The 72,089-nt window shown below is 37.6% G+C and overlaps 1 pseudogene; it reads left to right on the top strand.

Annotated features, from left to right (window-relative positions):
• The first annotated feature begins 28,036 nt into the window (after positions 1–28,036).
• LOC103349131 (pre-mRNA 3'-end-processing factor FIP1 pseudogene) lies at positions 28,037–61,636 on the top strand (annotated as a pseudogene).
• Positions 61,637–72,089: the final 10,453 nt, after the last annotated feature.

Genomic DNA, 72,089 nt, shown 5'->3' with positions numbered 1-72,089 from the left:
TTGAAATTTAACTGTTGAGATTGCATTTTGCTGTGCTATTTTTTTCAGTGTTCTACTTAGTGTTTGAATTGCTTGCCCTAGATATGTAAAATTTACATTTATACTTCCAAAATTACAGCTTCCTATTCAAATTAATATAAAGGCTGCCTAGCTTCATTTCCCTCTGCATATGCACTACAGCTCAACCTTGTAAAAGCATTCCATAGTGCATAGATAAGTATAGCTAAATGATGATAAAAGTTAAATACCTTAATGAACACACCAACAATCCAGAAGTTATGTGCACTCAAATTATAGCTTAAAATTACATAAAGCAATACTCAATAGAACTAAAAAATAAAAATTAAATCCATGACCACTGCTTGATACTTTTATTCCTTACTGAAATAGTCAAGTACTGAAAGAGTGTGCACACAATACATATGTGTGCAGAGAATCTTGAAAATCCTATCGGAATGTTGATGTGCTGCTAAGAGTCCTAAGTCAATGTGGAAATACAAAGATATAATCACAATTAAATATCCCAAGGGGTTATTTGGATTTACTGGAAGAAATACTGAATTGACACTCAACTACAAGTTTATAGTCATTTTATTCTCTTGCCAAGAGACTGCAATTCTCATAGTAGCTGGTGAAGGAACCCTCATTACACAGATAGGCAAGGATGCTACTGTGAGGCAGTGCAGGAAAGAAAGGAGGTTTGCTGTGATCAAGTGATCCACTAAGGCATGCCTGGAGCTCATATGCTCAATTTTAGCTGTAAATTCACACACAGCTGTAATAGTCAATGCATAAAGAAATGGAGGTAGCCTGTGGTTTAGAGTGCGCAGGTCATGTACCTCAGTACTCTCATGAAGTGTTCCACCTAGATGAGAGCACTAGCCAAGGCTGAGAGAAAACTAGAATAAATGGTGGAAGAATGGGATGATGAATTTTAGTTATGACCTCGAGATCTGTTGAAATGGTGCTACCATTTGATTCAGAAATGTCATCTTGCAAGTTTCTTAGAAACAAGACTAGCCCTAATCCTACTTATAGCAAAACCAAGCAAATTGGTTTATGTGAGGCAAAGTGGAGATTAAGTATCAAGTTTGGTTCAGATCTATTCCTCTGAACTGATGTATGCATTCCTCAGTTGCTGATGATCTTGATTATAGGCAATTGTCTCAGTCAAGGTCAGAGTCTCTCTGAGGTGCCCTGTACCTAGTGATTGTCTAATGTTGTGATATAAACACCAACTAACTCCATTTCCTCCAGTTAGAAACTGCTCAGAGACATCATTGCATTTCAAAGCTTTTCACAGAAAGGTATGGGGAACTTAGAAATTTAAACCAATAGGGTAAAAGAATATTGAGTGATTTACTGTGAAAACACCATACATGGATTTCAAAAATATTTTTAACCAAAAATATAATTATGTTGTAATTCAATTTTCACATTTTTGATGTACACTCATATAATATCATTTTGAGTAATCGATTATATTGATAAAATATTTTCATTTTTCTGAGAAGTCGAGTAGCCTGACATAAAAGCATACTATAGGGGCCAGCATTACGGTGTAGTGGGTTAAGCCACCGCCTGTGATGTGGGTATCCTCTATGGGTACCAGATTCAGTCCTGGCGACTCCACTTATGATCCAGCTCTCTGCTAATGCACCCAGAAAAGCAACGGAGGATGGCTCAAATCCTTGGGCCCCTAAACCTCTATGGGAGACCTGGACAAAGTTCCTGGCTCCTGGGTTCTGTCTGGCTCAGCCCTGGTCATTGTGGCCATTTGAGTAGTGAACAAGCAGTGGAACTCATAGAAGATTTTGGCAAAGTAGCAGGGTATAAAATCAATGCACAAAAATCAGTCAGGAAAGTGAAGAGGCAACCGACAGAATGGGAAAATATATTTGCAAACTATGCAACAGATAAAGGGTTGATAACCAGAATCTACAAAGAAATCAAGAAAGTCCACAAAAACAAAACAAACAACCCACTTAAGAGATGGGCCAAGGACCTCAATAAAAATTTTACAAAAGAGGAAATCCAAATGGCCAACAGACACATGAAAAAATGTTCAAGATCACTAGCCATCAGGGAAATGCAAATCAAAACCACAGTGAGGTTTCACCTCACCCTGGTTAGAATGGCTCACATTCAGAAATCTACCAACAACAGATGCTGGCGAGGATGTGGGGAAAAAGGGAGACTAAACCACTGTTGGTTGGAATGCAAATTGGTTAAGCCACTTTGGAAGTCAGTCTGGAGATTCCTCAGAAACCTGAAGATAACCCTACCATTCAACCCAGCCATCCCACTCCTTGGAATTTACCCAAAGGAAATTAAATTGGCAAACAAACATTCTGTCTGCACATTAATGTTTATTCCATCTCAATTCACAATAGCTAAGACCTGGAACCAACCCAAATGCCCATCAACAGCAGACTGGATAAAGAAATTATGGCACATATACTCTATAGAATACTATACAGCAGTCAAAACCAACGAAACCTGGTCATTTGAAACAAGATGGAGGAATTTGGAAAACATCATGCTGAGTGAATTAAGCCAGACCCAAAGGGACAAGTGACATATGATCTCCCTTATTGGCGACAACTAACTGAGCACCAAAGGGGAAACTTGTTGAAGTGAAATGGACACTATGAGAAACAGTGACTTGATCAGCTCTTGTCCTGACGGTTGATGTACAATGTAATACTTCATCCATTTTAGTATTTTTTTTGTTCTAGTACCATTGGTTGAACTCTGTAATTAACACACAGTTATTCTTAGGTGTTTAAATTTTAACTGAAAAGAGATCCCTGTTAGGAATTTGGAAAACATTATGCTGAGTGAAATAAGCCAATCCCAAAGAGACAAATACCATATGTTCTCCCTGATCGGTGACAACTAAGTGAGCACCAAAAAGGAAACCTGTTAAAGTGAAATGAACACTATGAGAAACGGTGACTTGATCAGCCCTCACCCTGACTGTTGATGAGCAACTTAATATGTTATCCCTCTTAGCATTTTTTTGTTTGTTCTACTTAATACTTTTGGTTGAATACTGTAATCAATACACAATTATTCTTAAGGACTGAAACTTAATTGAAAAGTGATCACTGTTAAATATAAGAGTGGGAATAAGAGAGGGAAGAGATGTGCAATTCGGACATGCTCAAGCTACTTACCTCAAACGGTAGAGTTAGAAAGATACCAGGGGATTCGAATTCAATCCCATCAATGTAGCATGTACCAATGCCATCTCACTAGTCCCAGTGATCAATTTCTGTTCACAATTGATCATAATGATAGGACTAAGTACCAAAGGGATCATATAAACAAGAATAGTGTCTGCAAATACTAGCTGATAGAATAAAAAAGGGAGAGAATGATCCAACATGGGAAGTGAGATACACAGCAGACCCATAGAATGGCAAATGTCCTAAACAGCACTCTGGCCTCAGAATCAGCCCTTAAGGAATGCGGATCCAGCTGAAATGCTCATGAGAGTATTTCAGGCACTCTGGGAAAAAAAAAAAAAAAAACCTAAATGAAAGATCTCCGTGAGTGAGATCCCAGTGGAAAGAACGGGTCATCAAAGAAGGAGGTACCTTTCTCTGAAGGGAGGAGAGAACTTCCACTTTCACTATGGCCTTGTCTAAATATGATCAGAGTCAGTGAACTCAGGGGGCTTCCATAGCCTTGGCAGCTCATGACAAGAGCCTAGGGTGATTACTGATGCCATAAACAATAGTGTCAATTTGTTAAGTCCACAACAGGAGTCACTGTGCACTTACTCCTCATGTAGGATCTCTGTTCTTAGTGTGCTGTACATTGTGATTTAATGCTATAACTAGTACTCAAACAGTATTTTTCACTTTGTGTCTCTGTGTGGGAGCAAACTGTTGAAATCTTTACTTAATGTATACTAAACTGATCTGCTGTATATATACAGAATTGAAAATGAATCTTGATGTGAATGGAAGGAGAGTGGGAGCGGGAAAGGGGAGGGTTGGGGGTGGGAGGGACGTTATGGGGGGGAAGCCATTGTACTCCATAAGCTGTACTTTGGAAATTTATATTCATTAAATAAAAGTTAAAAAAAAAGAAAAATCTTTCTGTGTCTCTCACTTTCTCTCACTAACTCTACCTTTCAAACAAATAAAATAAATCTTTAGCAAAATTATACTACAAAGTTTACATAAAAACAGAAACATTTTAATATCACGCCACACAGATAGGACAGAAACCAATGTACTACATGGAAGGAAAATCAATATGAAATAAGAGTGGATATTCCTAAGCTTTAGGACATTTGGTGTTTTTTATTCTATCTTCTTTCAAAAATTGGTATTATATTAATGCTTATACCTATTTTACATACAATTCAATTTGTTTTACACACAGCTATGATCACTCATCAATGAATGTACATGTGAAGTAAGGAAATTCTGCAGCAATTTTATACACTCTCAGTTCTTTTACCTATGCTCTCAAGACCAAAAACACCAGCTGAGAAACTACTTGCCTCAGCAGGAATATAACATTCTGACTCCTGGGAGCTTTTCCTTTCTCTTATTTGAAAAACCTGAATCTGAAGTAGCACAAACTTTTGCATAAGTAAGATGTTTCTGCAAAGCAGGTGCCACAATGATCCCTTCCTTTAGAAGAAGGAAGAGTTATCACACCATGAAAATGACACACAAGGCTGAGATATTTAGCCAGAGGACATGTATAAGTACTGCACAGGAAAACATGATGTCTAGACTCCCATTTGGATCTATACTGCTTAATTGCCTTCTTGTGATGATCACTACTGATAACCCTTGTCACCATTTGTTCAGAGTTCCTGCTGACTGAAAGGCCAACAATAAAAGTGATGTGTAAGCCTCGCATCTCCTGGGAAAACAGAGTCATCTTTCATGCGCGGCTCCCTGACCCGTACCAGAAATAAAGTAAATCCCTCACGCATGCTCTTTTCTAATAAATGAAACTTTGGATTTAGAAATTGGACCCTGTGTTTAATATAATGTTTAGGTTTTATGAAGATCCAAGTGCTAGTGAATTAAAGAAAATAAAAGCAATTTAAAAAAGAACAAGTATTTAAATTGCATATATATATATATATCAAGGTTTACACACATATACATATATAGGCACACACTACATATATACATATATATATATATATACATATATATACAAAATTTCCAAAAAAACAAATCAAGTGTGCTATTACTTGGCAATTGCTCAATAAGTATACATTAATAGATATGATTTAGCTTTATGTACTTATATGGGTGATTTATACATGGTTATATTTGCCATATTAAAGGGACAAAAATAATGTAATCTATTCTAGAGAAAACTCAACCAATTTATTGTTAGTCACCACTGTTTTAAATCTTAAGTAAATATTTAACATGCAGGTTGGGGAACGTCTCAGTTTCTTGACCTCATTTTCTATACTTGAAAAGTAAAAGACATATTAATGGAGCTAGTGCTGTGACTCAGTGGATCCAAGCCACTGCCTGCAGTGCTGGCATCCAACATGGGTGCTGGTTTGAGTCTTGGCTGCTCCACTTCCAATACAGCCCCCTGCTGATGTACCTGGGAAAGCAGTGGAAGATGGCCCAAGTCCTTGGGACCTTTCACCCATGTGGGAGACCTGGAAGAAGCTCCTGGTTCCTGGCTTTGGATAAGCTCAGCTCCAGCCTTTGTTCATCATTTGGGTAGTGAGCCAGCAGAAGGAAGACCGACTGCTTTCTGTCTCCATCTCTCTAAATCTGTCTTGAAAATAAATGAAATAAATGAAAATAAATCTTAAAAAGATGTTATTTAAAATTATTTAGGAAAGACAATTTGACATTTAGGAAGACAACCACATTTTAGGATAAATTCTATCCATAAGCTTATTATTAAACTAAACGGAAAAGACTATTTCCAGATATTATAAAAGTGTATGTACTTAGAAACGACTTTTTCTTAGCTCAGATTCACAGAATATGCCCTATTTGAGCATCATGAATCTTCTCCTTAACAGTCCCTGCATAATTTCTGTAATATTATAAAGTAACATAATTATAGTTTGCAGAGTATAATAAACACCAATACTTAATGTAACATTTACTTAAGGAAAATTTTCAACGGCATATTTGCCGTAATATTAACGCTCATTCTGGTGCTGTTCAACTATTAACTACCTTATTTTACTAGTATCTACTGGTTGATATACATCTGATATCTTTGATCTGAATCCATAGCATACTTATCTCCTTAAAAACTATTATTTAATTTTTCAGGGCCGGCGCCATGGCTCACTTGGTTAATCTTCCACCTGTGGTGCTGACATCCAATATGGGCACCGGGTTCTAGTCCCGGTTGCTCCTCTTTCACTCCAGCTGTCTGCTGTGGCCCAGGAAGACAGCGGAGAATGGCCCAAGTGCTTGGACCCCTGTGCCCACATGGGAGACAGGAAGGAAGTACCTGGCTCCTGCCTTCGGATTGGCATAGCTCCGGCTGTAGTGGCCATTTGGGTGGTAAACCAACTGAAGGAAGACCTTTCTCTCTGTCTCTCTCTCACTGTCTAACCCTGTCTGTTAAAAAAAAAAAAAAAAAAAAAAAAAAAAAAAAAAAAAAAACTATTATTTAATTTTTCAGCACTTATCAGGGCATCTATATTCTACATATTGAGCTCACTTACAAAGATGAATATGTTAAAATTCCTTTTCTCAAAGATTCCAGATTCTAATTGGTAACCTGAGTTACAAAACAACAAATGTTATTAGAATTATGGGAGTAGGAAACGATGGAGATTTTGAAATACTTAGAAACTGAAACAGGTGAATCTATTTAGAACTTTATCCAGTTCATTAGGTGATCAAGACCCTGAGTCCACTGCTAGGTTATGAAACTAACTTCTGACTACCTTTAATCTTTATCTCTGCAACTAACATAGTAAAATTTATTTCTAAATGACAGAGCATTGGTTGTTCACAATATTACAGCATTATTTTTCCTCTGAATTTGGATCTTAAAATAGCCACCCTACGTGCTATACCCACAGCTAGCATTGCTTCTAGGGAAGGTGAAGAGGTATCATAGGTGTAGTGAACTTTTATAGTTTCTAGAAGAGAGAGGTAGCCGCTGAAGGGTTGGAGAACATAATTTATGAAAGATACATCATAACACATTTCCAGGTACAGATTGGAAACTGGCAAGATTTGAGTAAAATAGTTGGTAACTAAGAAGGATATGATCAAAGAGCAGTCAGGAATGGGATTATTAAAGATATCTTTATAATCCCTAAACTCAGGCTAGGGAGATGTAAGGTTTGGAGTACTCCAATTTTCATTGACAATTGTGTGTCAAAATGAGTTTGCTTAGTATTCTTAATTATATTTTTGAGTTTACAGGCCAGTGTTGTGCATCGGTTTGTGCCTCAGCTGCTCCAGTTCCAATTCAGCTCCTTGCTAATGGCCTGGGAAAAGCAACAAATGGCTCAAAGGTTTGGGCCACTGCCAATCATGTGGGAGACCCAGATGAAACTCTTGGCTCCTGTGTTGCACCTGGTTCAGTGATGGCCATTTTTGGCAATTGGGAAATAAACCAGCAGATAGAAGATCTCTCTCTATCTCCTTCTCTCTCTACAACTCTTTCAAATAAATAAATAAATCGTTCAGAAAACATTTTTAAGTTTAAAAAAAGTAGTGTTTTCTTGGATTATTGGTAATCTAAAAATCATAAAATACTTTTTTTCTGATTCTAGAGAGCTCTATGGAGTAGGCATTATTTAGTAATTTTAAAATTTGAGGGAGGAGATGTACAGTTTGGGACATGCTCAATCTGACTTGCCCCAAACGGTAGAGGTAGAAATGTGCCAGGGTATTCCAAATCAATCCCATCAAGGTGGCATGTACCAATGCCATCTCACTAGTCAAAGTGATCAGTTTCAGTTCACAATTGAAAATAATGAAAGGATTAAGAGTCAAAGGGATCACATAAACAAGACTAGTGTCTGGTAATACTAACTGAAAGAATTACAAAGGAGGGAATGATCCAGCATGGGAAGCAGGATACACAGCAGACTCATAGAATGGCAGATGTCCTAAACAGCACTCTGGCCTCAGAATCAGCCCCTAAGACATACGGATCTGGCTGAAGAGCCCATGAGAGTATTTTAGGCGTGAAAAGCCAAGACACTGTGGCAAAAAAAAAAAAAAACAAAAAAAAAAACAAAAAAAACAAACAAACAAAAAAAAAAACAAAAAAAAAAAACCACCTAAATGAAAGATCTCTGTGAGTGAGATTCCAGTGGAAAGAACGGGGCCATCAAAGAAGGAGGTACCTTTCTCTGAAGGGAGGAGAGAACTTCCACTTTGACTATGACCTTGTCTAAATAGGATTGGAGTCAGCAGACTCAAAAGGCTTCCATAGCCTTGGCAACCCATGAGAAGAGCCTAGGGTGATTTCTGACGCTGTAAACAAGTGTTAATTGTTAAATCAGCAACAGGAGTCACTGTGCACTTACTCCCCTTCTAGGATCTCTGTCCTTAATGTGTTGTACAATGTAACTTAATGCAATAACTAGTATTCAAACAGTACTTAACATTTTGTGTTTCTGCATGGGTGCAAACTGTTGAAATCATTACTGGCTGGTGCTGCAGCTCAATAGGCTAATCCTCCACCTGCAGTGCCGGCACTCCAGGGTTCTAGTCCCAATTGGGGCGCCGGATTCTGTCCCAGTTGCCCCTCTTCCAGTCCAGCTCTCTGCTGTGGCCCGGGAGTGCAGTTGAGGATGGCCCAAGTCCTTGGGCCCTGCACCCGCATGGGAGACCAGGAGAAGCACCTGGCTTCTGGCTTCGGATCAGCGCAATGTGCTGGCCGCAGCAGCCATTGTAGGGTGAATCAACGGTAAAGGAAGACCTTTCTCTCTCTCTCTCTCACTGTCCACTCTGCCTGTCAAAAATAAAAAAAAAGAAATCATTACTTAGTATATACTAAATTGATCTTCTGTATATAATGATAATTGAAAATGAATCTTGATGTGAATGGAATGGGAGAGGGAGCGGGAGATGGGAGGGTTGTAGGTGGGAGGGAAGTTATTGGGGGGGGAAGCCACTATAATCCAAAAGTTAAACTTTGGAAATTTATATTTATTAAATAAAAGTTAAAAAATAAAATCTGAAATAATTTTAAGAATATGTTATAAAAGTATACAGATAATTCCCTTCAAAACCACACACTCATTCCATTTACGTATCATCTTATCTGAAAAGTTTATATTTCCCAAAATTGAGGGGAAAATAAGCATTACTGTGCGACAATCCCCAGACTTCATTCAGATTTCAGCCCTTTCTAAAAAGAGGATTCTTTTTTGTTCCTGGATACCACGCTGGATGTGTCCTTGGTCTCCTGGTGATTTCTGTGATTTCCTCAGTGTTATTTGCCTCATGTAGTCTTGAGAGTTATTAGGAGATATAGTTCTGGAACTTTTTAGAATGACTCTCAGCTTTTTCTTCATTGTTAGAGTTAGGGTAGTGGGTTTTTGAGAAGTGTAAAATAGAGGTAAAATGTTTAGTTTTGTCATATCAGAGAATACATGATGTCTACATGATGTCCCTGCTGATGTAATCCTGCACCTTTCATTTAAGTCATTGTTTGTCAAATTTCTTCACTTGTAATGATACCGTTTTTTTTTTTTTTCTAGGCTGTAGTTTATATATATATATGAGTCACTATGTCAAGCATTCAACTGAGAAGAAACAATTAAGACTCATTTTCGGCCGGCGCCGCAGCTCACTAGGCTAATCCTCCGCCTTGCGGCGCCGGCACACCGGGTTCTAGTCCCGGTTGGGTCGCCGGATTCTGTCCCAGTTGCCCCTCTTCCAGGCCAGCTCTCTGCTGTGGCCAGGGAGTGCAGTGGAGGATGGCCCAGGTGCTTGGGCCCTGCACCCCATGGGAGACCAGGATAAGTACCTGGCTCCTGCCATCGGATCAGTGCGGTGCGCCGGCCGCGGCAGCCATTGGAGGGTGAACCAATGGCAAAGGAAGACCTTTCTCTCTGTCTCTCTCTCTCACTGTCCACTCTGCCTGTCAAAAAAAAAAAAAAAAAAAAAAGACGCATTTTCTGGAGTGAAGATTGATTTATATTGTTTGGATTTCTTTTTCTGGAGAGAAGATATGTGCTAGACCACTCAATTAGTTGTTTCTCATTTATATTATTATGTTATATTATTATGGATGCTTATGTCTTATTTTACACTTTAGTCATAACGTAATACTATGCTATTTATTTTATTGCTCAAATTATTTCAAATTTGACTATTTGGAGCAATTTCAAAATGCACCATTGCCTGGCACTGGTGCTGTGGTATAACTGGTTAAGCCTCTGCCTTAAGCAGCAGCATCCCATATGGGCCCTGGTTAGAGTCCCAGATGCTCTTCTTCTGATCCAGCTCTCTGGTTATGGCCTGGGAAAGCAGGGTAAGATGGCCCAGATGCTTGGGCCCCTGCACCTGTGTGGGAGACCCAGAAGAAACTCTAGGCTCTTGGCTTGGAAATTAGTCCAGCTCCAGCTTTTGAAGCCATCAGGAGTGAACCAACAGATGGGAGACCTTTCTCTGTCTCTCCCTTTCAAATAAATAATAAATAAATATTTTAAAAAGCTGTACATTTGTCATGTCCTGTTCTTTTGTGTTTTGACTATTCCTTTGATTTCTGGCCATAAAATGTATTCCAGGCCCATGCTATATTTTTCTTGCCCCATCTCTGATGCTAACTATTATTCTAAGTAAATTAATATCTTTTCATTAGAAAATGTATTTGAGACTAAGGTCTGGGCACAATATATTCATTACTACTGGAATTCTACCACCTCTAGGTTACTTTAGCACCTGGAGATAGAAAAATATTCAAACCTGTATTAGTTGTTTTATGCACATACATGCATATACTTTTGTTATCTATGAATCTATGGGTGTATTAAGTGAAACAGACATTGCTTGGCTGTTTCTACTTTATAGATATATTTAATGAATCTTAGGGGAAAATAATTAACTTTCCATTGTGATCTGTTAATAATTGGTATATTTCTGCTTTTCAACTTTCACTTAAATTTTATATTACAATTATATGAACATTTACATTGTGTTTATAGTTGAACTACTCTTCTTGCTACCCTTCCTGAATATATTTCTTTGGTGGTCATATCACAGGATGTGACACACGTTGTCTTCAGATATCCACCTAATGTGGTCTTTGACGCCTTGTTATACATAACCCCGACCTTTAGCCAATAGAAATATATCCTATAAAAATCATGTCTTAACAATCTGAGATCTGTAAATTTTTCTCCACCCTTATCTCAACAACCCCAGATAAATACAGTATTCATACCAACAGGAAAGACTGGGACAGCCTCCTCCCTGATTTTGTGACCCCAGCTGTGCTTTTTTAGAGGCAACTGGTATTAAGTTGATCTGAGTTCTAGTACTATATGTATGTGTGTGTGTGTGTGTGTGTGTGTGTGTCTATCTTTGAATCTGGCATTTAACACACATTGTTTCACTTCATTATGTCTTAAATTGTTTAAATTTCCAGAAACTTAGGGAGAACTACCTTAAAATAAAAAAAAAATGCCTTATATCATACAAGGCTTACACATAACATTTACCAAAAGTGTGATGTTGCCAGTGGCACCAGGAGAAATTGTGTCATTGACTTGTCATGCACCAGATCTGTCTGTCATTCTGCATCACTTTTCCTACAAATTTACAGATTTTTTTTCATGGGAGAATGATTTTGTTTTCATTTTTAACATTAAGGGTTCAATTTTATACTCTTCCTGGCTCTAATATTTAGTTTTTCAATTAAGGAAGAATTTCTACTGGCTCTGTTGAATTATAGGTTGACCTGTGTACTTATGTTCTATGACCAGGAAAAGACCATAAGCAGAGAGCTGGATCAGAAGAGGAGCAGCCAGGACATGAATTGGCACCCAGATGGGATGCTGGCACAAATGGCAGAGTCTCAGCCTACAAGGCCACAGTGCCAGCCCCTGTGTGTATCTTAGTGATGAAGTGTATTTCTTTTCTTTTCTTTTCTTTTTTTTCTTTTTTTTTTTTTTTACAGGTAGAATTAGTGAGAGAGAGAGAGAGAGACAGAGAAAAGGTCTTCCTTCCGTTGGTTCACCCCGCAAATGGCCACTATGGCCAGCGTGCTGTGGCTGGAGCATTGCACTGATCCAAAGCCAGGAGCCAGGTGCTTCCTCCTGGTCTCCCATGCCGGTGCAGGGCCCAAGCACTTGGGCCATCCTCCATTGCTTTCCCGGGCCACAGCAGAGCTGGACTGGAAGAGGAGCAACCAGGACAGAACCGGTGCCCCAACCGGGACTAGAACCCGGAGTGCGGGTGCCGCAGCCGGAGGATTAACCTAGTGAGCTGCGGCGCCGACCTGAAGTGTATTTCTTAGAGGCAGTTTGTAGATAAGTTTTTATTAACCCATTCAATGAGTCTGTATATTTTAAGATTTATTTTATTCATATGAAAGGCAATTTACAGAGGTGTAGAGAGCAAGGGTGAGAAAGAACACTTTCATCTACTTGTTCACTTCCCAAATGGACACATAGCTACAGCTGGATCATACCTAAGCCAGGTGCCCAGAGCTCCATCTGGATCTCCATATGCAGGCAAAGGCCCAAGTACTTGGGCCATTTTCTGCTGTTTTCCCAGGCTCATTAGCAGGGAGCTGGATCAGAAGTGGAGCAGCAGGGACTCATATTAGTATGCATATGGGATGCCAGTGTTGCCCTCTCTGTGCCACAAGACTGAACTGCATTATTCAATTGGAGAATTTAGTACATGTACATTCAAGGTTATTATTGGTAAGTAATGACATAGTCCTGTCATTTTTCTGTAAAAAATCCACTTATTTCTTTTTTTAGTTTTGGATCTCCTTTGTAGTATTCTTGGGATGTTTTCTACTTCACATTCTTTCATTATATTATGTTTCTCTGTGTCTGTGGGTAGAACATCCTTATGTGTCATTTGTAAGACTGCAGGGTGGTAACAAATTCTTTCAACATTTGATGCTCTTGGAATGTCTTTGTTTCGCCTTCGTTTATGAATGAGAGCTTCTCTGTGTGGGGTATTCTGGGCTGGTAGTTTCTGCAATCAATTTGGGGGATATGTGGCTTCTTAAGCATGGACCTGGGGATGGCACTGTGGGATAGTGTGTTAAGCTTAAGGCTGCAGGTGGCATCCCATATGGCAGGGATTCTTATCACAGTTGTTTCACTTCTGATCCAACTCTGCTAATGACCTGGGGAAAGCAGTGGAAGGTAGTTCAAGTGTTTGGGCTCCTTTTAGCCAAATGGGATACTTAAAAGAAACTCCTGGTTCCTGGCTTCATTCTGGCCCAGTCCTGGCTTTTGCAGCCACCAGGGGAATGAACCAGTAGATGAAAGACCATTCTCTCTGTCTCTGTCTCTCTGTTTAACTCTGACTTTCAAAATACATAAAGACATGCTTACAAAGAAAAAATATATAAGCTTCATACAACCCATGTTATTTGGTAGCCTGGTCAAACATAACTATAGATAATACTGTGTGTACCAAGATGAAAAGTAAAGCATGTGAATTATATTCAATATGCACACAGTGAAGCTGCTAATCATTAGGCATAAGGGACTTAATACAAGTTATAGCAGGAATACATTGCCTGGTACTTGAATCTGCAGTAATGAAGGTTACAATGGAAAAACCTGCCACAGACAAGATTAGCACAGAAATTATACCATACTGGACTGGACATAAAGCATCCCAGTAATGAAAACCTAATATAGCTTAGTACTCGAGGGATAAGAATCAACAATGTTTTATGAGTAATCATCAATATTTATATATAGTATATTACACAATTAATATTATAAAGATATTAGACTCATGCTTTTTTAAATGTACTAAAGATATAATCTAAGATGTTGTTTCTCCTGCTTTTCTAATACTTTTTTACGTTGGAAATGATGTGATCAAAATAAGCTACTATTTTAATGAACTATTGAAAATGTACTCAGAAAAAGAAAATGATATTATTCGTAAATAATCCGCTAATCTAAAGCAACAAGATCATTTTTATTTTGAAGCTAATCCTCCTACTAAGTGAGTGTGCTGGGCACTGTGACTAAATTCCCATGCATGTGCATTAAGCTGCCATTTGTCACATCTGTTTACATTAGTCATTTTGACTCCTAATGCATAGTAAATTCAAGAGTAACTACAGATAAGGCAGAGAGTGTGTTGGGGAAATGTGATGAATCACTACATTATTTCCATTAGTCCATCTGGGTAGTAATTCTATTGATTTATGTTTTCATTTTAAGTTGTTTAAATCACAGTGTAACAATCTTCTCAGGAGATTAAGTTGTTGAAGACTCACTTTAAAGATTAAATATTTACACTATTTGGAAATTGTGTAAATGTAAAATGTAATAACATTTATGGTCTTCAGAAAATTTAATATTGAAGTATACAATTCTAAATAGAAACATTGAGATTGCAGATATAATATTCCAGTTTAATTAATTAGCTGATAATTTTTAAAACGTAGCTGTTTTTGTCTTGTCCTGTAATTAATCACACATCTAGAAAATACCTTGTAGCTAATAGTACAAAACAAATTCTTAGCTGTTGTAGCCTTAGGATTAGTGTTAATTAAAACTCTAGATATGATCTCATTTATAGGTATCTATTTATCATTTTGATTTTGTGGCATAGGTAAGATCAGTCAATCAAATCCATCTTATATTTTTCTAGAGAATTTAAAGAGTCTGTGCTGAGATGAAGGGAACCTTGCAATGGGAAATATTTAGCCCACTCTGTAGACATTATTGAAGCTTAGTGTACACTGCTCAATGGGGCATGAATAAAAGTAAGGGATGCAACTTTCAGGAGTTGCCCATAAACGAAAGTATGTGAGTTTCTCCTCTACTTTCTCCTGTAGTTTGGAATATAGGTTAAAGGCTCTGGGTATAAAGGTTACATGAGGTGGAAGAACTTACCTCTGCCATTCCATGTGAAAGAAAAATAATTGTATGCTTTACTTTGTCTCACATTAGCAGCTTAAATAAATCCTAATTGATGCAGTGCACACTGAATCTTGATAAGGCAGAAATTTAAGATCCAGTAGTGGAATTTTACAATATGTAGTTAGGTATATATGAATTGATATTAAAACAAAGTGTGAGAAGCCTATCATAAGCAGTTATTAAAATAAAGGAAGAAAGCCAGGACGGAAAGAATAGAGGAAAGAGGATGGGGGGGAAGAAGGGAGGCAGGCAGAGAGGAAGGAAGGAAGGAAGGAGGGAAGGAAGGAAGGAAGGAACAAAGGAAGGAAGGAGGAAGGGGGAGGGGAGGGAGAAAAGAGGGGAGGAAGGAAGGGAGGGAAGGAAGGAGGTAGGGAAGAAAGAAAGGATGGAAGGAAGCAGAGGAGGAAGGAGGGAGGGAAGGAGGGAAAAGAGGAAGGGAGGAAGGAGGGAAGGACGAAAGGAGGGAAGGAAGGTTTCTGGTTTAGGAATTAAGGTGCTCCTGCGCTCATAGATAAAGTTTGGGAGGATTCCCTCCCTTTCCATTGTTTTCAATAGCTTGAGAACAAATAAAATTAGTTCTTTAAAAGTCTGATAGAATTCAGTAGTGGATCCATCTTGTCCTGGGATTTTTTTTTTTTCTTGGGAGGAATTTTATTACTGATTACATTTCCATCTTAGTTTTTAGTCTGTTTAGGTTTTCTATCTTCATGACTCATTTTGGGTAGATAGTATGTGTCCAGCAATCCATCCATTTCTTTTATATTTTACAATTTGTTGACATAAAGCTTGTAGTGATTGCTGATGATTGTTTTTATTTCAGTGGTATCCATTGTTTCATTTCTTTTTTCATCTCTGATTTTATTTATTTGAGTCTCCTCTCTCTCTTTTTAAGGTTTTATTTATTTTAGGAGAGGTGGAGTTACAGAGAGAGAGAGGGAGAGACAGAGAGAAAGGTCCTCCACCTGCTGGTTCAGTCCTCAAATGGTGGCAATGGACAAAGCTGGGTCAATCTGAAACCAGGACCCAGGAGGCTCCTCTGGGTCCCCAACACGTGTGTAGGGGCCCAAGCAGCTTGGCCATCCTCCACTGCTTTCTCAGGCCATAGCAGAGAGCTGGATTGAAGAGGGGCAACCAGGACTAGAACCAGCACCCATATGGGATGTCAAACAGTGGTCTAGTACACTACGCCACAGCTGCCCCCCCCATAAGTTTTGATAAGTTGTATTGCTATATTCATTCTTTTCCAGAAATCTTTTGATTTTCCTTTTGATTACTTCTATGACCCGCTGTTCATTCAGGAGCATGTTTCTCAGTGTCCTTGTGTTTGCACATTTTCTAGAGATTCCAGTATTGGTAATTTCCAGTTTTGTTCCATATGGACAGGAAAAATACATGGTATGATTTAATTTTTTTGAATTTACTGAGATTTGCTTTGTGGCCTAGCATATGCTCTATCCTTGAGAATATCCCATGCACTGAATGAAAACGATGTGAATGAAAACAATGTATGGTGAATGGTTCTGCAGATATCAGTTAGGTCCATTTGGTCCATTGTGCAGATTAGCTCTGTTGTTTCTTTGTTGATTTCATTTTTCAAAAAAAAAAGATTTATTTATTTATATGAAAGGCTGAGTTACAGGCAGAAAGAAGGAGAGAAAGAAAGGAAGGTCTTCCATCTGCTGATTCACTTCCAAATGGCTGCAATGACTGGAGCTGGGTCAACCCAGAGCCACGGGACAGGAACTTCTTCAGGATCTCCCATATGGTACAGGGGTCCAATCCTTTGAGCTTGTTCTACTGCTTTCATGGGCCATTCAAAGAGAAGTGGATGAGAGGTCCAGCAGCTGAGGTGTGGACTCCATGTTCAAATGGGATATTGGCACCTATGCTATAGGCTTAACTTACTATGTCACAGCAACAGCCCCTCTTTGTTGTCCATTGATGAAATTTGGGTTTCGAAGTTTCCCATCACTATTGTGTTGGAGTCTATGTCTCCCTTTATCCATTAACATTTGTTTCAAATAGCCAGGTACCCTGGCACTGGGAGCATATACATTTATTGTAGTCACATCATCTTGTTGAATGGATCTTTTTCTCATTACATAATGCCTTCCTTTGACTATTTAAGCAATTTCTGTATTAAAGTCTATTTTGCTTAATATTGAGATGGCTATACATGTTCATTTTCACTTTCTATTAGCATGGAATACATTTTTCTATCCTTTCACTTTCAGTCAGAATGTACTTTTATTGATGAGTTGTGTTCCTAGTAGGCAACAAATAGATTCATCTTCTTTTTTTTAATCCATTCTGTTGGTCTATTTTTATTGGATAATTTAGGCCATTTACATTCAAGGTTACTAATGATAAGTAATGACTTGGATCTGTGATTTTTCCATAAATATTTCTGCTTGTTTTCAATGTACTTTGTACTTTTACTGGGAGGTATTCTGCCTTCAAATTCTTTCATTATGATGACTATCTGCTTTTCTGTGTGTAGCACTTCCTTAAGCATTATTTGTAATATTGGATCAGAGATTCTTTTAATTTCTGTTTGCTCTTGAAGGTATTTATTTCACCTTCGTTCATAAATGAGAACTTTGCAGTGTACAGTATTCTGGGTTGACAGTTGTTTTAAGACTTGGAATATGTCTCTCCATTCTCTCCTAGTCGGTAGAATTTCTGGTGAGAAATTAGCTATTAGTCTAATTGGAGATCCTGTGAAAGTAATCTGGAGTTTCTCTTGTGCACATTTTAGAATCTTTTCTTTATGTTTTATTGTTGAAACTTTGACACCCATGTGTCAGGTTAAAATTTTTCTGCGGCCGGCGCCGTGGCTCAATAGGCTAATCCTCCACCTTGCGGCGCCAGCACACCGGGTTCTAGTCCCGGTCGGGGCGCCGGATTCTGTCCCGGTTGCCCCTCTTCCAGGCCAGCTCTCTGCTATGGCCAGGGAGTGCAGTGGAGGATGGCCCAGGTGCTTGGGCCCTGCACCCCATGGGAGACCAGGAAAAGCACCTGGATCCTGGCTCCTGCCATCGGATCAGCGCGGTGCGCCGGCTGCAGCGGCGGCCATTGGAGGGTGAACCAACGGCAAAGGAAGACCTTTCTCTCTCTGTCTCTCTCTCTCACTGTCCACTCTGCCTGTCAAAAATTAAAAAATAAATAAATAAATAAAAAAAAAAATAAAATAAAATTTTTCTGGTCCTTTCTGTTGGGAGTCCTGTGTGTTTCTTGTACATAGATGGCCCTTTATTTCTCCAAATTAAGGAAGTTTTCCATCATTATCTCAATGAATAGAATTTCTAATCCATTCTCTCTGTACCTTCAGGAACTCCTAAAACTTGCATGTTGGGTCATTTGATAGTGTGCCATGAATCTCAAACACTGTTTTTAATTTTTCTAATTTTTCATGGGAGGATCTAACTGAGATATTTACAAAGATTTGTCTTCTTGCTGAGATATTTTTTCCTCTGCCTCATCAAATCTATTGTTAAGATTTCCTCTGTATTTTTTATTTGATATATTAAATGGAATTTTCTATTTATAGTATTTCAGCTTTATGTCTTTTCAAAATCTCTATCTCAGGGGAAATTTTTTTTTTATTCATGTTGTTTAAGATTTATTTAACTAATGAATTTCCTTCTCACTGCTTCTGAGTAAAACTATGGCAATTCTTTTGAATTCTTTTTCAGGCATTTCATCAGTGTCTTCATCTTCATATTCTAATACTGAAGTGTTTTTGTGTTCTTTGGAAGAGTCATGTTGTCTTCCTTGTTCTTGTTTCTTGTATTTCTGCAATTATTTTAAGCATTTGTGAAACACTTGGTTTCCACACTGTTATGTTTCATCTTTGATTTTACATGTGGCTTAGTGAAGTGTCTGCTCTTTCCATAAATACCCAGAGGCACGTACTAGCTCTCAGAAGCTAGTGTCCCCTGCAGCCCCTGGCTGTGGGAGTCATGGTTGGTGTCCCCACTTGCTGTTTTGTATCCTCTGTTCCACACCGTTCCTCTTTTTCTATGTTTTTTTTCCACCATAAATGTCTCTCCAGTTCTCCTCTGGGAATGTGTTTCCCCAACTTTTCTTCTGCTATCCTCCCCTCATCAAAATCAGCATGTCTTTTCCCCTTTCAGCTTCTAAAACAATGACTTGTTTTAGATGACTTGTGAAAAGGATGAAGAATTGTGTAGCGTATGCTTTTAGTGGAATTTTGTGATTCATTCAATAGGGAAAATAAAGAGAGAGATATTAAAAATAGCATGAAGAACTTGAATCATCATATATTGTCTCCCAGGATACACTAGCAGGGAGCTAAATCAGAAACACAGGTTATGGTACTCAAATCAGCCATTCAGATTAGGGATGCAGTCACGAGCCTGCTACTCCATAATCTGCCCCTACTTTTAACATTTTATAATTTATTACTTTAGGGGAGAGAAAGAGTGTGTGTGTGAGCCCATCCTCCAATTCACTTCCCAAACGCTAGTAATGAACAGCAGAGCTGAGAATGCATTCCAAGTCCCTCACTTCGATGGCAGCAAGTCAACTTCTTGAGCCATCTCCTACTGCTTCCCAGGGTTTGTAGCAGAGTGGTGGGAAGCTTGAGTATGGAACTGAGCCAGCAATTGAATTCAGACACTCCAATATATGAAGTGTATATTTTAACTTTTAGGCTAAAATGTCTATCACCCCATCATAATTTGTGATATTGAGAATTACATAGATAAAATTAATTTTAAAAACAAATATCTACATTTTATTCACCTCGGATAAACACACTTTTAAGAGCTGGTGGTAATATCCTTCCATGATTTGAACAATGGTAAAATGAGATTGCCTTTCTAACTACTAAAAGGAGTTTATTCCATAGCCAACTAAATGATCCTGAAAATAGCTTTACACCAATGGCTTCTAATTGAAATTTAGGACGGTAACCTTAATTTCACCAGCTGTTCTTATTGGAATAGAAAGTCTCCAGAAAAACAAAGTTGCATACAGGGATTTATAAACACATGCTGCAGGTGGTCAAGCAAGGTCTTATAAAAACAAACTTTCTATATTGAAAGCAGGTTTTTTTCACTTTAGTACACATTACTACTTCTCTAGTAATGAGAATTTTTATAATAATACATTTTTATGTGCATAAATATTTATAAACTAACATTAGAGAGTCAATAAAAATGAGTCACAGTTCAAGGTAGCATTTTGTATTGTTTTCAATGGATACTGTTTCTGAACCTTGAAGCAGATATCACAATATTTCAATTCAGCTAGTAATTTTTAAAAACCTCCATTCAGATATTTTTCTACTTACTTGTTTCTGTTTCAATGATGCGAGAAAGTGACTGTTTGAATACTTTTCTGAAAACAGGGAAGAAATTCATGTAGGGGCGGACGTCTTTGCACAGCAATTTAAGCTGCCACTCGGAACAACTGCGTCACATATCTGAGTGCTGGTGTGAGTCCTGGCTGCTCCATTTTCAATCCAGCTCCCTATTAATATGACTCAGAATCAACAGATGATGAATCGAGTACTGGAATTCCTACCACCCGTATGGAAGACCCAGATGGAGTTCCTGGCTTCTGGCTGCAGCCTGGCCCTGACTGTTGCAATCATTTAGGAAGTAAACCAGAGGACAGAAGATTCATTGTCTCCCTCTTCCTCTCCCTCTACTTCTCTCTCTCCTCATCAGGCTTTCAAATTAATTAACCAAATTCAAAAACTCATTTACTATTTTCTGATCTTTCATTACATAGCCAGTAGCCAATATTCCTTACACAAGAAAGCTATGCATATACTTTTTAAATTAAAAAAAAAATGTTAGTACAAAACTGATAATTCACAGTTAATACTTTTTTTTTCAGAAGTTTAAGGTGAAGTGGGCCTTGAACTTATATGAATATCTTTTTTTCTATAATTTATCTTATTTATTTGAAAGGCAGAGTTACAGATAGGGAGAGAGAGAGAAAAATGGAAGGAGAGAAAGAAATATCTTCCATCTGCTGGTTCACTCTGCAAATGCCCACAAAGGCCGGAACTGGGCGTGGCCAAAGTCGGGAACCTGGAGCTTCATATCGGTCTCCCAAATGGATACAGGGCCTAAAGTACTTGGACCATCTTCTGCTGCTTGCTTAGGTGCATTATAAAGGAGCTGGATCAGAAGTGGAGCATCGTTTGTGATTCGAATCAGTGTATATATGGGATGCTGGCACTTGCTGCACCACAATGCCCTCCCCATGTCTGAGTATCTTACCTTTTTCCTTCATCATTTATCTCTATGCTCTGACTCATATCTTTTTGTTATCATCAGATAATCTACTTCCTCCTTTGCTCTTCCTCAGGAAATTACATTATTCACAGAGGAAATAAAATATGGCTATTGGAAAACTATATGTCTACCTGTCATTAAATATCCATACATCCCAATATTATCTTCTAACACTCTCCTAATAAATTAGGAAAAGGTTCTCTCCTGCAGAAGGTTTGAACTTCCAGTGCTTGAAATAAGACTTTTCCCATGTTTTCATGCATTTGACACCTTCTGCCAACACTTTCTATGTTGCATTCTTACCTCTCCTTTGGTAATGTGTGATTTCTATCAATAATCACATAATAATTATCATCATAATAATAACACTCTGTGAATGAATTCAGTAGGAAATTGTAGGTGATAGAAAGAAGGGTTAGTGAGTGAGACAATAGCCTAGAGTATTAATCTAACTGAAACACTTTCTTTTTTGATTATACTTTCTGTTTGGTCTGGTTCACTAAGGACATATAAAAACATACCTTCAAAAGGCAAGATTCAATTTTACTGTCCACTTTATCTATCTATAGTATCTGTAAAAATTGTAACCACTATTTGGCTTTCATATGTCTCATATCTAAACTGAATTATAAATCATTCTATTGGTTAACTGCTAATACACAAATTATTCTACAGGTAAGATGCATTAAAGTGGGTCCAGCTTTTTTGCATAGTGAGTAAAGCCAATGGCTGTGATGCTGGGATCTCATATAGGAGCCATTTCATGTCTCAGCTGTTGCACTTAGGATCTAGCTCCCTGCTAATTACCTGGGAAAAGCAGTGAAAACTGGCCCAAGTGTTTGGACTCCTGATATCCACATGGGAATCCAGATGAAGCTCCTGGATCCTAACTTCAGCCTGGCCCAGCACTGGCTGTTGTGGGGATCTGGGAAGTGTATTGGTAGATGGAAGATCTCTCTTTCTCTGTGTCTTTCCCTCTCTCTGACTTTCAAAATACATGAATAAATATTTTTAAAAATTAATTCATGGCCTTAAGCAGACAAATAAATACACATAAAAAGATGCATTAAGTTTATTTGGCTGACCAATGAGTATAAGGACTGGACAGAAATTTAAGAGAACATACATTAAAATACAGCCTAGTGATGGGAATGATATTTGACTCAGTGGCTAAGTTTTCCTTTGGAATGCCTGCATCACTATCAGAATAACCTGATTCCAGACTCAGTTACTCATCTTTTGATCTAAATTCCCGCTAGTATAGACCTGGGAAGGCAGCTGTAGTACTTGGGACCCTGCCTCCCTTATGGGAGACTCAGATGGAGTTCCAAGATTCTGGGTATAGCCTAGCCAGTCTTGCATGTGGCATACATTTTGGGAATGAACCATAAGGTGGAAGATCGGTCTTTCTTTGCCTCTGTTTTTATTCTTTTAAAATAAAATGATAATATAAAAGTAAAAATTTAAAAATTAGAGCCTAGTAAATTCGAACTATGTACATGGTTGGAGGTTAGGTATTAGACGTGTCCTCTTATTACATAAATAGGTACAAAGTATTTTTAATAATAATAAAAATTCAAACTGAACTTTAAAATATTTATTGTACAATATGCATATAAATATATATATGTACATATAAAACATCAGTGGAAATACTGAAAAAACTAGAAAGGACATATTGGGAGCTGAACAGTATCTTCAATTTATAATCAGCACTGATCTTACATGATCTTGTTTTCTGTGACCAAAAAGAAAAAGTAATAAATTGCATCTTCTGTCTTAATTAAAAGCAGGGACAGAGGTTTGGTGGTATAAATTTTATGCTAGCTTCTGTTATAGTCTTTCCAATTCTTCCTCTTTCTATTTTGTGTCTATGACTTTGAAGTTATGGCTTACCTGTGTCAGGCAAGACCTGAGAGAGCAGGATAGAGAACGAGCTTTCCTACTGCCTTTCCTGTCAACATTCTCCATCTCCCCAGTGTACAAACACATGGCTAGACTCTATCATTCTTACCCCTTATTTTATTATCTGTCTTTAATCAACAGTCCAGAAGGAATTTGTCAGAAAAAAACACAAATTTGTAATATGTTTTTCAAATAAATTATATAATATGGGAATGAATGTAGTTTGCTGTCCAAGTAAAATACTAATGAAAAGATTATGTATCTCATACATGTCATAGCATACCTAGAATCATTCATGTCTTAAAGAGCATTCTCTAGGGTTATTTTGTTTTCTTTGTTGCAGGCAATGTTCAATGAAGTAGTACTTTGCATTTCCTTAGCATGGGAGAAATTTAAATATATCCACGCTTTAGGGATGCTCTCGTCCTGTAAGATAAAGTTGCCATTTGGAATGATTCTTATTGAACTACAGAACCGAGCAGAGATCCTCAATCTCTGTTCTCATCCTGTTCTCAATTTTCCTGGCATTAGACAAGTGGCTTTGACTTCTGATGTTTTTATCCCTTCCTAGTTCCCTCACCGTGATCTTCTAACCTGTCACAGGATCTCTGCCACTGACACGCTGTATCTACTGAACATCAGTTGTTGAGAAAACTCAGCACGATTTCAATTTTGGCTGTCAGTGGCCACGTTAAGGAAAGAAAACAGTGACAGCCAAGCAAACAAACTGGCATTTTATTTGTTCTTTTTTCCTAGGCTCCCGTATGAAGTTGTTAAATTTTTGTCAGAGGAAATGTCATCACTCCTCACACAATGGTATCATGTTAAAATGGGTTTAAAAGAGTACATGATTATTTTTGAGAATGTTTGCTTCACCCTCAACAGTAGTCTTATGATTTGATTAACTATGTCCTACATGTATTTAGGTTTAGCCAATCGCTACTGATGTTTTCCTTGAAGTCATTGTTAATGAGAATGTTTCATTCCTATACTACTTTCTGAGGAGGGACCATGCATTTTTCTATGCTTTTTCAATATTATCAGTTCAAAGACTCACTCCATTGTTTAAGAGTAACTAATCGATTTCTACTTGGACTTGACTTGACTTCTATTTTATTTTATTTTAATTCTTATCCATGAGACAAAATGTCAATGTTTTGAACTGTATTTATTTATTTTTTTTATTTTTATTGAGAACAGTATTTACTACAGAGTGAGAAGCAGGTGAAATGCTATGATTGTGAAAGCACAACCCTGTACTGCCCTTTCTTCCATATTCCACCTGCCTTCAGTTTGCCTGTACTAACCTATCCTCCTCCATTGCTGACATCATTCTCTAAATAGTGCCTTTAAGATCAAGAATGGGCATGTCATTCCTTAGGTTAATGTTCCTTAGGGACTCTAATTCAGAATTCTTCATGTCTTTCATCTTAGATCAAAATTTTCAACCTGAAATGTAAGTGGGTAACCCTGTGATTTGTCATTGAAATTTAAGAGTGGTAATTTGTGCACTACTTCTGATTACTTGGGACAGCAGGTGTAACTTAGGCCTAACCAAGGCAGCACCAATAGTTACTATGGATACAAATTTCTCATATGGTATGGTCTCCAACCTCTTCCACAGTCACACAGATCTGCTAGTGGTCTCCAAACTATCATTTGTGTGTGTGTGTGTGTGTGTGTGCGCGCCTTTGTATTTGCTACCCTTTTGTATGACAACCATTATAATCTTCACCCCCTTTTCTCTCCTCTTTTATCAAATTTATACCTGTTCTTCTATTTGATAGGAAGATGGAGTCAGGAGCCAGGGCTTGGGATCAAATCCAGGAACTCTGATGTGGGAAGTGAGTTTCTTAACTTGTTAATCACAAGGCCAAATACCCACACCAACATCAATTCTTCATATGTTTTTTCTCTGAGTAATCCTTTAAAAACTTTTTGATATAGATTTCCTGGTGCCTACACAGCTGTTAAGTAACAAGAACAGTGTTCAAGTTCAGATACCTTTCTAAGTTCATCTTTCAAAAAATTGGCATCTTGCTTTATGAAAATAAATATTATACAGAACTGTAATAAGCTATTTATCTTTCTATATAACAGATTTCTTGAAGGTTAATACTAGTCTTTTTTTTAACTTTTATTTAATGAATATAAATTTCCAAAGTACGGCTTATGGATTACAATGGCTTCCCCCCCATAATGTCCCTCCCACCCGGAACCCTCCCCTTTCCCACTCCCTCTCCCCTTCCATTCACATGAGGATTCATTTTCCGTTCTCTTTATATACAGAAGATCAGTTTAGCATACATTAAGTAAAGATTTCAACAGTTTGCTCCCACACAGAAACATAAAGTGAAAAATAATAGATGATTTTTTAAATGATGATGAAATCAGATCAGACCTATTGTCATGTTTAATTGTTATGTATTTATTTGAGAGGGGGGCAGGAAGGGAGAGAGAAGGGCAGAGAAGGGTGAGGGGAGAGAACAAGCACCCATCTACCGGTCCACAGTCCACTTCCCAAAAACCTGCGTAGAGCTGGATCAGAAGAGAAGCAGCCAAACTGAAGAAGAGGAGACTTAAACCAGCACCCATATGGGATGCCACTGCTGCAGGCTGGGGCTTTAACCTACTGTGCCACAGTGCCAGCTCCCACTCCCCCATTCTCTGACACTTAAGAACCTATTACTTTCATCCAACTGAATTTTATTACTCATTATTTAATTATTCATCCCAATCTTCCTCTTCTAGTAATCACCATTTTAAATTCAGTATGTATATATATGTGTATATATATATATATAATTTAACTATCTATATCAATATATGAGAGAGAATACACAATATTTGTGTTGCTGGGTTTGGTTTATTTTACTTAACACGATGATGTCATCTTCCATATATTTTGCTGCAAATATCAAATTTTAATTATTTTTATAAATGAATAATAGTACATTGTGTATATACATATGTATATATATATATAAATTCTCTGTGCATCAATAGGCACCTAGATTGATTACATATCTTGAGTATATTGAACAGTTAATGAACATGGAAGTATAGGTATATCTTTCATATGATGATTTCATTTTCTTTGGATTTATGCCCAGAAGTGGGATAGCTGTGTCATATTGTAGATCTAATTTTAGGTCTTTGAAGAACCTTAATCATGTTCTTGACAATAGATGTGCTAATTTGCATAACCACCACACTATTTTATGTTTTTCATTTCTCCACATCTTCACAGCCATTTGTTACTTTTTTTTTTAAACAATAGTTACTCTACTGGTGTAATGTGATACCTCACTGTGGTTTTGATTTACATTTCCTTGATAGCTAGAGGGATTGAGAAATTTTTCAGTGAATTCATTGCCCAGTTGTATTTGTTCCCCTGAGAAATATCTATTTAAGTACTTTCCTTTTATTGACTTTTTATGAATTTATTTATTATGTCTATATTATTTTATGTTTTTATTTAGAGGAAAAGGGAAAAAGAGGACGCGAGGCAATGAGGGAGGGAGAGGAGGAGAAGGAGGAGGAGGGGGTGGGGAGAGAGATAGAGAGCATTCATATTTTTTTGTTCAATCACCAAATGCCCCAGGAACCAAGAACTCAATCTAAGTCTCCCACATGAATAACAGGAAGTAATCAGTTAATCAATTGCCATTGCCTCCCAAGGTAGTTGGAAACTGGAGTCAGGAACCAGGGCTGGGAGTTGAACCCAGGCATTCTGATGGGAAATGTGGGTATGTTAACAGGTGTCTTAACTGCCAGGCTAAATGCATACTGCTATTAGTATTTTTGTTGCCTAGTTTATTTAGTTTCTTATGTATTTAATATTTATTTTTAGATCAATAATTTTCAAATATTATCTCCCATTCCATGTTGTTTCTTACTCTGTTGCCTATTTCCTATACTGGGCAGATGCTTCTCAGATTGAAATAATCTCCTGAACCTATTTTTATTTTTGTGACCTACATATCACACACCTCACCTGTACATGTTAGTGAGAAAAGACAAGTAAATGAAGAATATTATTCACTAGAGAATTTATTTCACATCATACATTTAAATTCATAACTGTCTTCTTTTCCTGCTGGGATTGGGAGTGGAGCTGAGACTCTAAACAAGGCACTCAGATATGGGAGGCAAACTCACAGCTAGTGACTTACTTGCTCATAAAAGCTTAGTGGATCCTGTCACTCATAAAAGAGGAACAGATTAATTAAAAATTTAAATGCATGTATAAATGTACACTAAAAAGTTAAGTGTACATGAAATTATGCCACAATAGGCATGTTTTCATATTCTAGAATCAGTAGTAACTATTTTACCCTTAACCAGTTATTCACTTCAAGATTATCACAATTGCATTTATATTTTTTCTTGATTCCTGTCCTTTTATTAAACTCAGACTCTATTTTACTTATAAGTGAATAATCTTACAACTTATGAGAGAAGACTTAGATATTTATTATGAGTTAAGTTAAAACACCTTGGAGATTAAAGTTAACCAAAGCTTTCTAAAATGTGTGCAAACCAATATAAGAGGGTAAAACTACCCTATCTACTGTGGTTGGTATATAATTAAGTGATTCTTCATTGTGTAGATTTATAGTAAAAAGTTTTTTATTAGGATGTGCGTCCCCACCACATATGCTGCCACATACACTAGACGAACTTCACACTTGCTTCCCTGCTGTTTGGAAAATGCCTACTTCTCCTTGCACACAGGGATCTCAGCAGCAAAGGAATTATAGCACTTGACCAGTAAAACGGAATGTATCACATGAAAGAGATGACCATCGGGGCTCGTGCAGTGGGTTAAGCTATTGCCTGCCAATATTGATATCATGTTTGGGCACCAGTTCCATTCCTAGCTGCTCCACTTCTGATCCATCTCCCTACTAATAAACCTGGGAAAGCAAAAGAAAATGGCCCAAGGTTTTGATTCTTGGGCCCCTGTCACCCACATAGAAGACCTGGATGAAACTGATATCTTAAGTAAGTAAGGTAGCCATACTCATTATTTAATGCAACATATTTGTAATAGAAATGTATGATATATGCTAAAAACTTATGTCTAAAAGAATTAATGTTAAGAATAGAAAATTACATGCATAATTAAACACACACACACACACACACACGAACAATGGTGGGTATTTGGTTCAGTGGTTAAGAAGCACCCTGAAGACACTTGCATCCCCTGGAGTTTGCCCTGAATTAGCTACATCCCCTCTACCTGCCTTTAAAGAGGTGTGATTGATCATTGATAAATGATCATGTTCACCGAAACTTATCTCTGATGCTTCTTGTAGAAGAACGCCATTGCTCCATCATCCTGGCAGTGTGGGCCTCGCAGGATAAGTCTGCAAAGTAGAATAATTTGAGTAAATTAAAATAATCATAACCACAGTCCTATATCTGTGCTTTATTTTAGTTCATAAAGGCCTTCATTACCCAGACTTCAATTTGAACATAAAGCACCATTGTTTACATATTATTTAATTCCACAAATAATTGTACCTCTTTATAAGTTATTTTACTATATGAGACATTGATTTTTCTTCTTTAATAATAGATTGTTTTGGAAAAATAAACTGCAGCTGTACGAGCATCTTTAATCACAGAGCTTCATGATTTAGCTTTTATCACAATCTTAAGATACAGACGAGAGCTTCATGTGAGATTAGCAGCAATATATCTTCATTAAAGGTTGTTGAGGAAACTATAGTAATTTAAAATTTATATGATGTCATTGAGCTAGGAAAACAATTAAGGCACAGTAACTGGTTTTGTTGATTGGGATAGGAAATTTCTGTAATAATGAAGAGAATTATACTTGATTTCCTTTAAACAGTAGAGAGTGTTAAACACAAAATGATTTTTATTACTATTATGGTTTAATTTTGTGACACTAGCAGATAACATATATTATGTATGTATATATATACATATATTTAATTTTGGATCCTTCATTAAGAGTGATTTTAACTGCTATTCATTAAAAAAACTACTCTGCATATCTTTCTTTTTTTTATTTTATTTTTTTGACAGGCAGAGTAGACAGTGAGAGAGAGACACAGAGAGGAATGTCTTCCTTTTCCATTGGTTCACTCCCCAAGGGTCGCTGCGGCCGGCGCACCACGCTGATCCGAAGCCAGGAGCCAGGTGCTTCTCCTGGTCTCTCATGCGGGTGCAGGGCCCAAGAACTTGGGCCATCCTCCACTGCACTCCTGGGTCACAGCAGAGAGCTGGACTGCAGGAGGAGCAACCAGGACAGAATCCGGTGCCTCCACCAGGACTAGAACCTAGTGTGCCGGCGCCGCAGGTGGAGGATTAGCCTATTGAGCCATGGAGCCGGCCTCTGTATATCTTTCAAAACGTCATAATAGATTATTTTATATCATTAAAGTTTTGCTTGAAGGCTATCCAGAGTAATTACATGATAGTTCTTTTTAATAAACAAGTGTTCACATATTTCAGTTATAGTTTCCAAGCCATATTTTGTTTCTCTTACACATTGATGGTCTCAGTCGCCAATTTTCTTACAATGAAATTATCTGAAACCATCAATACACCTTGAACTACAATAATAAAAAAATCCAAGATCCCTAATGCAACCAAACCCAAAACTTTCTGAGTACCAAATTGTCGCCAGAAGTAAAAAGATTCACACCTGACCTCAATGTAATGAGTCATTGTCAAGATGCGGAAGCACTAAAAATCATATAAATTATCTTTAGACTTAAGTATATAGTAAATATAAAGCAAAATTGAATTTTATGTTTACACTTGGCTCCTATCTTCAAGATAATTGAAAAAACATTCTGAAATCTAAAACACTTCTGGCTACAATCATTTCAAACAATGAATACTAAAAATGTGCATGATAAAGATAATAGTGAGACTTGTAAACCTACGTGCGATGCCACTGCAATTATTGCCATCAATGATATTGAGTAATATTAATAGTAGTACATGTTTCTTTTTTCTTTCTCTGGCTTTGCTCTATACCCATATACACTTGACATGCACTATCCTCTTTCATATCTGTAACATATTATCTGAACAAGGCTTTTATTTATCACATTTTTCACTATGGGATTGTTTGTAATTGTCTACATTCACATAGCTGGTATGTGTTTTATAATAGGTAATGATTTTAATTATTCAATCTTTCAAAGATTTTATTAGCATAGAGTTAGGAAGCTTTTTTCCTATCATTAATATGTTAGCATAGAAATCAATTACTTAGTATTTGTATTCTTTCATTTTCAATATTTATACAATCCTCTTTTTAAAATTCATTTTTAAACATTTATTTATTTGAAAGTCAAAATTACAGATGGAGAGGGAGAGGCAGAGAGAGATCCTCCGTGAGCTGGTTCACTCCCCAGATGGCCACAAAATCCCGGACTGGGCAGGCTGAATCCAGGAGTCTGGATCTCCCACGTGGATGGAGGGGACCCAAGGACTAGGGTCATCCTCTGCTGCTGCTCCCAGGCCATCAGCTGGGAGCTGCATCAGAAGTGAAGCAGCCAAGACTCAAACTAGCACCCATATTGGACTCCAGTGTTACAGGCAGTGGTTTTACCTGCTATCCCACAATGCCAATGCCCCCCTTTAAAGAGTTAGATTCCTTTTTATACTCCAGTATATATGGATCTAATTTTATATTCTTTTTCAAATACCTGTCTATTTATCTTAATATCATACATTTCTAGCTCATTCCTCCACTAATTTGAGACATGATTTTAATCCTATCAGCAATTTCTATATGAAATCTTTCCATATCTAAGTTTTCTACAATGCTGCAATGGTCCTTCATATTCCCAAAAACTACTTTTAAAATATAGAGGTGTTGTAATAAGGCTCAAAATCTGTTAGAACTGTGCATCAGCTATTATTCAATTAGAGAGGCATAATGTTTACATGCAATTTTGCAGAGATTTGACTGCCTATAACTGTGGCAGATGGGTGAAAAGCCTCTGCAAGTCTTTTGTTTTTTCATTTGCTGCTGACCCTTGAAGTATGAAGGGCAGGCGCTGAAGAAAAGATCGACATACAGTGCAAGAGAAACAAGGCCAGATTGCAATAAGCTGCGAGCAAATTGGAAATTGTGTCAATCTCTCACCACCAGCAACTTTGATGATGCTATCCTGCAGGAAAAGTTGTCATTCTTCATCATGGACCTAAGTATGCATCTAACTCAGTTGCTGGGAAAGGTGGGACATCTCTGGAAAGCTGCTATACATGCCAGCAAGTGTGTATCAACAAGAGTGAGCAGAAATAGCTCCTGGCATTTCATCACCAGCTTTCTGATTCTAAAGGAAATGCAGGTACTGCTTCACTTTTACCGTCTAAATCTCACACAAAATTCCCCTTATGGCTTACCTTAAACAGAAAGATATGTGGCAGGAAATTTGAGGAAACATAATTTATTGGAGCCAAGTGAATGTATAATAAAACCACTACAGTAGAACACTCAAAATTTTAGTCCCAAACAAAACTGTTAAAACCTTATGTGATTTTCAAATACAGACAGAAAGGGAACCAACTATTCCACATGGCCTGAAAACAAACTTACATTTTCCCTAAGACAAGACTCTTTTTCTTCATTTAGTTGTCCTTGGTTATTTTTCTAGGTGAATCACATTATTTGTGTATTTTACACTGAAATATAAAGTTTTTTTTAAAGATTTATTTATTTGAAAAGTAGGATTACAGAAAGGCAGAGGCAGGGAGAAAGACAGAGAGAGAGAGAGAGAGAGAGAGAGAGAGAGAGAATCCTCCATCCCCTGGTTCATTCCCAAAATGGTCAAAACTTCTAGAGCTGTGATTATCAGAAACCAGGAGCCTGGAGCTTCTTCCAGGCCTTCCACACAGGTACAGGGACCCAAGCACTGGGGCCATCCTCCGCTGCTTTCCCAGGCCATAGCAGAAAGCTGGATGGGAAGTGGAGAAGCCAGGACTTGAACTGGTGCTCATATGGGATGTTGGCACTGCAGGCGGTGGCTTCACCTGCTATGCCACAGTGCCAGTCCCTGAAATGTAAAGTTAATTGCTATGATTGTGCTTTATTGTAGTTGGTAAAGAAAGGTCAAGGGGAAATTCTTTTACATTTATACATCCACAAGCAAATATATTCATATCAATGTAAGAAAGGAATAGTCATAATTATTCCAAACTGTACTCATATTTGGTATTAATAATTATCTTTTTTATTATAATACTAATAATTTTATATTAATTATCCATTACATACATAGTCTTGAGCTACATAAGAACATTTTGGTCAACAATGGATCACTTATATAGTAATGGTCTCATAAGTTTATATCACTAAGTGATGTAGTAGTCAACTTACAGTTTCAGTAAATACACTTTACCATGTTCACAGAATAACAGAATTATCTTACAGTAAGTTTCTCAGAATGTACCCCAGTTTATTTGGTTCTCTGCCTGTTGAGATGACCCAAGGTTTGATCCCTAGAGCAAGAGCTATATTAAATGGAAATGGATAAAATGAAGTTTTCCACAGACATCAAGAAAAGGATATGGGAGTATTACAGAGCATCCTAGGAGATGTCCTGTATTAAAGACATACAACTTTTTATCCCCGTTCATGGTAGTAATTCCAATTCTGCCTCAATTAAAGATCAGAAACAAAACAGTAACTCCTTTCTTTAACTGTTGATTTGTTGGCATGAATACTTGAAGTGTCAATGTGATAACCTCAACTTATGTGTAAATGGAATCATTGTTTTGAACCATCCTTGAATTATTTGCGAGTCGGAAATAATTGTATACCATCAGAGCTCAAAATTTCATGGATAGAAAGTACTGTTTTTCAGGTGATTACGGTGCCTGTTATGCATCTGAACAAATTTCTTTACACTGTACACTTATCTGAGAGTTTTATCTACATACTGTTCCTAAATTTTGTTACCAATTTTCCAAGTCTCTGGCAAGTCAAACTATTTGTCAGACTTCATATGTTAATGCATATTCAATAGTCTTTACTTACCTCCTTCCAGGCAAATCAAATGGAATTACCTCTCTCTCTCTCTCTCTCTCTCTCCCAACCTCTCCCTTTCAAATCAATAAATAAAAGTTTTAAGATGATGTATTACACTTGCCCATGATATATCTTCTGTACAGGTTAAATAGGTGACTTGAACATATGTATGAAATCATCACATCAATATCTTTCAACTCCTTGATGTTGCGGCTAAATCTCTAATCACCCTAGGGACAGATAATAGTTATTGATTCACTGAAGAATCAGTAGTTTAGGTGACTTTGATGGGTTTGGTGGACACGAAGCCCACATTTTCTGGTTCAAGGAAACAATATGGAAACACTGCCAGTGTGTGAATACATATATCTAAGTGCATCTGTTTGGATGTGTTTACCTTAACATAATCAATCATTCATTGCAGTGTAAATAGCATAAGATTATTTTAGGAGACACAGCTGAGTAAAAACTCCAGTGATCATTTTCGATTCTCCTCTGACTTGCATATGATGAAGACGTTTTGCTTCTTCAGGAATTATGGATGGTCCGTAGTCAGCTCCCAATTATGACCCAAAAACCAGGTTATTTCCCCTTCTCCAATTCATTGTTAGCAAATGGCTTCAAGTTCCCTGCAAATGCCTGGGAAGAATATGAGCGATACAAACATTATACAGTATTGCATGCTCCTTCCACGAGGAGACACAGACTCCTTACTTAAGGAGCTTTGGATCTGTGAACTAGCTCAGGTTCAAGGATTGACTGAAGGACCATGATTATCGAATAAGATGATTTGACACCTACTTGTGATCACTGGATCGAGAATTTTTTCTTTAATCCATATCAAGTAAGATTCTCACACAAATATTTATCTGTTTGTGTCTCAAGGATATTGCTATTAACTAGATTGAATCAAAGATCACTGGCACCAGCTTATTCTGATTACTGCTTTGACAGTGAAGTTCATTAAAACAATGATGAATATTTTGTGTTTACTGCCACTCAGTTGTCACTCAGCCTGTCCTGACACACTAGATTTGAAATCCAGGTCGGAGGTAGCAGTTCCCATTGCCATCCTGGCCTACAGAGTGGAGCAACCATAAGGCTTTGAAAAGATTCTCAGGGTCCCATTTTAAATACATTTCTCAAACCCTTGGAGAAGGAGTCTTATCTTAACCTTCCTGAGAGGCACAATGCAGAGGTCTTACACTATAAATCCCTTCTAATTATATAGTCTCCCTAGGCTATTGGAGATCTTCCTTTACAGAATTCAAAGGAGGCTTCTGCATAAGAATTTCATTAGATTTCATTTGGATTCAAGTTTTAGTCTAGCAAATTTTAGAGCCATTTCCAGTACAGACGATTAGTTTCCAGTAAAATGCTAACATTTTTATACAGAATCTTGGCTTAAGTATCCACATGTATAAATTTGGCCTGTTGGAAATTTATAATCCTTCCACCTTATCCTTTATATGGTCCCTAGGTTTCTGTAGGCATAATTTATCAAAGTTATGTAATATTTTAGTATACATTAAACATTCTCATGAATCGCAGATCTCAAAGCAATGAGAAATGGTGGAAATAGGTCTCAAGGAGACTCAATAGACTATTATAAAGAAACTACCTTATCTCAAACAAAGGGAAAAAAGGAATAATAAAACTTTTCCAAGATCACATAGTTAATAAATTACTACCAATAAAGGCTATTGACAACAGGGTACCTGGTCTCTTAAAAATTGCATTTGGTAAAGAATATGCACTGTAGAGTTGTGCGTTTTTATCACTCACATACATACAGCACACTCAATGGGCAGGCTGGCCAAGAATCAAGGCCAGCTAAGCCGAAAAAAATATGGGACAAGAAATTGAAGCAAGGTTAAACAAAAGTCTTGTATCTGACAGCTCTAAGGAGATAATGATTTCATTCTTTTCCTATTCTATTACCACCTCTCAAAAATGCTTTAGGAAGAATCCAAGTGCAAACAAAAACAGAAAATAAAAAAGACAGAATTTAAAATGCTCAGGAATAAAATGGGAAAGCAATTTCATCCTGCTTTCACTATATTCACTTCATAATACATATCTAAATCCCAACTATAAAGACTCATATTTCTAATTTCCTTATTAATGAATAAGCATGAAGGACTACCTTTAGGTTCCTTTCTGTTGCAATGATTCACTCTCATCATAGGCACCCTCGAACTGGCTGGGTTGACTGGCAGGTGAGCGAAAAAAAACAAGAAAAAAAAAAAACAGATAAGAGTACACAATCTCAGAAATACGAAAGTGAGATTGACACAAGCAAGGAACTTAAAGAAAAAGTGCTGAGGACCTACTGAAATAACGTAGAAGCAACATAATTTCTTGTTGATGAAACATCAGACAGTCTAACATTGCATGCAGTCAGGATGGTGACTGAGATGGAGAAACTACAGATGAGCAATAAACCCAATACTGTGAGTGAGGATTAGAAATACTGCTAAGAATGGTACTTGGAGCCTTGCCCAGAGTGATTCAAACCAGTCAGTCTCTCTTTCCTTATTACACATATGTAATATATGCACACACACTTGTGAGTGCCAGGTCTTAGGCTGAAGACTCCATCATGGTCTCCTACAAGTACTTTCTTTTATTTATTTTTTATATATTTATTTTTTTTAACTTTTAATTAACGAATATAAATTTCCAAAGTACAGCTTATGGATTACAATGGCTTCCCCCCTATAAGGTCCCTCCCACCCACAATCCTCCCCTTTCCCACTCCCTCTCCCCTTCCATTCACATCAAGATTCATTTTCGATTCTCTTTACATACAGAAGATCAGTTTAGCATACATTAAGTAAAGATTTCAACAGTTTGCTCCCACACAGAAACATGAAGTGAAAAATACTGTTTGAGTACTAGTTATAGCTTTAAATCTCAATGTACAGCACACTAAGGACAAAGATCCTACATGAGGATTTATTTATTTATTTGACAGGTAGAGTTACAGAGACTGAGAGAGAGAGACAGCGAGAAAGATCTTCCTTCCGTTGGTTCACCACCCCCCCCCCCAAATGGCCACTATGGCTTGTGCTGCGCCAATCTGAAGCCAGGAGCCAGGCGCTTCCTCCCAGTCTCCCATGTGAGTGCAGGGGCCCAAGCACTTGGGCCATCCTCTGTGGCTCCCCCATTCACGGAGGAACGACACTGGACCCTGCACTGTTCTTTTGTCTGCTCAGCCCTTCCTGGGTTTGCTGCTGGTCCCTCACTCGCGGAAGAACGACACCATCCCGGGTTAGCTGCCGGCCCCTCCACCTCCGTGGAGGGGGCGGCACCCCCCGCCGCTTTCCCCGCTTCCACGGAGGAGCTTCCGCGGAGGAGCAGCACACCGCCGGCCGGCTCTCTCGGGGGCTGCTCAGATGTTATCCGGATGTTCCTTCAGATGTTTCTGGTGCATGTTGTTTCTCTCCTCCTTTATAGTCCTCTTCCACCAATCCCAACTCTGCTGCCCACACGCCGAGCACGCTGCTCTCCTCCAATCAGGGTCAGGATCAGCTCCTGCAGTTTACTGGTCGAACTGGAGGCAGCTGTGTAGAAGTTGTTTGGTCTCTCTCTCTCAGTGCCATATTGTAGGAGAGCAGATGCATAGAATAAGTCTTAATTCCAGTAACTTAGTCTAGTCTCAGTTGCTCCCCACAATCCTCCACTGCTCTCCTGGGCCACAGCAGAAAGCTGGACTGGAAGAGGAGCAACCAGGATTAGAACCCGGCGCCCATATGTGATGCTGGTGCCCAGGCGGAGGATTTCCCTAGTGAGCCACTGCGCTGGCCCTCCTACAAGTACTTTCACCATCTTTTGCTGCTTACCCAATCATATTAACAGGAAGTTATATTGGAAGTGGAGGGGCTAGGATTTGAATTAGCTTGCTGATATAGGATGCCATCAATGCGAGTTGCACCCTAACCTGCTGAACCACAACGCCAGAGCCTTTAAAAGATAATTTGTGGGTAGGCATTGTGGTTCAGGAGTTTAAGCTACCACTTGAAACATCCCATTATCAGAGTGCCAGTAGGAGTTCAAGGAAACTCTGTTTTCTATCCAGGTTCTTGTTAATGCACCATGGGAGGCAACAGGTGATGGTCGAAGTGTCTGGGTCCCTGCAGACCATGTGGGAAATGTGGAGATAATCATGGGAATTTTGGCCTCTTGGTTTTGTCCCGGCCCATTCCTGTTTCTTCTTTTAAGCAAACTAAGAGTGAACCACATTTCCCTTTCTCCCTTTCTCCCTCCCTCCCTCTCTTTCTTTTCCTCTCCATTTGCTGCCCTTCTGTTGTTCTGCTTTCCACACAGAGGAAAACAAGTAAACTTTGTAAAAAAGATAATTTGAAGTTGACTTGTACATATATTTAAATTGAGTCTTTCAATAAAATAAGGTCCTATTTCACTTTTCCCTGGTTAATTTGGTTTGATTCTGTTTTTCATCTGTTCTTATTCTTTGTGTGTGTGTGCATGCTGTTTTAATTTCTCACTTGTCTAAAGGGAAGAAATTTCAAGTAATATATATATATATATATATATATATATATATATATATAGTTTTAATAGCCTGATGATACTTCTCACACTATCCTCTGTCTCTCCCTCATACCCAGCATCCCCCCTCCTCCCTTTCTTTTTTTAATTTTTACAATGACACACTTTCAATTTACTTTATAATCACAAGCTTAAGCTTCCACTAAACAGAGGATTCAATAAGAAGCAAGTAGAAAAACACTGTTTCTCATGAGTATATACAAGGGCTATAAACAACAATCAATCTCAAAATGTCAACTTTGCTCATATACTTTTTTTTGTCCTCTTTATATTGGTTGCCACAAATCAGAGAAAACCTGATACCTATCATCTGGGGACTGGCTTATTTCACTAAGCATAATAGTCTCTAACTGTTTGTATTTTGTTGTGAAATTTAGTATTTCATTTTTTTTAGATTGATTAGTATTCCATAATGTATATACATATGATATTTCTTTATCTAGTCATCAGTTCTTGGATATTTGCAATGATTATCTTATCCAATGTGGGTTGACCTGCTATAACATGGAGGTACAAATAGCTCCTTCATATGCTTATTTCATCTCCTTTGAGTAAATCCCCAGGAGTGGAATGGAGGATCGAATGGTAGAACTATTTTCAGATTTCTGAGGACTTTACATACTGTCTTCCCTAATGGTTGTACCAGTTTATATTCCCACTAACAATATACTGGATACTTTTTCCCCACATTCCCAGCAGCATTTGTTTTTTTTGATTTCTGTGTTAGAACCAATTTAACTGGAGTGAGGTGAAACCTCACTGTGGTTTTTATTTGCATTTCCCTGATGGCTGGTGATCCTAAACATCTTTTCATGTGTCTGTTGGCCACTTGCACTTCATCTTTTGCAAAATCCCTATTCATGTACTCAGCCTATTTCTTAACTGGGTTGTTTGTTCTGTTGTTGAGTTTGTAGAGCTCCTTTGATAATATGGACATTAATCCTTTACCAGATGAATAGTTTGCAAATATTTTCTCTCATTCTCTCAGTTTCCTCTTTATGATGCTCAGTATTCCCTTTGCAGTGCAGAAGCTTCTTAGCTTGACGCAATCCCATTTGTCTATTTTTTTCTTTCCTTGCCTATTCTTCTGGGGTCTTATCTAAGAAGTCTGCCTAAACCAATGTCTGTCAATGTTTTTCTCCTGTTTTTCTCAGTAATTCGATGGCTTCTGGTATTAGGTTTAGATTCTTGTTAAAATATGAGTTGATTCTGCCTCTGCCTACATACTCACTCTCATATTCTCATCTGTAAAAGATTTCTGCTTATTTACTTAAATTGTAATGGTATATTTATGTGTAAAATACAGGATTACATAAGATGTTTTATACCAACTATGAATGCAGATGATGACTTAAATACTTGGGTCCCTGCAACCCAAGTAAGAGTCCTGGACAAAGATCTCGGCTTCTGGCTTTGGCCTAGTCCAGCCCCAGCTTTTGCAGACATTTGGAGAATAAACCTGTGAAAGAAGGATGTTGCTTTCTCTCTCTCTCTCTCTCTCTCTCTCTCTCTCTCTCTCTTTCTAAAATAAAATAAATTTAAATAATTATAAGTGTAAAAGTAGTCACTGATTTTTGCCTCATAAATTTGTGGTGGGAAATCAGTGTGTCTCAGACAAAATATATATGAAAAAGGGATAATTTTTTAAATTTCTCCTTTTGTGGTGAAATAATAAGTAAGTCACAGTGCATATTTAAAGCATCATTTTGTAAAAGAAGTTTTTGGCTATTATGTATTTTTGTATTAAGAACAATCTGTTCTTTTGCACATAATTCTCACATTTACTGTAGACCTCTGTGAAACTCAAAGAATATTTTCATAATTTCATATAATTATTTTACATAAATTATGCTAGTACATTAGTAACATCTCTTGAAACTTTTTCAGATGCTTAAATCTGTCACCACATAATATCAAACTGTAATAAAATGTGTAATAATTCAGTATTTCTAAGGAATTCTGCATATCTTTATATTTTCTATTCATAAAATTATAATATCACTCTATTTTCTATTTAATTATTATCATTAATAAATAAAAATGATATTCCAAGTTGTTGAATGTGATATATTTATCTTTAAAGAATTTTTGTTATAACAAATGCTAGTAATTAAATCAACAGACAACAAATGTTGCTGAGAAAGTGGGGAAAAAGGTATAAAAATCCACTGGAATGTGAAAAATCCATTGGAATGTGAACTGTTGCAGCCCCTGTGGAAGACAGTATGGAGACACCTCAGAAATCTGAATATAGACCAATCATATGACCCAAGCATCCCACTCCTGAGAACTTACCCAAAAGAAAAGAAATCATCATATGAAAGAGTGATCTAGACACCATGTTTATTGTAGCACAATTCACAGTAGCTAAGATATGGAATCAACCCAGATGTCCATCAGCTGAAGATCAGATTGAGAAAGTATGGTATATGTACACTATGGAATACTACACAGAGAAAAAAAGTCAAATCCTTTCTTTCGCAACAAAATGGATGCAACTTGAAAACATTATTCAGAGTGAAATAAGTCAATCCCTCAAAAAACAAATATCATTTGTACTCTGTGCTTTGTGGTAACTGATGGAGTACATAAAAGGTAATATATAGGAATGAAGCTGACACTTTAAGATGTGATAATTTTGAACATCCCTGTGTCAGCTGTTGAAGAACAGTGTTTTTATTTATACTTTTTGTTGAAATATTTATTTAGTGTGGGGTTATTCTTTTGAGTATAGAGTTAACTAAAAATAGATCTATGTAAAAAATAAAAATGGGACTAGAAGAGGGAGGAGGAAGAAGGGTGGGAATATAGACAGAAGGCAGGGTAGGGTAGAAAGAATCTCTATGTTCCAAAATTTGAATATATGAAATGCATGAAGTTCGTATGCTTTAAATAAACTTTAAAAATAAAGTAAATAAAATTAAAATTAATACAGTGTGTTCTTGGCTTTTTTGAAGGTCACTAAATTCCAGACCAATTATAATACACATTTGATGATGATGTTTTGTTTTACTGAAGTTTAGTTTTCCATTTGTGAAAACAAATCCTTCCTTCATTTATTAACAGAATTCCACAAATATGTTGTGAACATTCACCTCAAGAATAATAAGTCTGTGGCATAGCAGGTAAAGCTGCCACCTGCAGTGCTGGCATCCCATATGGGTGCCTAGTTCAAGTCCTGGCTGCTCCACTTCTAATAGAACTGAGAGAGCAGTAGCAGATGGCCCAAGTCCTTGGGCTCCTGCACCCACTACAAGATCTGGAAGAGGTTCCTGGCTCCTGGCTTAGGATTGGTCTATCTCTGGCTGCTCTGGCCATTCGATGAATGAACCAGTGGATCGAGGGTCAAAATTTCTCTTTCTCTCTCTTTTTCTCTCTCTCTTTCTAACTTTCTCCCTCACTCCCTCTCTCTCTCTTTCTTTACTCCTGCCTCTCTAACTCTGCCTTTCAAAGAAATAAATAAATCTTTTTTTTTTAAAAAATAATTCACCAGGTGCTATAGGACATGGAAGTCATTGCAGAGAACCTTGGTTCTTATGGGCTGTAATATCTAATTGCCCGCAAATAAGAATAGGTAGTGTAATAATTCATAATTCTAGAAATAGCACTTGAGTTATAAAAACAAAATATGTAGTTAACACTCGACAAAATTATGTCTATTAATGGAAGGTACATTGCTTGAAACTTAAACAGGTGATAAGTAAAGAATAAGAACGAGAGTAAGTTGGTGATTAGACAGTTAAAGCCAAGTACTGGAAGACAAAACCTCCTACCATTTATGCCCTTAGTAATGCTCCTTTAGTGCACACTGCCATCTATTGTTTGTTCTTACACTGTGATGAAGAATAAAGCAGAGCTTCCTGCTTTCACAGTTGTTACAATCTAGAGACAGCTTACTTTTCTTTAAAGGACTAAATAGTAAAGATTTGAGGTTTGATAGCCAACATATCAGTTATCAGGAATATTATACATGCAGTTACAGAAAATTAAACAAAATGACAACCTCAATGTTTATTATACTATTTATTATATATATATATATATTTTTTTTTTTTGACAGGCAGAATGGACAGTGAGAGAGAGAGACAGAGAGAAAGGTCTTCCTTTGCCGTTGGTTCACCCTCCAATGGCCGCCGCGGTCGGCGCGCTGCGGCCGGCGCACCGCGCTGATCCGATGGCAGGAGCCAGGAGCCAGGTGCTTTTCCTGGTCTCCCATGGGGTGCAGGGCCCAAGCACCTGGGCCATCCTCCACTGCACTCCCTGGCCACAGCAGAGAGCTGGCCTGGAAGAGGGGCAACCGGGACAGAATCCGGCGCCCCGACCGGGACTAGAACCCGGTGTGCCAGCGCCGCTAGGCGGAGGATTAGCCTAGTGAGCCGCGGCGCCGGCCTATACTATTTATTATAAAAAGAGAGATGCAGAATTGTGCAGTGTGTTAAACTACTACTTAGGGACTGGTGCCATGGCTCACTTGGTTAATCTTCTACCTCCAGTGCCTGCATCCCATATGGGTGCAAGGTTCTAGTCCCAGTTGATCCTCTTCTAGTCCAGCTCTCTGCTGTGGCCCTGGGGAGGGCAGTGGAGGATGGCTCAAGCGCTTGGGCCCTGCACCCAAATGGGAAAGCAGGAAGAAGCACCTGGCTCCTGGCTTCGGATTGGCGCAGCACCAGCCGTAGCGGCCATTTGGGGAGTGAACCAACAGAAGGAAGACCTTTCTCTCTCTCTCTCTCTCTCTCTCTCTCTCTCTAACTGTCTATAACTCAACCTGCCAAAAAACAAACAAACAAACAAACAAAAAAGCCTGCTGCTTAGGACACCCAAATCCCATATTTGAATGTCTGGTTGAAGTTCCAACTATTCTAGGCTTCTGACTGAGCTTCTTGTTAAACACATGGGAAGCAGGGATGATGGCACAAGTACCTGGGTTCCTGGCACCCATGTGGGAGACTTCTGTGGAGTTCCTGTCTCTTGGCTTTGTCCTGGACCAGCCCTATATGTTTGTGGGCATTCGAGAAGCAAAAAGCATATGAAAGATAGCTTTCTCTCTCTCTCTCTCTCTCTCTCTCTCTCTCTCTCTCTCTCTCTCTCTCTCCCCGCCCCTGTCATTATAACTTTCAAATACACAAGTAAATCTTTAGAAAATAAAACATAATGAGAATAATTGAGCAAAATAAACAAAATTATATTTGGGCAGGGATATCTGGGGCTTTTTAGTGAAACTTATATGGGAAATCAGCGAGAAGATCAAAATTCTGATCTTGTGTGCAAGGCATAAAAAAGTTAGCAAAATTAGCATTGTATATATTGAGAGTGAAGTGGTTAGAACCTGAAAAAAAAATTCATTCACTCTAACAAGTACTTTATTCCTCGTGTCTACCTGAAAGGGAGACAATATCTGAGCTAGGCTGGTATCAGCTTGAAGCATCGGGGTGGGGGGGCAGCTTTCATCATAAATTGAAGTTACTTTGGGTATCACTCACATCTTGCTTTAGTCTAAATTCTCATGGTAAATAAGAGATGAGTGGTTGTGATTTAGAGCATGCAAAATATTTTTGCTATGTTCTGATTAACATATCCCAACGTAAAAGTTTATAACTATGACACTGTTGATTACAGGCTCAGATTTTTCTGAATTACTTTCTAAAACCAATTTCACTCCATTTCTGTAATGACACCCTCTGGATACACAGATTTAAGGTTCTTATTACATCATTTTTTTTCATTCCTGTATTTACAGACATATCCTCCTAAAGCAGAAATGTGAACTTAATCAGATGCGGTACAGTATACTTTGAAAAGGTAGCACATATCTCACGCCCATCAGCTCATCAGTGTTTGGTCTACTACTCTGCAAATTACTACATAAATCATTCCTGACACCTAAGCTGATGTAGAGAATAAAACACAACTTCTAAATTGTGTAAGACTAACAAACAAAACATGCAGTAAAAGAATTTGTTCTCAAGCTTCAAGGTCTTAGAATCCTTTTAGATGCACCGAGAAACACGCAAATACTGCTAGCCTCAAATGATTTTCATATATGTATTATCTAAATATGTCAATATGCATGTGTCATGTTAATTGAAACTAGAATGTTTTAAGATTTATTTACTTGGAGAGTAGACTGACAGAGAGATGGGGGAGAGAGAGACAGAAAGAGAGAGAGAGAGAGAGGAGAGAAAGAGAGGGAGAATCTTTCATTTGCTGGTTTACTCCCCAAACGTCTGCAAAAGATAGGACAAGGATAAACCAAAGCCAGGAGCCAGGAATTCCATGTCTGTTTCCTATATGGATGGCCAGGACTCAAGTACTTGAGACATTATCTGCTGCCTCATTTGCATATCAGCAGGAAGGTAGGTCAGAAGTGGTTTAGCTGGTACTTGAACCAGGTAATCCAAATGGAATGCAGATGTCTGAAACAGTGGCTTAACAGACCGCTTCACAAAGCCCTCCTCATAATTGGAAAATTTTAAAACATACGAATAGACAATTGCACATTCTGTATGTTGAAATGATGATATCATCGTATCACTGGTATATGGAAAATTTAACTGAACAAGTCTAAGAAAATGGCAATAGTGGAAATAACAATAGCTTGTGAGCATTATTTTGAAAATGTTTCACATCTTATGGTCCCTTCAAAAGGAGTTTTTGCAAGCTTCATAGTTCTTTATGCTGTACTCTAACAAGTGTTTCATTGAAGACAAAAATACAGCAACTATACTCTGGGTACATACAACTTTTAGGTATATATAACACTTACGTATATAGCAGATGTATTCTGCAGCGAGTGGTTATTTTGCCTACTATTTAAGTCAGCTATGACAGACATCACAGTAGCTGGGTCAGTTCCTGACTCCAGATCCCTGCTAAAGCGCAACCTGGGGATGCTTTAGTGAAGGTCACGTAATTGGATTCTGGCCCCCAACATGGCAAGCCTGGACTGAGTTCCATCTCCTGACTGACCGAGTCTCAGCCATTGTGGGCATCTGAGAAGTGAACCAGTGGATAGAAGTGCACTCTCTCTCTCTCTTTCCATCTGTAACATGGATGCAATAAAATAAAATAAATATGTTTTATACGTTGTGAAATGGAATGCATTCATATGAATTCCGATAAAGCCATCAGTGAATCATTTTCTAAAATACAGCTTATCTGATGGGCATATGGTACAGATGCTGAGTCACCATTTGAGACACTGGCACCCCAAATCAGAATGCCCAGTTTGAGTACAGACAACCCTGCTTCTGACACATCTCTCTACTAACATGCTCTCTTTGAGGAGGCAGATCATGGCTCAATACTTGGGTCTTTGCAACGCATGTGGGAGACCTGGACTGAGTTCTGGGCTCCTAGCTCTGGCATTTCCAGGCATCTTGGGAATGAGCTGGCAGACAGAAAATCGCTCTCCCTTTATCTGTGTCTCTCTCTTTGTCTCTGTGCCTTTCAAATAAAACAAAAATAACTATAAAAATGTAGGTTGCAATAAATCATAATACAATATTCAACTAATACATTTCTATTTTTTTCTCAGAAAAATTAATAGGTATGGTTGATTCATTTAAAATATGCATCAAGCATTCAAAATTAATTAATGGGGATTTGGGTTTAAACTTAAAGTGTAACACAAAATTTTCATCATATTTTATTTGTCTATCTTAAATTAGGAGACTATGATTTATGGAAATTGCATTTAAGAATGTTTATTAAATAAAATTTACTGTATTTGCTTATTTTATAAGCTACCTATAATTCTATTAAATAATAACACCTCCAATGTATTATATAGCTAGAATTTACCCTTTTACAGAACTAGGATGACATATTTCTCAATATCTAGATATAGAAAATTTAACACATCGTTCAGTACTCCATATGGCTTAGTGTGAGAAACAAAGTATTTGTGGGAGCCACGGATCCCCAGAAAGTTTACCTCTAGCCAGAGGAATAGGACCATTTATTCACAGTGTACCTGCTTTTTTTTGCATCTAAGAGACACAAATGAAAGTATTTTTATTGGAATTACTGTTTCAAAGGCTGAATTCTATGTGCCTAATTTATTTAAGTAACAGTAAAATATAAAGTCGTTGAAAATAAGGATGTCAATGGGAAGTTTATGCTTGCTCTACAGATATAGCAACACTAGATGGGGAAGAATATGGGTTTGTTATTTCACCTACATATTTAAAAGATTTCTGGTTGGTCACCTGTCTCTTCTAATATGGCTCTTTTAGGAATGCCATTTTATTATGCATTGATTTCAATATATTGCCAATATAAAACATTTTATATTGGATTTTGTTTTCTCATAGAGATTGGTTTTCCTACAAAATCCTCTTTTATTCCAATCTCCTGTAAGAATACAAAATTAGTTTCTTGCTGGTCCAATTTGAGTTGCATGAATTGTAGTTGGTGCTGTTTTCTTCCTTGAAATCATCTTATTTGCTAGATTGTCATTTTACTAGATAATTTTAGAAAATAGAAAGTGTGAAGACAATAAATTGAAGTTATCTGATGGATAGAAAATGGGAAAAGTGCTCAATTTAGATGTGGATGGGAAATACCAGAAATACGATTTACATTAACAGCTGTGTCATGCAGAGATGGAAATATTCTTTGTGTAAAGATGGAGGAAATGTTAGAGGTCAAGAAAGAGCAAGTGTGAAAACCTGAGGTACAAACACCTTTGCTGTTTTAGACTAAGAGATGAGGGAAAAATATCGGAGATGAGGTCAGAGGACTCATAGGAGAACAAATTATGTAAGATCTTGAAGGCTATAGTAAAAGCAGCTATATAATAAAAAATACCCTGCTGTGTTAGCACAATGAATTGAATTGTCATGGCTGCATCCATTGGATAACAAATTATGACTGATGGAATAATAGTCCCTGAGCATGTTCATGCCCTAATTCCTGTAATCTTTGAGCATGTTACATTACATAAAAAATAATTTTGCAGATGGAATTAGATTGTTGATCATAAAAATTGGACGTTATCCTGAATTAACTGGATCAGGCCCTTAGAAATGCAAAAAAAAAAAAAAAAAAAAAGGGCAGAGAAATGAGAGGACAGAGAAAATTCAAGGAATCTGGGACTCCAGCCATCAATGCCAGCTTAGAAAATCCAAGAAGTGGACACAAACTAGCGAAAGTGGTATCTCTCTAGATACTAGGAATAGCCCTCAGCTGACAGACAGAAGAAAAATGCAAACCATGTTCCTACAAATGCAAAGAAATGAATTTAACTAGCAACCCGAATAAGGAATAAAATGAATTCTCCTCTAAAACTGGCATAAAAGAACAAACAAACTAACATTGTTTTAGCCCAGTAGGACTTATAGAATACTCCTTACCTGGGGCCAGAGTGTGGCATAGCAGATAAAGCCACCTGCAATGCTGGCATCCCCTATGGGTGCCAGTTCACGTCCCACCTGCTCCACTTCCAATCCAGCTCCTGGCTAATGGCTTGTAAAAAGCAGAAGAAGATGACCCAAGTGTTTGTTTCCTTGCCACTAATGTGGAAGACCCAAATGAAGTTCCTGGCTCTTGGCTTCAACCAGGCTCAGCCCTGGGCATTGTAGCCACTTGGGAGGGAACTAGTGGACTGAAGATCTCTCTCTGTCTCAGCCTGTTTCTGTAACTGTGACTTTCAAATAAATAAATAAATATTAAAAACAAAGATCCCTTACCTACAAACTATAAGACAGTATACAGAGGGAAAATAAAAAAAGGATAGTATAATATGTATTGTTTAATCTGCTAAACAAATGGTAAATTGTAATGGCAACAGTAGAATACTAATATATACAGCATACCAACAGTAAATTTATAATGAATCAAAGGATACAGGCAAGATATAGGCAGAGATTTTTCTCCATGAAGTACACAGACTCTGTAAGATTCATTTTATAAATATTGCCTATTTCCTGTGTTTTAATATATTTATATATTACAGTAATGGAGTTTTTTGAATATTGCATTTTAAACAAGACATCAAGAGAAATTTTCTCTGGGAGCACCTCAATTATCTACATAGTTAAATAAAAAAGTTGGTTTTTATTTCAAAGAAAAGGGAAACAGGGCAGAACCAACACTGTGGCTGAGTAAGGAGCTGGGGCATCTTCCTTACTGCAGAGACACCCATATGAACAGCTGTACATGCACAAGTCACCTTCCTGGTAGCTACGGAAACCAGGTGAGACTACAGTGCTGGATCTGAGCGCGGTGCTGGATACTATTAAAATCATGTGAAAAGTCACAACAAAGAACAAGAAGGAAGGAGGTACATGCATCACTCCTCCTCCAGCTCCAAGGAGCACAGTCTCTAGAGATGCCTTCTGTTTGGAGGAGGGAGAGCAAACTGAATCCCCGAACCAAGCCCACTGTGAAAAAAATCGGTCAGACTGAGTCTCCCAGTCCCAGAACTATGGAGTAAGTATTTGGAGCCTCAACAGGCAGGCAGACTGCCACAACTCCCTCAACTGACAGCAGAAAGCAAAACTCCAGCTGTGCAGGGGAGGGGGAGAAAAAAAAAAAAAAAACAAAAAACAAAAAACAAACAAAAAAAAACTCCAGCTGTGCATAGTGGCCAGAAGAGGGCGGTCAGAACTGTGGCTTGGATCTTAAAGCCTGGTCTATTGTGCAAGCCCCAGCAATAGATAAAGTGGAAGGCTACTACCCACCCCCAATCCTCACCTTGCATCAGTGCTTACAGACTGAACCTGTAGACTGGCCTGCCTATCCCTAGGTGAGTGCCGGTAGACCGTCTTTGAAGTTACTGCAGTATCTGGCAGAGACTGAGCCCTGGTGAGACAGAGTAGTTTTGGCCTGCATCACCACCAATGTCCTGTGGGCCTGATAACAATCCCCAAGATTGCACAGGCCTGAAGGGTGTAAAATCCAGGTGTGACTCATCTAGTCTCTGCCTGTGGGGCTGCCTCTTTCACTTCTACAACCTTGGGTCGATAGCAAAGAATCACAGGACTGTTCTGAGACTCAGCCTCAAGCGAATATAAGTCAGCATTGAACAGATGCTAATTGTCCTTGTTCCCAGGCCAATGCCTGCTGACAGAGCCTCTGCATATACTTCAGTGACCCACAGAGCTTGATGGTCTTGGCTAAGCTATCCTATCCAGCTTAAGCAGTAGCTGATACAGCACTGGGAAGTGAGCTCATCTTAGCAGCATATATAACACAGCAGAGAGGATTGGGTCCTAGCACCAGACAACACTGGTTGTGTGTGCTATGGGACCCATATCTGATCCAGCATTGTAACTGGACACAGGACAAAGAGTCTGAGACTACTGCTGGCCCAGGTAGGGACTTCTAGGGATGGATCACCCTTAAATGCATTTCATCAGTTCGTAACAGATAACACATCAATTACTGATTTGGGGAAATTTACTTTGGGAAGTATTATAGGACTGAATCAGTAAAACCTTAACAACAGAAGAGGTGGGGCAACCCTCAACAAAGGGTACTCTCTAGTTCTGACAAAGCAAAAGTATCAATAGTCTGAAAGGAAATAAACAGACTGCTTCAAATTCCTGGAAGGAGAGTCACAGATGAAGTCAGTTTATTAAAAGTTGTCCTTCAATGCACAGAAGATAACTTATAGAAACAAGCATCAAGAATTTCAAAGGAACCGGGATTCACAAAAATAACAAAATATGTTGTGAGAAACCAATTGCATTTCCAATTGTTTTGATGAAGATTTCAGATTAACCATTTTTAGGAAACTCAATAAAATTCAAGATAATGTAGGGAAACAATGCAATATTCTAGTAGATTTTCTAGAGATGGAAGTAGTTACTTAAGGAGAATTGCTTTATCTGGGAAGTACACTCAGTGAAACTGTAAGTGCATCAGAAGGCATCAGTGGCAGAACAGGTCAAACAGAAGAAAGACTCAGAGAGCTCAAAGGTAGGCTCTTTGAAAATACACAGCTGTGGGGAGAAAAGCAAAGTGATCAAGAGGAATGAATAAAGCTTGTGGGAAATTTGGGAAACCAGGAAAAGAACAAATATTTGAGTAATGGATTCAAGATGGATTTGTGAGTGCCAAGGGGACAGAAAGTATATTAAAAAACATCATTATGGAAAACTTCCCAAACCTAGAGAAAGATATAATTATCCAATTACAGGGAGGTCAGTGGTCACCACTCAGATTCAATCCAACCAAGTCTACACCATGACATTATAGTAAAAATCTCAAGTTATAGAGAATTCTCAAAGCTTCCAAAGAAAAGAGGGAAGTTAACGCCTAAAGGGATCCAAATTCACCTGAAGGCAGACGTCTTAACACAAACCTTACAAGCCAGTAGGGAGTAGAATTAGACTTCTGTAGCACTAAAAGAAAAAAATTCTCTAACTCAAAATACTTTACCCAGAAAAACTTTCCTTCAGATTTGAGGGCGAGATAAAGACATTCCAAGACAAGCAAAAGTTGACAGAATTCACTGTGAAGACTAAAATAATTATAATGGATACATTGAATATTAAGAATATTGAGACAGTCGATATAGAAAGAAGTCAAATGTAATATCAGAAGCCCAAAATGTGGAAAAGAATGGAGAATGAATGTAGAGATCTTTATTGGCATTTTTTCTGTCTTTGAGGCTTATTCCTTTCCTTTATTTTTATAATCAATGATGATATAATTTCAATATAGTTTGTTATATAGCCAAAAGAAGTGGAAAGTTTTTGTAAGTCTCATGGAAACCACAAAGCAAAATCCTATAATAAGCATATCAAAAATGATAAGTAAATATTCAAATTACACCACTAGAGAAAATCACTTAACCATACATGATTATAAGAGAGGGAGAAAGATAAGAACCATAATAAAAATGCAAAGCAAGTATCAAAACTGCAGTAGTGAGACCCTATCTGTCAATAATTACCTTATATGTCATTGGATTAAATTTTGTATTCAAAAGACATTTGGTGATTAAATACATTTTTTAAAAAATGTAGCATGGGGCTGGCATTGTGACATAGTGGGTAAAGCTGCTGCCTGCAGTGCTGGCAACCCATATGGGTACCAGTTCAAGTCCCGGTTGCTCTACTTCTGATCCAGCTCTATGCTATGGCCTGGGAATGCAGTGGAAGATGGTCCAAGTCCTAGGTCCCCTGCACCTGAATTAGAGACCTAGAAGATGCTCCTGGCTCTTGGCTTTGTATTGGCGCAGCTCCAGAATTCGCAGCCAATTTGGGAGTGAACGAGTGGATGGAAGACCTCTCTCTCTCTGCCTTTCCTTCTCTCTGTGTGTAACTCTGACTTTCAAATAAATAAATTAAAAAAAAATTTAAAATAAAAAAATGCATTCAATATATTCTACTTACAAAAGACTCACTTCATCTCTAAGGACACACATAGACTAAAATTGAAAGAATGGGACAAGATTGTCCATGAAAACACAACACAGATTAAAGCCAGAGCAGCCATATTTGTATAGGTAAATTACATTTAAAATCAAAAGTAGTAGAAGAGACAGGCAATTCATTATATAATGATAAATGGTGCAATTCACAAAGAGAAAATAAAGAACACTTGTAAATGTATATGCCCCCAATATTGAAGCACCAGAATACATAAAAATTAATAGACTTGAAGAGAAAAATAAATTCTGATATAATAGCAGTAGGGTACCTTAACATGTTACTTTCAAATATAGACAGGTCAACTAGACAGAAAATCAACAAAAAAAGCAACCAAATTAAGGTGTACCCTAGATGAACTGGACTTGTGAGACATCCACAGAACTTTCCATTCCAAAGCTGCAGTATACAAATTCTACTCAACTGGACGTGGACAATATCCCAGGATAGCTCATATGGTAGGGCATTTAGATAGACATGGAATTTAAATAACTTATACTCACATAGGAAAAAAGTACAATGTGGTTACCAGAAGCTTGGGGTGGGGGTTGATGGAGAAGGGAAGACATTGGTCATAGGATATAAAGTTTAGTTCCAAAGGAATAACAGATCCTGGTGATCAGTTCCAAAGCATGGAGACCATAGTTAATAATTACATGTGATTATCTCTGTGCATATATAGTACTTCAATGAATTAGTTTATATTTGTCTACCTTATTTCACATTTGCATCTTTATATGCTTTTTTGTTCTTCATCTAAACATTGAATGAAATATTTTAACCTTATTTTCAGAAGATTTACTAAGCTCAATTTACTTTTCAGACAGTGTATTAACTGTGAAAAAGACATACATTCCACGAATTACTAATCAATCGAGATGTAGAAGATTGATACTAAAAGTCAATTTCCCTATTGACTTTTAGTGTCAACTCCTTCCCAAATGCCCAACACCTTAAAATCAATTATCTGTTTTCTTTCCCTATAGTTTTGTCTTTTCCAGGATGTCAAAGAAATGGAATCACATAATATGTAACTCTGTAAAATTGGCTTCTAGTACTTAATCAATGTGATAATTTTACTACATACTTACATGAATCAACAAATTTTCCTTTACATTTTAAAATAATACTCATTATCTATGCCTGCTATATTATTTTTTCTATTCACTTTTGAAAGAATGAAAACATCCTCACAATATCTGTGTTGTTTCACCTTTTAGATGGCCATGAACTCTAGTAGTGTAGTTATTCTTCAGTACCTAAAAGACATGGATTCTAGAGTAATCATTCCTTCAATTTAACATCCACCCAGAGATGTCAAAGTCCCTTTATGGAATGGTATCTTATTTACATATAACCTACACACATTTGTTTACGTAGTTTAAATTACTGTTAAATTGCTCATAAGATTTAATGCATTGAAAATGATTCATAAGCCATTTTTTACTGATTTTATGGAGAAAATGACAGAAAAATTCTCTGTTCAGTACCTAAGTTTTCTTTTTTTAAGTTTTATTTATTTATTTATTTGGAGGCAGAGCTACAGAGAAGCAAAGACAAAAAGAGAGAGAGATCTTCCAACCGCTAGTTTACTCCCCAAAAGACTGCAAGGGCTGAGAGAATTAGTATCTTATTTCCAAGAATAAAAATTATTTACTGTTCTATTGCTGGACAAAATGTTGAGTAATTAATCGACCACTGTTAATTATAAAACAACAGAAATAACATTTTCAAGGAAAAAAAGAATAACAGAATCTATATATATGAACTATCAAACAGAAAATATAAAACTAGCATGCATACTGAGTTAAAGCTACCAGCGGTTAAGATTAAAAATTTAGAGGAACAGATGAGAGATGTCAGTAGAAGAAAATGGAGCTAAAACATATAAATGTTTTCCTCTAGTAGTATCCAAAGGATATGAAGTTAGTTTATGAAAAACATATCTGCAATCTGATGTTTATTGCAGCACTATTCATTCATAATAGCAAAGAGATGCAGAAAATAAAGAAATATCATTCAGCCATAAAAAACGATGCAAAAAAATAGTTTGGGTTGGAGATCATTATGTTAAATGAAATAAGACAGATAAAGCAAGACAAATACCACAAATTTTATTATCTGATATGTACAAATATGTGCACAAATATGGACTAAATAGAGTGTAGATGCCATATCATTTGGTTTATAGATATTTACAGATAATGTTTTTACTGAATTGCACCCCTCCAAAAGTATATACTTTGCTTTAATTTCATGATCTTTGTCATGAGTTTCACATAATGTGATATTAATTTATCATTCCTGCTTTTAAAAATAATACTATGGATATGCATTGAACTATTTTTTATATTTTTCTGTATTATTAACTATTCTATAATTAAAAGGAAAATATAAAATGGAAATGCTCAGAAATAAAGGAAAACTGTCACTATTTTATTTTTCAACTTTTATGTAACAAACTACAACAAATTGATTAAAAGCAATAATCATTTGTTATGTTCCAGGTTCCATGAGTCAATGATTAGCACGTATGCTTGTCTTCTGCTCAGTATCTCAGAGGGCTGCAATCAAAGTATCAGCTGGACTGCAGGTTTTAGCAGAGATTCAACTGAGTCAATATATGTTTCCAAGCTCCTGTTGACTACTGGCAAAATGCATTTATTTTAATCTGTAGAACTTGAGGTGGTTTGGTTCTTTAGTATCACAAGGAGAGAGAAGGGGTTTTTTTAAGCCTTGTCCATGTTTAAAGGCCTTGTTTTGAATAATTCAGGGCCACCAAGAATAATTTTTCTTTTGATTAACTCCAGAACAACTGATGTCAGTTCATATATATGTCTGCAGAATCTATCACCTTTTCCTAAAACCTATTAGCAGGAGTTTGCTTATTTTGGGTGCACCAAGTTGAAGAATTATAGAAAGGCAAGACCCAAGAGTGTTCAGCTTATATTGTATCTTCTTTTTGTTTTGAATAAATTCTGGGGATCTAACAAGCATCTCGGTGACTACAGCTAATATATATTGTGTCTTCTATAGGAAGCTCCATGTATCTCCATAATTGCTTATGACTTTCCTACATGCCACATTTAGCTGTCCTAGTCTTGTTAACTGTGCCAGCTGAAAGTCTAAACTAACAAAATGCTTGCTTCTGCTATGTTCTCAGAGGCCTCATCTACCTTTAATCTGCTGAACCATAGATTTTATCACTTTAAATGTTTAACACTACCCCCTAGTTCTTAAATATTTGTAATTATTGTACTATCTCTTTTTCTTTTAAATAAGTCCAAATATGTGTTCTTCCTGAAATCCCTTGGTGATGTGTCTAACCATGTAGTTTTTTGTTTATTCTGTGTGTCATCAACATCTTGGCCATTTTACTTCAACATTGTTAGCTTTGTCTCTTTAATCTTGTCTGCAATTAAATATTTTGTAAATGTATTCCCATGTCTAACTGAAAGTGAGTATGTCGTCCTTCATGAAAGTGCTTTGCTGATGAAATACTCCTTTCTTTTCTATATTCTATAACCATATATGTATATATTCTATAATCATACATATGTGTAGTCTATATCCATATATGCATAAGTAAATTCTATAACTATATATATATATATATATATACACACACAAACACACACACATTCTAGGCTGAAATGGGAGAGAGAGAGTATGAGAGAAAGAGAGATCATCTGTCTGGCTGTTCACTTTCCAAATGCCTGCAACAGCTGGGTCCGGAACAGGCTGATGCTGTGAGCTAGGAGCTCTATTTGGATTTCTTACATGAGAGGCAGGAGCCCAGGTACTTGAGCTGGCATCTGCTTTCTCCCAAGGTGCTCATTAGCAGGAAACTGCATCAAAAGTGGCTTCAGGACTTGATCTTGGGGGCACACTCAAATATGAGATGCAGGCATCTCCAGGGGCAGCTTAACAAGTTGTGCCACAATTTGCACACCAGATATTTTCATTTAATTGTTTTCTATTTGTTTCACTTGCTAATAACATCTCAAATCCTAATTTTTTTTAAGAACTGCCTTAGCATTATCCTCTACATTATGCTTCACAGAATATTTTCTAAATAACATATGAAGTCTAAATTAAAGAATACTTTAACTTTAGGATTTAACGAATATACAAATTGCATACAAATCCACACAAAATATAAAAACATAATAACTTTTAGAAACCTAGCTATCCACTTTTCAACAACATGTTGATTAAATGTGAATATGGAAGTTTATGATGGGATATCACATTGGCAGCCATGAAAAATAACTGCTGACAGACTGATAGCAGAGAGATACTAAAACATAACACCTTCAAAACACAAAGCTAAGAAGCTGAGAAAACATAGCAAAAGAATTTATTCACAAGGCTACATAGACTCTGACAATGTATCATGTCACAGGATGATATAAAAATGACAACCTCAGTGGTGTCCTAAAATCACTAAGATAACTTTAATCAGGGCCGGCACTGTGGCTCACTTGACTAATCCTTCACCTGTGGCACTGGCACCACGGATTCTAGTCTCGGTTGGGGCGCCGGATTCTGTCCCGGTTGCCCCTCTTCCAATCCAGCTCTTCTGTGGCTCCGAGCAGTGGAGGATGGCCCGAGTGCTTTGGTCCTGCACCCACATGGAAGACCGGGAGGAAGCAGCTGGCTCCTGGCTCTGGATCGGCCATTAGGGGAGTGAACCAACGGAAGGAAGACCTTTCTCTCTGTCTCTCTCTCTCTTTCACTGTCTAACTCTGCCTGGCAAAATAATAATAATAATAATAATAATCAATTTAGGATATTAGGCTCAAAATTGTGAGTTTTATCTTTGTCTATTTTTTTCTCCTCAGGTCAGTTATTATAAACATGTACTTATCATTTTTTTTGAAACACAAGCTATCACTGTATCAAGATATTATTCACTGAAAGTAAATATTCAATTAAATAATAATAGGAGCATTTACATTCAGTGGGGTACAGTTTTCTCTTGTCTTAATTCTTATGAAGATACTTCATTGATTCATTTAAGCTGTTTAAATAAGTTCTTTTCTAGTCTAGGGGTCAAGAAAACCAAAAGCACACTATTCTCATATTTATTATTTTTACAATTGAATGAATGGGTGAGGATCAGTCAATTTACAAATGTTCTGAATAGTAACATAATGAATATATATCATCTTAAATTAGAAAATCTATTTTCAAAATTTTTACTTTTCTGTTCCTTTTTTTAATTCAAAATTAATACAGATGTCATAGGCTAAAGTGATGGACAAGCACATGGATCCAGCAATTTCCCCTCTTTTCTTCTATCTCCAGAGGCTCACCCTTGATTTGTATTCACTTGCTATGCTTCAGTAAACCACAGCTGTTGATGTCTAAACTCAATTGAAGAATAGCCTTTGCTTACAGTTCAGGGTAATTGAAAAGAAAACCATGAAGTCATATTTTAAAAGCAATAATTATATAGTTAAGAAAATTAGATAGTGAAGTTTATTTTCAAAATAGGATCAATATATGTACCACTACTTATTTTCAAAATAGTCTCAATATATGTACTATATTGAGACTACCAGGGCAACATACAAATGAAGGGCCATTTCCGACTGTTACATCTCAAGCTGCATCAACAGTGAGTGAGTTCATGTGCATATGCGTTGATATTCCAGTGTAAACATCAAAGTATAGCTCAGCACAAATCAAAATGACTGACTTTTGGCTGTGTTTTGAATTGACAGGTGAAAATCACAAGCAGTAGGTTCTGAATTTTGGAAAAAAGAGTAGAAAATAGTCATCAGGAGGTCTTTGAAGCAAGTTCATCAACATTTAGGCAATGCATTCTACAATCCTGGGTCGCCAGCTTGTGGTAAAGAGCAGGAAGAAAACAGCACTCCAGCTTTCAATCTCCTTGAGTAGCAGGAAAGGATACAGCCAAATGGAAATCAAAGTTGGGAATAATGTCCAATGCAAGGAGTCCTTTTAAACAGGATAACCTACATAGAGTGACTATAAATTGTTCCCCTTAGTTACCATCAACAGTGCCACATTCCAGGCCAAAGTCTTAGACTACCAATCTGAAATTCTCCAGGACAATAGCTGTAGACATGAGAATATACTTTGACACAGTGCAATGAAACCAGAAGAATCAGTGTGCCCATCCTCACTTGGAGTCTTGATAATAAGAACCTTAAGCACAAAGACTTTCATTCACTAAGTTTTCTATGCATAATGTTAATCCCCAGGTGATTAATTTGTGTGATGATTCCTGTGAAATAAGAAAAGATACATAATTTACACTGCCATCCTATTCTGAAGAATCAGTAGGAGACCATTTTCCAAAATTTAAGTGTCTTTCATAGCAGTATTTGCCATTACACAAAAAGCCAATTATACTTATAAATATCACTGAATATTGAGAAGGAATTCTTCTATTCATACAGTGCACTTTTTATTACAATCATTTTCATTTTACAGAGTTTTATTCATTAGGATTATGAAAGTTTATTTCTTTTTCCATATGAATCTTCTAGGATATATTCAATTTAGAGAAAGAACTGGATGCAATGTGTTCAGTTATAAAAAGAAGACATATGTTTGATGAAGTACACCCACAGAAATAACTGGAATTAAGACCTAAATATTAATTGAAATACTTCTATTTCTAATAAAGAATATAAATAAAAATTATAACAGTGATTATTCTTATTACTGTGAAAATATTCATTTTTATACTGCTGTCACTGTGTGTCTATTTCATACCTAATGGGCATAGTTTTAAAATAAATGTTCAAAATGTTAAATATGCATTATTTTGATGCTATATTTTGATAAAAACCAAATGGATTTTTCTAACACTATGATCTCTCTCTCTCTCTCTTACTTTTTCTCTCTCCTGCCATTGCCTTTCAAGTAAAATTATAAAAATCAAGTAGTGATTTAATAATAGTAACAAATCATGTAAACACTCACAACAACCACTTTCACTATAAAAGTGATAAATAATGTCTGGATTATAAAAATATAGAAGCCTATGTATTGGGTTAACAAAATGAGCCAAAACATAATAATTATTTAGTTTAATATTCCCTACTGTTGTGAAATGTTAAACAAAATTATCCTATGAAAGTTCACAAGGTAGGATTAAAATTGCATTCTGAAAATTTTAGAACACACTTAAAATCAATCTACAGGACATGAGATAATATAATACATTTTCAGATATTATTTATCTGTTAATACTTCATGTCTCTATCAACTTGAATCTCCCCAAACTGTGTATTTGGTTTAATACTCTCCAGATTCCAGTAGTAATCTGTTGGCATGGCTACACTGCCATATAATATGCATTTGAATAGATAGAATTCATTATGAAACATATTTGTTTTATGCATGCACTGAAGAAATAAAATTGAGGATAATGTTTATTATGTTACTTTATGACTTTTATAAAATGATCCATGTGCTACATTTTTATAATTCAATGCCAAGAAGATTTTGTCTGTACAGAAAAATGAAACATATCACACAAAAATACAAAGAAGACACCAACACATTTTTATTTATAAAACAATGAGAATGAGACATTTTATCACATTTTCTTCTTAGTTCTTGTCTTCAGAAAAACAAAATAAAATTTAAATTCTGATCTGGTGAATTTTACACTTTTAGCAATATCATTTTTTATTTTAACTTTTACTAATATGAGAACAAATTCATATAATGCATTGATACAATTCTAAGATGATATCCATACTTCTGCTTTCTGATTTTTTGCCTGATGAACATTACAGTAAATACGCATTAAGAGTGAAAGTTTGGGAAAGTTTGCCTTCTTTAAACAAACATCTTCTAGAACTAAATGAAGAAAGCCAAAACAGTCTATTTAAACATGTAAAATTATTTATTTATTCAAAACCTGTGGGATATTGGAAATTTCATTTGACTCATCTAATATAAAAGCCCTGAACAAATATATTTTGTCAGTTCTGCTGTTGCCATCCTTGCTGATAAAGGTTACATACCTGGGAGATTAAACAAAAGCTTGTAGTTAGTTGGAAAAAATTAAGCAGATAAACTGTAATTAAGAAAGGGAGCATTTATGTATTTAATCTTAAATGAAGATTTATCCTACTGGGGGGATCACTTAGTTCATACATATATTATGGCCATTTGAATGTAAATACCCCTAACATTTTGTGCTTTTTGTAATCAAAGGTGGCAGATTATCTTTCTAGGCATTATTAAAATATGATTGCAATAAACTAAAGATTGGCCAAATAATGCCTTTAACTCTTAGTTTCTTGTAAATGTTTATATTTGTCAGGAAATTCTTGTATAACATGGAGCAAGCTTCCTAAAAGTACATTGCTTCTCTTCAACATATGCTGCTATGTATATTGATGGAGCCAATGAAGATAAAGGCTGGAATCTGCGGTTTCACAGATACTGTCATCAAGACTGAAGAGCCAAAGTGACTCCATTTAAAAAAATAAAAAGAAAAAGCAGCCTCCGTTTCCCATAGCACACCCGAGTCCTTGTAAAAGCAGGCATTCAGGCATTCCGGAGGTATCAAAGTTTACCAAGGACAGCACAGCAGACCAAGGGCAGCTCAGTAGAGATTACCAAATGAGGTAACTCCCTGAACCCAAACCAAACGGAGACCACCCCCACGCCCCACCCCCACCCCCTGCTTTGACTAATAGCAACCCAGAGCAGCCCCTTCTCCTACGTGGATGACAGGGGCCTAACTACTTGGACTATCTTCTGTTGCCTTTCCAGGTACATTAGTAGGGAGCTGAATTGCAGTATAGCAGCCAGGACTTAGAACTAGTGGCAGGATTGAAGGTTGTGATTTAATCCACAGCCACACAACAAGCAGCTTTCAGCAACAGATGTATTTCTTAGTTTTGGAGGTGGAGAAGGCCCAGTAATGTTATAATTGTTGTTGAAAATAGATCATGGATATAATTCTACTTTATTAAGTCAGTATACCCATGCAGCATCTGTCCTGCATATATATCTTTCTGAAGTTACTGTACCAAGCAATACTTCTCTCCAAGTGATTTTTTGAAAATTCTGATTTATTTTGGTTACATGAGAACTTCTGCTCACTAATGTGTGTATGTGCTTCTCTCTGTTCAGGGAAGTGATTAAAAACAAAGAAATCACCTTTTTCAAAAAGAATTTTGGTACACTCACCCAAGGAACTGCATGAGTTCTACTTCTGGATATGTTCATGGGATTCACCTGAGGCTGCTGTTATTTTCATGTTGGGGAAGGAGCAAAGGTGGCACTTTCATGCACAGCATTGTTTTCTGCTTTTAAGTCAGTCCTCAGTATATAATATAACAAAAATATGTTTTATTCTAAAAGTAATCATGAGGTGAGATTAATTCTTTCGCATTTGTGGACATGGGAAATTTAGACCCAGTGAGCCCAGTCCTAGGCTAGAATGTGATGGATCTGACCTCACATCCAAGTCGACATGACTTGGATGCAGAAGTGTCTCACTGCAGTTCTCTAAACGGGATGTTAGCTTCATATTAATACCATTTTGACAAAGCAATAGTAGAATTTTGTACAAACTGAGACAGCAGTACATTTTTAAGATTAGATTCTTCCAATGCATTCTACCTGGGGCAATTGATGTTATTGGTCAAACTGTAACTATTAGCCAAGCAGAAGGCCGGCGCTGGACAAATGAAAACAGCAACATACAGGTCCTTTCTGAAAGATCCGCTGCTGAAGTGGACAACAATTCTAGCAATCCGTCTCCGTGTTTCCCTCTAGGAGGTGCTCCTGCCCATCTCCCACCACCTCCTTTTCTTTCCCCTCCTCCAGCTGTCAGCACCACTTCACCTCTGATTCCACCACCAGGTTTTCCTCCACCACGATAGAAAGTGGGCATTCCTCTGGTTATGACAGTCGTTCTGCACGGGCATTCCCATATGGCAATGTTGCTTTTCCCAGTCTTTCTGGTTCTGCTCCTTCATGGCCTAATCTTGTGGACACCAGCAAGCAGTGGGATTGTTATGTGAGAAGAGAGAAAGACCGAGATAGAGAAAGAGACAGAGACAGAGAGCATGACCGAGACGGGAGAGAGAGAGAGGGAGCATGACCACAGTCCCACACCGAGTGTCTGCAACAGTGACGAAGAGCACTACAGATACAGAGAATACGCAGAGAGAGGGTATGAGAGTCACAGAGCAAGTAGGGAGAAGGAAGGACGGCACAAGGAGAAGGAGGAGACCAGACACAAGTCATCTGGAAGTAGCAGTAGACGTTGCCATGAAAGTGAAGACAGAAGCAGTCACAGAATGCACAAGCACAAAAATCTAAAAGAAGCAAAGGAAAGGAGGTTAGCAGTGAACCTTCCCCTGAGCAGGAGAGCGCCGAAGCGGCACCTGCAGAATAAGCATGGTTGGGGCCTTTTGTGTATAGCAGTACCAGAACTAGATGCTGTAAATCTTGTTATTTCTCTGGATAATGTTTAAGAAATTTACCTTTAATCTTGTTCTGTTACTATGAAAAGTTAATTTTTTCCCAAAAAAGTCATTTTTTCATGTTAAGTTATAAAAAAAGAAAGCTAGGTCTTGGTTGTCCCTGTTATAAGTTCTAATCCTTACAACAGTAATTTGATTATCCTTACTTCTATTTACAGGCATCCTTGGAGTTAACACCAAAAAAGTACCATTCCCTTCTCTACTGATTCCTGAGGTGAAGATTCTTATAATGCTTCATTTAGGTATAAGATTAAAGCTGAAAGAGTTGAAAAGTCAAAGCTACTATTAAGAAGGAGGGATTTCTTCAACTATTCAATTGTATACAGGTAAAGTTAAGAAAACAGCAACTACAGTTTATGACAAATATTCTGAATTTTTAATAGGGTAGGAACCTAAAGTGATAAAACTGACATAAGGAAGGTGAAGCTGAATTAATGTACCAAACTCTAAATGTGTGTGGTACACATACAACTCTCAGAGGTTGATCACTGTCCTCTAATACTTTTATAACTTGGAATATGAAAAATCAGGACGGATTTCCCTTTTCAGATATGTGAACTGATGCCTTGGGATATGCTATGCAAGGTTTTGCTTTGCTCGAAGGCATTTGGAGGATTTTGAATAGCTATCACAATTCAAGAAAATTTAAATTACTTCAGTGCTACAACAAATATCTGTCACATATAAATGCCTAAGGTAATAGCTGGGGTTTAAGTGCATAGTTGTGTGTGCTATTTTAGGAAAAGTTAAAGTAACAGTTTCCTGAAAATGTAAGTCATCAAGCATAATAGCATGATCTCCAGTGTATGGTGAAAGCCAGGAGAAAGGTGAATTTACAATTCTGTGGAAACACTGAACATGGTTTAGCATGAGCAAGTCATCTTTTTATTATAGTTATTTGAAAGGCAGAGTTAGAGATAGAAAGAGGGAGAGAGAGAGACAGAAGTCTTCCCTCTGCTGGTTCATTCCCCAGATGGCTGCAACATGTTACGTTAAAAAAAAAAAAAAAAAAGTCTGGGCCAGGCTGAAGCCAGGAGACAGAGGCTTCTTCTGAGTCCCTCACGTGGGTGGCAGGGGCCCAAGCAATTGGGAAATCCTCCTGTGCTTTCCCAGGCACATTAGTAGGAAGATGGATTGAAAGTGGAGCAGTTGGGATTAAAAAAGTATGTATATGGGTTGCCAGTACCACAGACAGCAGCATTTCCTGCTAGACCACAATGCTAGCCTTAGTAAGCCATCTTTAATTCCAAATAATGACTTATCTAATATCTATATTTCCTATTGCACTTATGTTCTATATTAACTTATTAACAAATTGTATCACTCACATAATTGAAATTTAAAATTTAATCCAATGCTTGACTCCTAATGTTGATCATTTGCTGTAATTTTAGTGTGTTATTATGACTTTTGAAAATGCAAAGTAATTGTATGTATGCTACTGAATTAATGATTATTATGGTATAGCAATGCTTTAACCATATTTTTTTCAAGTTTACATAAGTAAATACACTTTATTTTCATGAAAGTAACCTACTGCTACTTAAAAGCTATAAGTTATATGAGTAATGTATTTTTCAAAACACAGACACTACACCAGTATTTTTTAAAAATTCCAAATCTAAATATCACATTATATATTTAGGAAAAAGGCCTTCAACATCATTAACAATGGGTTTACCATGATTTTTAGTTTATTACATTTACAATATACATACAAGTTTTTAAGATATTTCTTTCCTTGACAGGTGAAGTGACAGAGAGAAGGAGAGATAAAGAGAGGGAGAGGAGGAAAGAGAGAGAGAATCTTCCATCCACTAGTTCACTCCCTAAATGACTACAAGACACCAGGGTTGGGTTTAATCAAATACAGGAGCCGGAAATTATCTGGACTCCTAAGTAAGCAGCAAGGACCCAAGTAATTGGGCCATCATCTTCTGCCTTCCCTGATTGTTGGAAAATTAAATTATTCAGACTCCTTTGCTGTTGTCACTACCACCAATCCCAGAAGCTGATACAATTCTGCTGTGTAACGATATGGTTGGCACAACTGTCTGCAAGCATGTAAAAGACACTGGGGGCATAGCTTTGCATGGATCCTCTGTGTGTTCTCACCTGTCACCCCAACAATAACTGTGGTTCCTCCATTGTAGTTTCTTGCTGTGATGGGTCTTAGTGCAGACTTCCTCCGTGCCCTCACACACATCTACACGAATAAAGTGTTATGAATCTGCAATCACTCCTGCAGTGGTTCTTTGGTCTGTATGAATCTGGCCTGGTACTGCCTGGAGCTGAGCTCCTGCATTACACTTGGCATAGCCAGCAGGACTTTCTTCAGGGCAGTAGAGCCAGCATTCTGAACCACCAAGGGGAAAGATTAAGGGATAGTCAGTCTTAAGTATGTGGTACTGAGTAGCTATGGCTTTGTCTACCTAGATGCCAAAGTGAATGATTTACAAAATAGTATAGAGAAGTCGATGATCCACTCAAAGAGACACTAGAGAGCAAGGGCTCCCAGACAGCGGCATGAGCCATGGGCTGGGCATTTCTAACTGCCTTTTGGGAAGAAACCAATGCTAGGTTGCAGGCTGAGACCCAAGAATTGGCTTTGCAGTGTGCCATAAAGGAGACAGTATTGGAAAGTGAAGGAAGACACCATTCCTGCCTTGGGAGTCTACCACTCTCTGGACCACCCCCAGTGATTGCATCACCTGGTGATTGCAGTCCTGGTGGTAGAGCCCTCCGATGATGAAGATGATACTGAGCCTCTGGTGCTATTCAAGTTTTGTCCAGTAGTCAACCAAAAGATTATGACTCAGCAACAGAGGGCTTTTCTTGGGAAGCTGAAGCCCGCACCCACCATACTAGAACATTCAGTGTTCTATCTGTATACTTATGCAGAACAGTAGACTTGGGGTCTGAATTTAAGCAAAAGGCCTGCGAATCTGTTAAAGCTTGGCTGCTCAAGTTACAGGATGTAGAAGAGGATAGAATCTTTCTCTTTGGACTGGAAATTAAAATGAAAAAACTTGGCATTCCTGACTATGTACCCAGCTATGAAGCACTGGCTTCAGACCACCCATCATATGGCAATAAATCCTTCCCTTCTAGAATGGATTAGACAGGAGTTCATATGTTATAGCCTAATGTCTGAGACATGCCCAGGGCCATCAACAGATGGTAGATGTATGCTGACCTACAGCAAATGCTGTTAAAGTTGGGCATATGAAATGCTATATACAGTGCTGGGACCCAATGGCCAGAAGAGGTAATTTTTACACAGGGATGCAAGATTTTGTGCTGTAGACTACTCCCACTGCCCTATTTCACCATTGGGTGGTGATACCACCCCTGTATATGGGACTACGTATCACTCTGGTTACCCATACTTTTACTGATTTGAGAGAGGCCAAGACAGTGTGTACTCAGGAGTGTGGTTCATGACTTGGGAAAAGAAGGAAAACAAAGGACCACTTAAGGTCCAAGAAACCCAGTTGTTTGTTGGCCTCCTGGCAGCAGGAGCAGATAGGGAAAAGCTACTTGGGCAGATTAAGATGATATTTCTAGAATTATGGCAACCACGAAAATTGAAACAATGGTTCCAACCATTGGAAAAGTCCAAGAAAAGCACCTAAGTGGGAAACAAGGGTCCAAGCAACACAGTTATAGGATTTTTTAAGTGACCCTGAGCCAGCTGAAGCAATCACCTATAATTAAAGATTTAAAATTGATTGTGTGAGTGGCCAAGGTACCTGCTTGGCAGTTATGGGTAGTGATCAGTGGCCTTACATATAAATTGCTATCCATTAGTTCCCTTCTAATATTCAGTGAGTTTACACAGGGACCAGATGTACATCACCTTCTGAAACCCCGAGAGGTTTCCCATATTATTGGGGCACACAGATGGCTCTGGGGGATGTTTTATCTGAGTAAAAGCAATACACTTGCTGGGAATAGGGCATCTACCACTTCAGGAACATACTTTATGTATCCCCTAAACTTGGGTACATTTTGGTATTGATGTTCGATAGAGCTTATGGCTACAATCTACAGTGGGAGAGTTCCACTGAGAGTACATATAGTTGAAGCTGTACTAAGGGGGCATGCTATCCACCCACTATCATAGCTATACACATCTAGATGGGTGACAAACATGAAGCAGAACAAATTGCTGGGGAGTCATGCAGAAATTATAATGACCCAGGAATTCAAGAAGGTAGACATCATCAGGCATGCACGTAGCCTGTTTAATTCACCAATGTGACTTATAAGAAAGTCAAATGGGACATAGTTGAGGAAAGTAGATAACTGAGAGCTTAACAAAGTTACCCCTCCCTTGCATGTGGCAGTTCTATTGGGGAACAACATTATGGACCCCTTAAGTCAGGAACTCCAGATCTTTCATTATGTTTTAGAATTTTCCAATACTTTCTTCTCTATTGATATACCTCCTGAGAGTCAAGGCCAATTTGCCTTCACTTGGGACAGCTGGCAATGGATCCTTCTTCAGGGTTGTTTACATAGCCCCACATTTTGTCATGGTTTAGTAGTAGTAAATTTGGTGTGCTGGCCAATATTTGTGGCAGTACATACATTCCATCCTATAGATGATGGGATGTTAACCTGTGACTCTCTTCCAGATTGGGAAGTAGCTATACCTACATTACTGAGCCATTTAAAATCATGTGGCTGGACAGTCAATGAACCCAAAATGCAGGGACAAGAACACTGTCAAATTTTTGGGAGCTGTCTGGTTGGGTAGGATGAAAATCACCATATACCATCTGACCGGTCACATGCCCCTTGCCTACCAGGAAAATAATAAGACTGATACCCTAGCTTTAGTAGATTGTTTGGAAAAGGCTGCCGAAATTGATATTGTTTACATTGGTGGCTGCTACGTGCAAACGAATGATGATGTAGGCTACAGTAAAAGCCTGGAACTTACTATATACCTACCAGGAGATTCTATATGACAGCAAATATTGCCCATGAGTATCCCTGTCAAGTGCCATTGGCCACTGGAATGTTGTTGCTGCATCAAGTGCCCTCTGAAAGGTTGCAAATAGATTTTATTGGATCTTTGCAGCAGTCAAGTGAGTGAACATATGAGTTACCCGTGTAGACACTGATGCAAGACTGTGTTTTGCCATTCCTGTTAGGCAGCCTGACCAATAGGTAGGCCTGAATGTCTTGGAAAGATTATGTGCTATGTATAGAAGACCACAGGTTCGTGAGAGTGACCATGGGGCCATTTTTACAGGCTTGGGGGTAGAAAACTGAAATAAATTTCTAGGCATTGACTGAAACTACATGCACCATAGCATTCTCAAGGAGAGGAAGCCTTGAGCCTAACACAACAAAGCCTCAGTGAGAGGCTGACTCTGGTTCCCTGGTGGGATGGACCAAGTGACTGTGGACTGTGTTATAGTTGTTGAACGAATTTTCCCAGCAGGAGTACTAGCTGCCCTAGAGGTTTTTCTGTATTACTTAGCCATGCCCATCCAATAATGTGAAACCATTAACATCCTGTTGAGATCAGGTTCTGGAAGACAAGAAAATGTGCTGTTACCTGTTCCCATGACCCTTGAGCTGGAGAAACCTGCCACCTTGAAGTGGCCATGGGAAATATGAAAAGCTGGGAATACATGGCTTTTCTTGCTGTCACTGTGGGCAGCAGGAATAGAACATGACCTGGAGATGTCACCATGAGTAATGGCTTCTTGGCCCCCTGAAGTCAAGGTACAAGGAAGGGGCCACTACCTTGTTCAAAGGTATGTTTCTCTTAGCTTTATGGCTAATGATAGACTCTCCATTGATCCTACCTGTAGAAGAGTACTGATAAAGCTATGCCATACAAAGTCTAATATAACAGGTTGGGGCAACCCCTTTTGCTCGCTGTAGGACTTACCATTGTTAATGCCAGTTACTTTGTCTTATCACAGTTAGTTTGGAGGCTGTGAATATATTGGTGAGGAGGGTACACACCTTTGCAATGGCAACCAATCAATTAACTTGATAGTTGTGCACCAAATAACCCAACAATCAGCTCTGCAACTGCACAACCATGGAAAATTACTGCAACCACTCACAAACACTGGACTAGGTTGAAAGGATAGAATTTTTCTGACCCATTATGGAACTACACCTTGACCCATGTGAATACCCTAGTCCACGAACATTATAATAGGATCCCAGGTGGGATATTTTGTGTGGGACAGTCTGCATTGGCTTTCTCAGATGCAATAGAGTTGTGGCTACATGTGCCAAAATATGTAGAACAGCAGGGAATGGGTCTCAGGTCTGATGGGCCCTTGTGTCTTTATGTATGACTATATGAAACATGAATAATAATGCCAGGGGATGGGGGATGTAGAGAAAGAATCTCTTCCTTACAGTGGGTGCCCACCCCATACATCTGGGTGCCTTATAGACCTTTGGAGACTTATTTATCCTATGGCTGAGTGGGATGTTGTCTATGAGGATGGCCCTAACTACCCAGATGATGTACCTCCATGCTTTCACAGTTGCCTTCCAACTGGGAAGCCTTTGAGTCTCCTAAAGTCTTAGTACCATGTAAAACATACAGCATGGTTACATTATCCAGTCACCTTGTTCTCTCCAAATGAGGCTACCGTAGTCACTCAAACTAAAGTTTGTGACAGCTTTGCATACAGCCTGGGCCATCAACAGAAGTAATAAGGCATTAGATATCCATATAGAAGCCCAAGGTGTTGTATAGTCATTAAAGACTAAATGTTGTGTATATATACCAAATGCCCATCACAGTACAAGCTAAGCATTTGCTGCTTTAAAACAAGAAATGTTGCACATCAGACAGCTGGCTAGGGATCCTCTCCAAGGCTGGAGGGTATCCCTGATAGATAGAGAACAGAGAGCTTTGCTCACTGTATTTGGTACTGCATGTTCACACATAGTTCCTTTGCTCTATCTTATATTGTGGAATTTGTATGCATTGTCCCACTCTCCTCACACAAGGATAGTCCCAGACGATAATTGATACATAGATTGTGAGACTAGGAACCCTGAAATGGTTGGAGTGATGGGAAAAAGAAATCAGTCAGGCTCCCTCACTATCATCACTACTGCAAAGCCCAGAAGTTAATGCAATTCTGCTGTGTAAATACTTGGCCTTTTGCCACTATTGTCTGTAAGCATATATAAGGCACCATGGGAGGCATAATTGAGCATAGATCCTCTATGTGTTGTTGCCGACAGCTGTGAGACTAAAGACGTATGAATCTATGAGTGGCTCCGCAGTTATTGTTGAGCCTGTCTGAATCTGACTCAGACCAGCCTGAAGCTCTGCTGCTGCATTACTCAGGTACATTAGCTAGAAGCGGATCAGACAGAGGGACCAAGACTTGAACCTGTTCTCTGATATGAGATGCACACATTGCAAGCAACAGCTCAACTTACTCTCACCACAAAGCCCACACCTACGATTTTGAATAATAAGTAAGTAAGTAAGTGAATAAATAAATAAATAAGACAAAGATCCCAATGTCATCTCATTACTGGTAGTTTTGCAATTATTTGAGCACTAGCAAGTTTAATGAATACATATTTTTATCAGACAAATGTGAAGAACTTTCAGCTGTTTAATTGCAGTACATTTTATTCAAAAATAGCTTGTACTTTATAACTATCATTTCCAGAACACTGAGGGAAAAGGAAAGAGCAATGTTTCATTTCAAATCTAGAGCAAGTAATAGTCATAATTTTTAAAATATGTTCTCAAAAATATTACTGAAAACTTTTACAAATGGGAGGTATATCTTTTTTTTTTTTTAATTGACTAAACCACTTTTAGCCAGTTCCCATCATTAACAACTGAGAACATAACTTTTGGCTCTATGAACCAACTGTTTTTATTTTTATCTCTAAATAAAACATATAAAGAATTTTTATATCTGTATAAATATAGACTCTATTCCAAACTTTACTTGTTTGCAAATAATGGATCGATTTCTGGTTTTGCAATTGCACTTTGTCATTTTTTCCTACTCTGACATTTTAAATATTACATAGGCAGAAAATAATATGCTGATACTTAGGAATGTGAATTAGCATTGATACAATAGTGTGCTTTGTAAGTTATTTACTTCTTTTAGCTTATTACATACTTTTCTTCTACCCACTGAATTTCATATTAATTTAAAAGAAATTCATCTGATATAAGATTAGAATAGTCAAAACAGATATCCAAATAGTTTGCACCTTAATGTTGTGCTTCCTAATTATAGCACTATAATTTTCATATGTGAGAAAAAGAGTTTCCTTATTTTAGTATTGTCTTCATATTATATATATATGTGTATTGTGTATATGCATATATATACATATATGTACATATATACATATATATATATAAATATGTTCTCCATTCTGTGGTCTTAAAATTGAACCTTGTATATCGAAGATATGTCAGTTTAAAATATTAGATATTATTAGATTTTATTTATTTATTTGAGAGGTAGAGTTGCAAACAGTGAGAGGGAGAGACAGAGAGAAGGGTCTTCCTTCTGTTGATTCACTACCCAGATATCCACAACTGCCGGAGCTGCGCCGATCTGAAGCCAGGAGCCAGGTGCTTCTTCTCCCATGTGGGTGCAGGGGCCCAAGGACTTGGGCCATTCTCTACTGCTTTCCCAGGCCATAGCAGAGAGCTGGATTGGAAGAGGAGCGGCTGGGACTAGAACTGGCGCCCATATGGGATGCCCGCCCTGTGCTGGCCCCAGCTCTGCTTCTGATCTAGCTGTTTACTAGTGTGCCTGGGAAGGCAGTGCAGGATGGTCAAGTTGCTTGGAATCCTTCCACCCATGAGGGAGACCCAGATGGAGTTCCAGGCTCCGGATTTGGGCTTGGCACAGCCTTAGTTATGATCATCTGGGGAGTAAATCAGTGGATGGAAGATCTCTTTCTGACTCTCCCTCTCTCTGTCACTCTGATTTTCAAATAATTAAATAAATCTTTTAAAATTAGGAAAAAATCAGGTATAATAAATATGTTAAACTAAGCATATCCAGTTATATATTCAATAAATGACTTTCAGGTTAATAACTTACTAAAATATTCATTCCTCAATTAACATCAATAAAAGACTTGAAAAAATCACTCATACTAATACATAAAATGAAGAGCACAATGCCTAGGCACTGTCAGTATTTTGAACAGGTTTTGCACCCAAAGGATTAAATATTTGTAAATATTGATATTTCTTTCTACAATCTAGGTTTTTCTAACAGATTTTGGAAGTTTAAACAAAACAACTTAGGAACAGCTTTGCAATCCTGTACCCTATTAGTGGTTAGAATAAACTTTCAGTCTTTAACTAGCCAAAGTCAGGAGTGTTGCGGAAGGTAGATAAAGAAGCTATTACCCTCTAAAGACAGCTTTTTGGTTGAATGGCTCTGTGCTTCGTTTATCATAACAATGGGTGGGTGATAAAGCTAATAAGAAGTTGCACACTGCTAATGGTGGTGATAAGAAAAGACAGAACATTACTCTTGAGCAATATAGATATGATCAAATGTTGGATAGGCTCATGCTTCTATAGCCGTACATTTTAAGCACAAAAACACAAGAAAAACAACTTTAAGTAGAAAAAAATTTGGTAGTCTTAACATCTCTAATTTTTAATTTATGTTAATACATTGAAACACTATTTTCATAGCATGTTTTTTGATAGTGTATTGTGTACATCATAGCCTACATTCCACGTTGGAGTATGCCTACTTTAACACCTTAGGCCTGGCTCTTGAATCAGGCTTCCTGCTAAGATAAATCATGGGATGTGGCGGCGATGACTCAAGAAATTGGGTTTCTGCCAATTCTCTGGGGAACCTGACTTTAGATCCTGGCTCCAAGTGTCGGCATCTGCCCCGCCTTGGCCATTGCCAGCATCTGGGGAGTAAACTAGCAGATGAGAGACTTCTCTCTTTCCCTTTTTTTTTTCCTCTCCCTCTCAAATAAATAATTTTAAGTAAAAACCAAATGTGTTTGCACTGCTAACACATGTATATCAGTTAACATATCTTACTATTAGCCAGAACATAATTTGGAAAGCCACATCTTCCATTCTAAAAAAGTAACATTAATTGAGTAGATTGGCATCATGGGAAAGAGGTGGAACAGGAAAATTCTAAAGCACTAGGATTAACTTGAACTAGAATTTTAATATCCTCCATTGCCTTTAACATTTACTTTCAAGCATTTTATAAAAGAAATTGTCATCAAGAATTTTGATCTCAAACCCATAGATCCTTTTTTTTACTGCCTATACTGCTCCATTCTAAACAGTTCTATGCTATTTCAAAAATATTTTGTAAACATAACTATAAT

This window comes from Oryctolagus cuniculus, chromosome 9, assembly GCF_051225735.1.
Source record: "Oryctolagus cuniculus isolate XC-2025 breed Fujian yellow rabbit chromosome 9, ASM5122573v1, whole genome shotgun sequence".
Lineage (NCBI taxonomy): Eukaryota > Metazoa > Chordata > Mammalia > Lagomorpha > Leporidae > Oryctolagus > Oryctolagus cuniculus.
Note: the sequence above shows the minus strand (reverse complement) of the source record. Positions and strands in the feature narration are given on the sequence as shown.